This window comes from Akebia trifoliata, chromosome 1 (genome assembly GCF_017979445.1).
Source record: "Akebia trifoliata isolate Shusen 1 chromosome 1, ASM1797944v1, whole genome shotgun sequence".
Lineage (NCBI taxonomy): Eukaryota > Viridiplantae > Streptophyta > Magnoliopsida > Ranunculales > Lardizabalaceae > Akebia > Akebia trifoliata.
The window spans coordinates 3,902,601-3,974,689 of record NC_141375.1 but is presented as its reverse complement, the minus strand read 5'-3'; the positions used below and the strand labels follow the sequence as shown (position 1 = coordinate 3,974,689).

At 37.1% G+C, this 72,089-nt stretch overlaps 5 protein-coding genes across 14 annotated transcripts in view; 4 read left to right on the top strand and 1 right to left on the bottom strand.

The window, feature by feature from the left end:
* The window catches only part of LOC147410448 (25S rRNA (cytosine-C(5))-methyltransferase NSUN5-like), a 16,762-nt gene extending 5,686 nt beyond the window's left edge, over positions 1–11,076 (top strand). Inside the window, exons 4-13 of the mRNA XM_086435551.1 lie at positions 725–863; positions 2,318–2,403; positions 2,853–2,951; positions 3,236–3,289; positions 3,461–3,605; positions 4,424–4,485; positions 4,614–4,701; positions 4,814–4,897; positions 9,815–9,976; positions 10,510–11,076. Coding sequence (XP_086291677.1) covers positions 725–863; positions 2,318–2,403; positions 2,853–2,951; positions 3,236–3,289; positions 3,461–3,605; positions 4,424–4,485; positions 4,614–4,701; positions 4,814–4,897; positions 9,815–9,976; positions 10,510–10,841 — 1,251 coding nt within the window. The 3' untranslated portion in view covers positions 10,842–11,076. The remainder of the gene's footprint in view (positions 1–724; positions 864–2,317; positions 2,404–2,852; positions 2,952–3,235; positions 3,290–3,460; positions 3,606–4,423; positions 4,486–4,613; positions 4,702–4,813; positions 4,898–9,814; positions 9,977–10,509) is intronic.
* Positions 11,077–18,999: 7,923 nt separating this feature from the next.
* Positions 19,000–20,340, top strand: LOC147410447 (putative germin-like protein 2-1). Its single transcript, XM_086441559.1, has 2 exons — positions 19,000–19,167; positions 19,624–20,340. Exons 1-2 carry the CDS (start codon positions 19,050–19,052, stop codon positions 20,178–20,180), a joined length of 675 nt encoding a protein of 224 aa, XP_086297685.1. The 5' UTR covers positions 19,000–19,049; the 3' UTR covers positions 20,181–20,340.
* A 10,321-nt stretch (positions 20,341–30,661) lies between these two features.
* Positions 30,662–32,227, top strand: LOC147410446 (putative germin-like protein 2-1). The gene is made up of 2 exons (XM_086441522.1): positions 30,662–30,824; positions 31,632–32,227. Exons 1-2 carry the CDS (start codon positions 30,707–30,709, stop codon positions 32,186–32,188), a joined length of 675 nt encoding a protein of 224 aa, XP_086297648.1. The 5' UTR covers positions 30,662–30,706; the 3' UTR covers positions 32,189–32,227.
* Positions 32,228–34,136: 1,909 nt separating this feature from the next.
* On the bottom strand, positions 34,137–41,192 carry LOC147410445 (uncharacterized). 10 transcript variants are annotated; one of them, XM_086435517.1, is made up of 9 exons: positions 40,889–41,192; positions 39,723–39,800; positions 37,745–37,813; positions 37,475–37,530; positions 35,796–35,878; positions 35,623–35,653; positions 34,856–35,059; positions 34,675–34,738; positions 34,201–34,472 (listed from the first exon to the last, which is right to left on the bottom strand). In XM_086435517.1, the coding sequence occupies exons 2-7, from the start codon at positions 39,754–39,756 to the stop codon at positions 35,012–35,014; spliced, it is 321 nt and encodes a 106-aa protein (XP_086291643.1). In that variant the 5' UTR covers positions 39,757–39,800; positions 40,889–41,192; the 3' UTR covers positions 34,201–34,472; positions 34,675–34,738; positions 34,856–35,011. The 10 variants fall into 10 exon arrangements, with proteins under 10 accessions (XP_086291605.1, XP_086291614.1, XP_086291600.1 ...); XM_086435525.1 differs by lacking the exon at positions 40,889–41,192 and having other exon boundaries at positions 34,856–35,070; positions 37,758–37,813; positions 39,723–39,796; XM_086435502.1 differs by lacking the exon at positions 40,889–41,192 and having other exon boundaries at positions 37,758–37,813; positions 39,723–39,796.
* Positions 41,193–49,050: 7,858 nt separating this feature from the next.
* On the top strand, positions 49,051–50,363 carry LOC147410444 (putative germin-like protein 2-1). The gene is made up of 2 exons (XM_086441419.1): positions 49,051–49,216; positions 49,724–50,363. Exons 1-2 carry the CDS (start codon positions 49,099–49,101, stop codon positions 50,278–50,280), a joined length of 675 nt encoding a protein of 224 aa, XP_086297545.1. The 5' UTR covers positions 49,051–49,098; the 3' UTR covers positions 50,281–50,363.
* Positions 50,364–72,089: the final 21,726 nt, after the last annotated feature.

Here is a 72,089-nt window from a genome sequence, read left to right as displayed (position 1 = left end):
AAAGACACATTGGATGGAACTTTAGGACCCAGACCACAGATTTAATAAATATCCAAACTACAGGATGCCAAAGCAGAATAAAAAATCTAAACAGAAAACTAAAATGTCCTGACTTTTCAACCAAATTCTTTGTTCGACAATAAGAGGGTTGATGTAGATCACTTAGTTGGCAATTCTCTATTTTTTGTTATTAGAAAGAGAATTCTATGGAAGTGTATATGGAAGGGGAGAAATGGTCATTAGTTTCAAGGGAGGGAGATATCTTTTTATGATGTTATTATTAACATTTTAGGTCTTATTTTCTTTTGGTGCTACCTTTTCTCTGATTTTAAGGACCTATTTTTTAAGGACTTTTTGTTGATGTGGGATCATGTGTCCATTGATAGCTTGGATAGTCATCAACAACTTGGTTTGTTGTTTTCCTTGTTTTGTCTTCTCTTCTTGTTAGTTAGGTCACATCAACCACCTTTTCTGTTCTCTTTGCTATTATGTTTGAATACATTTTGCTAATAAAGATAATGGTCTTTCTATTTACTATTCCATTCTGAATGTAAGTATTGCAATAAAACTATTAGAGGTAGATATCTTGAAATTACTCTCAGAAGTACTAGAATATATCATCATCATCATCTATCTATCATGAACTCCTCATCTGTATCTCTTAATTTCTTGTCAAAAGGAAAGCTACGCTTAGTGATCTCTTGAATTAAATTCTTTCCTACAGGATATTGCATTGGTGGGTGCTGCAGAAGAGTTTCTCCTGCCCCGAAGAGATGCTCTACAATCTGCTTTGGCTCAGCTTTGCGCAAGTAAAAAAGTGAAACACATTGAAGACCTATTGCTCCTAAATAATCAAACTCATGGTCTGTATTCAGAGTACTTTATTGCTAATATGTTGGATACTCCTTGTAGTTATGTGCATCATGCTTAGGCCCCGTTTGGATAGAAAGTAGTTTTAGGAGAAATTAATTTTTAGAAAGAAAAAAGTAGTTTCCTTTTATGGTATGTTTGATTGCATGGAAAGTGACTTTCCATGGAATTTGAAATCCATGGAAAAATAATGGTGGAAAATAGGTAGGGTTGGAAAATCAAATTCCATTGTTTGATTTTATTTGGATAAAATCATGGAAAAATAAGAGAAAAAAGAAGAAGAGGAAAGTGAGGAGGAGAAGGAGGAAGAAGATGAGAGGAGGGGGAGAGGAAGAAGAAGATGAGGAGGAAGAGGGAGGGGGGAGGATGTGGCGGTGGCGATGGTGGTGGCGGTAACAGTGGTGACGGAGGTAAGTGAGGAAGAAAGGAGAACGTGGTGGCGGTGGCGGCAGCGGAGGTAAATGAGGAAGATTAGGGGAAAACGTCGTGGTGGTGGCGGCGGAGGTGAGGGATGGAGAAGGAGAAGAAGAAGAAGAGAGAGAGAGAGAGAGAGAGAAGATGGCCAAATATGGTGATGACGGAGACGGCGATGGTGACGACGACGAGGTCAGTGTGATGGTGGTGGTGGTAGGGAAGAAGAAGATATGAGTGGGGAAGAATTGAGATGGAAAATATGGGTGGATTTTACTTTCCCACCTATATAGGTGGGAAAGTAAAATCCACCCATATTTTCCATGGGTGGGAAAGTGAAATCCATGTTATGATGGACTTTTTGATTGGGGTGGAAAATGAATTTCCATTTCCATGTGCAATCAAACACTTGAAAAATGTCATTTTCCACCTTATTTTCCATGTGCAAACAAACATACCCTTAAAAAATTACCTTTTAATAGTAATTTTCTAAAATGAATCCAAAAAGACTTTCTAACTTTTTAACTTTCAAAAGCAAAAAAGTTACCTTTTTTATGTGTATCCAAACAGGCTCTTAGTGTTTGACATTGTCATATTGGGTGAACCCATTATTCTTGTTAGTTTTGCCAAGATATTTGAATTAAAGAAAATTTTGAATTTCGGGTCATTTCCAAGCCATCATGCCAAGAATTTGCTACTCTATTATTTTAAACTTCTCTTCCATGGAAATTATTTTACTTGTACAACCAGACTGTTTCAATTTCATCTTCGTACGTGTGTTGATTATGGTATGGGTCATGTGATTACCTTGACCTGCAAATCTAATGTTTTTTTATGTTCAAATCTTTTGGCTTTTAAATCCAAGATAGGGACCATAAGATAGCATGCTTTCACAATGTAGAAAAATTTCGCTCATCTATCTTACACTTGTATTCTGTTCTGGTTTTATTGGACTTGCTTTCTAGATAACTGGTCTTTTGTTTAAAATTCTCCATTTCTAATGGTACTTTAAATTTAACGTAACTTCTGTTTGCAGATATTTCAAAGCCTCGATATGTTCGAGTAAATACCTTGAAATTGGATGTCGAGTCAGCTGTTTATGAACTGGGGAAACAAAACTCGGTACTTTTTGAAACTTGTATGAAGTGTAGTGCTTCTGCTTGACTCTAAGATCTTACATGGTATAACTAATTATACATATTAGACATTCTTATTTTCATTTCCATCTAGAATAGTATTGTATTTCGTTCTTGGTTTTTTTTTTTTTTTTTGTTTTTTTTTGTTTTCAAATAAAATAATAACGATAGAAATATGAAAAGTAAAATAAAACATTTTGGCAGAGCATCACTTGATAAATATGGATTCCTAACATTGATCCACGGTTTTATTTTACCACCCTAAAAAATTATTATATGGAGCATACATTACACAAACTCTCTTTCAAAGGCATTTTTTTTAATTAAATACCGGAAAATGAAGGTTAGGGTGTGGCTCTACGCTGATGTGTCCAATACGACAAAAAATTGTAAAAGTCTCATAACTTCTTTGTAACATATCTGTTCGTTGAATAGGTCAAAAAGGACGACATGGTTCAAGATTTGTTGGTGCTCCCGTCAGGGACTGATTTGCATGATCATCCCCTGGTCATGAATGGAAGTGTCTTTTTGCAAGTAAGTTATTATTATTATTAATTTTTTTTATGTAAGTTTTTGTTGGGACATCTTTTTCCCCCCCGAACAGTCAGTAACACCTTGTTGGGGTCTATTATCTTATCTAATAAAAATATAGAGATTCTATTGCCTCACCAACTTTACTAAGAGCACCCCAACATGTTCGCTAACTCTTCCTTAATTTCATATGAATTGTGGTGCTATTAGTAAAAGTTAGTGTGGCAATAGAATCTCTCTAAAAATATAAGTTTCTGAACATATTATTTTGTTTTGGATGCTATCAGGGTAAGGCAAGCTCTATGGTGGCGGTTGCCCTTGGCCCTGAGCCAGGATGGGAGGTAAATTAATTCTCAGCTATACAAATCATGGTTTTACGTGAATTGCACCTGCGTTTGATCCATAATAACTACTACACATTTACGTGAATCGTATCTCTACTAGCTTTAATAGTTGTGAAATGTGTTATTTTTTCTTTTCAATTGCTTATTTCATGTTCAATGTTTCTGAAGGTTCTTGATGCTTGTTCAGCTCCGGGGAACAAAACTGTTCACCTTGCTGCGCTCATGAGAGGAAAGGGAAGAATTGTAGCATGCGAACTTCATAAAGAAAGGGTTAAACGTTTAGAAGAAACTATCAAACGTTCTGGGGCTTCTAGTATCCTTTTCATTGTTTTCTGATGTTGGAGGTGCCATCTGCTTTTGTTTGGTTGTATAATTTGTTTTTCATTGTTTTTTGGATTGTTTTGTATCTTTGATAGATTTGTGTTTCTTCTATCTTCCAATTGGTCATCTCGACGTCCATTTTGACTTAATGAAATTATCAACACAAAACGAAGTCCTCACGAAATGGCCCTCTACATGCCTTGGACAATTTGGTCTCTGATGTAAGGGATTTAATATTTGGAGTGACCATGTAGTAGACTTCCTCCTCTACAACGTTTAAAACGCATCCATTTCATTGTTCCATTCTTTTTTTTTTTTTTGAATGAAACTGAAAATTTTGGAATATACTGAAAGACTCTGAAATATTGGTTATAAATAAAAGGAAATAGTTTTTATTCATGTGAAAATATAGAAAACTATTTTTTTAAGTTTTCAAGATGAAAGTTAGAATTAAACCAAATGAAAAAGGAACATAGGAGGTTGAGGGCAGAGCTCAAAAGAAAGTAAAACAACAAAAAAGGAGAAAAAAAAAAGAACCGAAAACCTTACAACTTACAAGCTTTCCTTACACGCTTGCTAACATCTGAAAATAAAATTCTCTAAAAAGAGAACTTCGAAAGTCATAATAAGATTTGCACCAAAAGAAAAAGGCCTAAAATGTTAATGATGACCTCATGAAACGAGTCCCCCCCCCCCTCCCTCACACACACACACACACACACACACACACACACACACATATGTTGAATTCTTTTTCTTCTTTCATGCTTTCATTATTCTATGATTTTCAAAGCTTAACCTGACATAAAGATGTGGAAGTTTTGCATGGGGATTTCTTAAACATAAGCAAAGAAAATCCCTTATACTCAAAGGTATGTCCTAACTTGCTCCCATGACTGGGATGTGGAATCACATTAGCAAAAGCTGAATTTTGTATAGGCTCTATCACATGTTTATCTGTATACAGTCTCTGTTTTTCAATAATAATTTTCTTGTACAGGTTCGTGCCATTCTCTTAGATCCTTCCTGCTCTGGGTCTGGGACTGCTGCTGAGAGATTAGATCATCTGCTTCCTTCGTATAAAACTGGTGAATGCAAGCTCCATTCCTGTTTCAATATTTCACCTTACATTATCATTGTCTTCATCTTCTTTTGAGAATTCTTGTAAACAGGAAGTGATTTTGTCTAAACTGTAATTAGCTCTAGCTGCTGATGTTGCTGACATTCAAAGGGTGAAAAGGTTAGCTGCTTTCCAAAGCAAGGCTCTTGCGCATGCATTATCTTGTAAGTTAGTCTACTCTATTGGGATATTTGATTCAATGGGTCCCTTTTGCTTAATCTTTCTTATATTGTGTTCATTAGATCTAATACAACCAGGAAAGAAATACATGCGAAGACAAATGAAATTAAGTCAAAAAGACTGAAGGTTTCAGTTATATATAAAAAAAAAGGCTGAAGGTTTTATTCTAATAGAGTTGTGCTGACAAGTTTCTATTTTAGGTCAGAAATTTGATGGTCAAGGGTGACAAAGTGATTTCTCATGTAGACTTTTTTATTTTATTTTTGGAGGGGGAAAGTATTGGAATAATATAGTTTATTATTAGTTTTCTATTTATTTCTATGTAAGGGCATTTATGTTAATACATATTAGTTGATCTAAATATCTGCCAAGCTCTAATTATGAGACTTGACAACTCTGTTTTTTACAATTCTTCTTGGTATTAGAGCCTTAGAGGACCCATCGACTCCTCCTTGGGTTCCTCCACTTTGGTTTTGGGATTTTGAAGTTTTATCTCCTCTCTTTTCTCCTCCCATCTATCTTTTAGACCTTGAGATCAAACTAACCTAGCAGTAGTTTCGTTAGAGGATCTCCCCTTTGGGGGTTCTTTTTGGTTTGGAATACCCTGATCGCATGATGTGATAAGGATGATTGTTTGATAACAAAAGACTGGTTTGCTGGGTTGCAATCAGATTTTTGTCCGACAGCCGTAGGGTGTGTAATAGGGCTGTTGGGTTACTGGCTGGGCTGCCTGGACTGTGCTGTTGCTGTTTTGGATCAACACGACAGCCCTAGGGTGTGCAATAGGGCTGCTGGCTGGACTGTGCTGCTGTGGTTTTGGGTCTATGTGACAGCTCTAGGACTGTGCTGTTACTGTTTTGGGTTTGTGTGACAGCTTTATGATGTGTGCAAGCCTGTATGGATCTATTTCTGCCCTGTTCTAGGTTTTTCTGCCCTACGACTGTGTTTCTGTCTTGAGATAGGGTTGCTGGGTGCTCTTGTGCATATGCCTGCTTTGTGACTGCCACTGTGGATTCTTGTGTGTGGTTGCTGTGCACATACCTATTGTTTTCTGCCTATATGATAATCGCACATTGGATTTAGGTTGGCAACAAACCTCCCTTCAAGACAAATCTTTGGTTATATGATTTGCTCTTCGACTTCGAGAAAGTCTTCCACTATTTTTCGTGTTTTGTTTTGAGGCTGGTGTGAGTTTAAGTTTCTTGCCTCGAATTCTTCCTTATCTCTAGTTTCTAATAATCTTTTGTTTTCGCACCCTAAGTGTATGTCGATTTGACCCTACACGTTTTCCCCTAAAATTGTAGTCTTCTTACATTTGATTATTGCTGTTGAGAGTTATGACATCGCACTAGTCTTGGTCTCGGTTCGTCAAACTCTATTTGAGAAGTAGAGGCAAATCTAAATGATTTTTGGGTACTGTTAATACTTGTCGTGGCCGGCGTAGTCGTAGTCGAAGGAGTAGTCTTATTTGGAGTCATTGTGGGAAGACAGACCATGAGAAGGCCTGATGCTTTCCACGTAATACTCATTTGTTGAGCTCTAATGCCACTCCTTCATTGGGGCATTCTGCTCCCCGTGTTGTTACTATGGATTCCTCATTTGTTCCCACCACTATTTCTCCTGGCACTGTTGATTTAGAATTGCTTCAGGCCACGATTTCCACTATTGCTCATGATTAGATCCGTGCTTATACTCACTCATCTTCGACTGTGGTATTAAATACCACGTCTCTAGGTATATCTTTTGCTTTTCATGTAACCTAGTCTGGTCCAGCTCTCCTGACATGGGTTATTGATTATAGTGCCTCTAATTACATGACCGGTGAGTCTAACCAATACACTTCATCTATTTTTCCTAGTACTTATAGGGAGGGTCGCCTTGCTGATGGGTCTCTTACACCTATATACAGCAAGGGTACAATCCCCTTATCATCCAATATTTCTCTTGACTCTGTGCTCCATGTTTCTTACCTATCTCTTAATCTTTTGTCTGTGAGTAGTATTATCAAATCTCTAAATTGTTCAGTGATTTTTTTTCCTACTCACTGTACTTGTCAAGACCTGACTTCGAGGAGGATTTTTGGCAAGGGATATTAGAGGTATCGGTTGTACTTTTTTGAATCTCCGCATACTGCTGTTTCGGCCTCTTTTGGGAGTTTGTTCCTCTTCCCTTTGGGGAGTAGATTGTTGGTTGCAAATGAATTTTCACTGTTAAGTACCTTGCGGATGGCACTGTTGATCGATACAAGGCACGCCTTATTGCCAAGGGATTTACGTAGACTCTTGGAAAAGATTTTGGCGCTACATTTGCCCCTATAGCTAAACTTACCACCGTTTGTCTCCTTATCTCTCTAGATGCATGTCACTCATGGGCTTTTCACCAACTCGATGTGAAAAATGCATTTCTGAATGGTGATCTAACTGAGATTATTTATATGGATCTCCTTCCTGGATTTCGTCTTTAGGGGGAGTATTCTGGGAAGGTATGTTGCCTTCGCAAATCTCTAAATGGTTTGAAGTAGTCTCCGCGAGTTTGGTTTCAATATTTTTCTGAGGTCATTTTATCTAATGGAGTTTTCTAGATGCCACATAGATCATACTTGTTTTATATGTTGAGGCCTTTGCGTCATTGTTCTGATTTATGTGGATGATATTATCTTGATTGGAGCTGATACCCAGTCGATTGACAGGGTAAAGGTGCTATTGGGTCGTGTCTTTGAGGTTAAGGACTTGGGTCCTCTCAAGTACTTCTTGGGGATAGAAGTGGTTTGTTCTCGTTTTGGTATTTCATTATATCAGCTCAAACACACATTAGATCTTCAGGACACTGGCATGCTTGGTTGTCGTCCTGCTTTCTCTTTATGGTTTATAATCATTATTTTCATGCAGAATCTGGTGATCTATTATCTGATCCTTTTTCTTATCAGAGACTCGTAAGTCGTCTAATTTATCTGACTAACACTAGACTGGATTTGACCATTGCAGTTAGTATAGTCAGTCAGTTCATGCATGCTTTGCACACTTCTCATCTTGACGTCGTTTATCGCATTCTTCGCTATTTGAAATCGCGTCCTTGTCTTGAGATTTTCTACTCGTCCATTGCTCAACCTCATTTATCTTGTTTTATTGATGTTGATTGTGCTAGTTCTCTTACAGATAGGAGATCTATCTCTGGTTTCTGTACTTTCCATGGTGGTAACTTGATCTCGTAGAAAAGTAAGAAACAAAGTGTGGTTTCTCGTTCTTCTGCTGAAGCTGAGTATCGAACTATGACCCTTCTCACATGTGAGCTTATTTGACTTCGGTCTTTGTTGACTAAGCTGAGATTTCCTATCTCTAGTTTCTCCACATTGTTCTGTACCAACAAGTCTATTATCGTGCTTTCCTTTGACTCCGTTCTTGATGAGAGAACTAAGCATATAAAGGTTGATATCCACTTTCTCAAGGAGAGAGTCCGATTTGGTGTTCTTTAGAGAGTATTTGTGTCTTTTTTCAGATTAGCTTGCTAACATGCTTACGAAGTCTGTTGGTTCATTTGTTACTAACTCTCATTTTGTCAAGTTGGGTTTGGTTGATATATTTGCCTAACTTGAGGGGAAGTATTGGAATAATGTAGTTTATTATTAGTTTTCTATTTATTTCTATTTAAGGGCATTTATGTTAATACACATTAATTAATATAAATATCTGCTAAGCTCGCATTATGAGACTTGACAAATCTCCTTTTTACAATTCTTCTAAAAGAAAATTGGGGGGGCACTTTGTGGAAAGAGAAGATATAAATCTAGATAGAGTTGAATAAACAATTAGGAATTGTTGGGGCCAGGGGTGGAGCTAGTAAGGAGCTGGTGGGGGCCATTGCCCCCACAGAACTTTGAGACGCCCCTATATTTTCAACTAATTACATGCCCCATTTATCCCCACTCCCTCACCTCTCTCCCCATGTGCCTCCACAACCTCACCTCCCTCCAATTTTTGCACCCCCTCCCCCTTCAATTTTTTGTTGATGACATTGCTTCTTGACCGGGCCTTCTCATATACTAATTGGAAATGACCTAAATATCATTTTCTTCAACTTCTAACAAAAAACCTTTGAATTTCTCCCTAAAACCATTCATCTTCAAGTTCTTCAACTATACATCTAACCATAGTTTGCCCCCATTACAAGAAAATCCTGGCTCCGCCTCTAGTTGGGGCTATTCCTTTAGCTAGGCAAAGTGGATTTTGTGGAGCATCACTCCTTTGCTATTTGCTGGGCCATTTGGAAGGAACACAATAGAAGGATTTTTGTTGGGAAAGAGCATCCTTTTCATGACATTGTAATCTCAGTTGTAGCTTTTTTGTTCTCTTGGGGTAAAGCCTTTAAGGTGTTTAGGGGGATTCTCTTGGAAGATTTTCTTGTAAGATGAGTTTAGGGTTTAAAATCTGGTGGTGGAGTAACCTTTCTTTGGGGGCTGTTGTATCTTTATTTCTCTTTGGGTTTGCCACCTCAACCACCCAGTTTCTGTCGTATCTTTTTGTTTTCTTAACAATTTTATTTTGCCTATCAAGAAAAAAAAAGAAGGTAGGATTCATGTTGTGGTCCCCCCACTATTTGGAATAATGCTTGTCCTAAAAAAATTAGCTTGTCTGCAAAGTTGAAAAAAAATATGCCCCACTGATGGTTAACCTAATCATATTCTTTGTTACATTTGGCAAATATATTTTAGTAAGTAATTGTAAATTTTGTTTGTTATAATGATGCTCTTTAGTTGCTCTTTCTAGATCTTCTTGTTAATGCCATTGTTCCCAATTCAGAGATGATATTATTTGGTTTTTGGTTGAAGTTCTGTAACCTTTTATTGAATTCTATTTGAACTTTTTGGATGGGTTAATTCTGGATTACATTTTGATATTTTACAGTTCCATCTGTTGAGAGAGTGGTTTACAGCACCTGTTCCATCTACCAAATCGAAAATGAAGATGTTGTGAATTCGGTCCTCTTGCTTGCTGCTTCCCTTAATTTTCAACTGGCTACTCCCTTCCCTCGGTGGCATCGTCGTGGCCTTCCTGTCTTTGAAGGCTGTGAGTATTCTCTCTTAGATCTCTGTTTTTTTTTTTTTTTTTTCCCATGGATCTTTAGTGTGTGTTGTGCGGAAGCAATACAAGAGTAAAAAAGATTGAACAAAAACAAACACACAAGAAAACAGGATTTACGTGGTTCGGAAAAATTGCCTATGCCCACGGGCAGTCATCAAAGATTCTTATTGATAAAGTCATATGGCGTCCTGGTGCTTCCAACGTATTTTCTAGTACCAAAATACTCCAAAATGTTGTATGGACACCAAACCCCAGGCACTCTGTGATGTACCCGAATCCCCGACACTGATGAACCCAAGGCCTGCATACCTCCACCCAAGTAACCCGAGATTAGGGCCAAAATTGACAATGATTTTAGGGCTCAAAGTTCCAAAATGTTTCTCACGTTCAGTTTGTATGGAAAAATCACTAGAAATCCCAACAAAAAACACTTTTCAAATCCCTCGAGAATTAGATCGTCCAAAAATTCAAGGTGTGTAGTCTTATTATAATAGCTGTTTGTTTCTCGACTTATATAGCTGAAAATCTGCTACGGACTGATCCGGTCGAGGACATGGAGGGATTTTTCATTGCACTTTTTGTAAGGAAGAGCACCGTATTTGGCCCAGAAAAGCCATTCTCATTGGAAGACAAACATTCAGAGGCTTCTCTCAATAGAGACAACTCTTCTTCTGACGGGTTAGGGACCTTAATACGACGAAGCAAAGAAGGAACTCCATTACTCTTCAGAAAGAAAACCAAGAACAAGAGAAGATTTCTAATGCCATCTCGCTTTGGTAGAATGTTCCAAATGATGGTAAATGCTGGTAGGATGCGCGAAAGAACTTCGAAGATTATTGGTGTTTGCTGATTCTGATTGTAATATATAATTAATTATTTCTTTCTTTTTTAATGACTTTCTGATTTTGAAGTCTTTTGTTTGTTTCTAGTGAAGAATGTGAGTTCCTTTGTTGTATGGTAGAACCATGTTTAAAATCGGTTCTCGAGGCATTGATTTTGTCAGGACTATTTTTTCTTTATTCGCTAATAAATAGATTAATTATGGAAAAAATCTTTTTTATTAATCCATGATTTATTATGTAAAATCTTTTTTTTTTCTTAGTTTGAAGTGATTAATCTGGTGTTTGACCCGAATGCTTTCAAGTTCTTGCTTTTCCTGGGCTGAACCACATTTTCCAGGAGCACATCCCTGTAAACATGTGCAGTTGTGTATCCCGAGAGAACAAATCTACGGTTCTTGTACATACCATGACAGTGAGTTTTTGAGTCAGAGTTGAGTTGAGTTTGAAAATCATTTACTTTGAGTATATATATTCATGTACTGTGTGGAGTTGGCTGACTGCTCAATTTCATATTTCCTTCCATGGTGGTGGACCTTTGCATCAACAATCAGCTTAAACAGTGATTTTCAGGAAATTTTCTTTTATTTTTGTTTTTATTAGGGCTAAAAATGAGTTGGATCTGAATCTTTCTTAGCGTTCAAATCCGACTCGGATCTGACTAGATGAAACATATCCGAATCAGTTTGTTTTCGCGTAATCCAGATCCTAATCCGATGGTTTGGATAATTCCAGACCATTCAACATTTTTCTGTGCTAATTCTTATACTATCCTGTTTTACCACTACAATTCTTTTTATTTTAAAAGAGTTGATGTTATATTCAAGTAGTAGAAAATGATATTTTGAAAAATCTAAATATATAATTTTCATAGCAATATATTATTTGGATCGAGGCAAGTTATAAGGATGGATTCGGATGCATCTCGGATCAAGGGACATGGAACCATATTCAACATATTTTTTTATTTGGATCATTCCAAAGGTCCAAACCTGTTGAATTTGGATTTCGGATCACTTGAGTTCGAATAAGATCCGACCCATTTTATGCCTTAGGTTATATAAAAATGGGAAAATTATGAAAAAAAAAAAAAATATTTATAAAAAACAATCTAATTTTTAAAAATTAAAAAAAATATAAATCCGGTCATTGAAAGACCGATTTTTCTCTCTCTTCACTTCTCTCTCCTATTTTCTCTCTCTCTTTACTTCTCTCTCCTCCTCTACATTTAAAAAAAAAATCGAATTTTTTTAAAAATACCGGTCATTGAAAGACCGATTTTTCTCTCTCTTCACTTTTCTATCATCTTTCTCTCTCTTCTACATTTTAAAAATAAAATCGATTTTTTTTTAAATACCGATCATTGAAAGATCGGTTTTTTCTCTCTTTTCACGTCTATCTCTTCTTTCTCTTTCCTCTACATTTAACAAAAATTCATGTGGCAATAGAAGCCCTTTTTTAATTATCAAAAACTCTTATAATACATGTACGTTTGTTCATGCTAACTCCTAGTATATATTATAAAAAAATTATAGTTGATTCAATATTTTATATAAAATATTCAATTATTTTAGTAAAATCTAATATATAAGGCTATTTTATCAAAATTGATGAATATTTTACTGAAATTATTGGTACAAGAACATTTATATATTAACTCCAATGGGGGGATTCAATGGCAATTTTGGATCCAATTAGCGGTGACAGTCTGTAGGTTAGGTGTTTGATATCCATTGTCAGCAATATTTCTTCAAGACCACCTGTGAAGGCGCTCCCCCTCACTTACTTAGTATGTGTGATGTATAGACAGCCCAGGGGAGAGACTCATATGCCTTGGTTCTGACCCTGGTTAATCCTGTCCCCCCTAGTCGGATGTAAGGCCAGACTCCATAACGAGATTCAAACCAAGGATTTACCCTACAATAGATATCTGTGTTGTTAAAATGACAATTTCGGATCCAAAAAGTGATGAGAGTCTGTAGGTTATGTGTTTGATATCCAGTATGAGCAATATTTCATCAGGGCCACCCGTGAGGGTGCTCCTCATCGCTTACCTAGTGTGTGTGATGTGTGGCTATTGCACGTGCCCAGCGGAGAGACCCATATGCCTTGGCTCTGACCCTGGTTCATCCGATCCCCCTAATAGCACGTAAGTCCGGACTCGAAAAGAAATTCAAACCGAGGATTTACCTTACAATGGATATCCATGTTGTTAAAATAAATAAATAAATAATATTTAGAATATATATCTGGACCAATATTTATTGGAAATATTTATAATATAATATTATATAAATGAAAGTTTATTTAAAGTTTCCTTGTATAAATGAAAGTTTTTTTTTAAATGTAGAGGAGAGAGAAGTGAAGAGAAAGAAGAAACGAGTCTTCAATGAACGGTATTTAAAAAAATTTGATTTTTTTTAAATGTAGAGGAAAGAGAAGTGAAGAGAGAGAATAATCGGTTTTTTAATGATCGGTATTTTAAAAAAATTCGATTTTTTTAAAATGTAGAGGAGAGAGAAAGAGGATAGAAAAGTGAAGAGAGAGAAAAATCGGTCTTTCAATGATCGATATTTTAAAAAAAATTCGATTTTTTTTTAAATGTAGAGGAGAGAGAAGTGAAGGGAGAGAAAAACTGGTCTTTCAATGACCTGATTTGTATCTTTTTTTAATTTTTTTAAAATTAGATTATTTTTTATAAATATTTTTTTTTCTTGGATTTTTTTTATAATTTTTCCTATAAAAATTCCTATTGTGGGTTCTAAATCCTCTACGAAATAGGGCTGCAACATGGTCGAGTTGGAAGGTAAACCTTGGCTCAACCCAAGTTGTACCCAAACTCAACTCAATGCGGACATCGGGCTTGAGCTTGTTTATCTGAGTTCAGCCCGTGATTAGATTTCTAAAATTGGGATAAGCTCGGGTTGGCTCGAATTAGGTAACTTTCGTCAAGTTGGGCTCTTCATCTAAAAAAATCTGTACCATTATAAATAAACATATATGGCAATAGATTTAACAGGATGGTTCAAGGGACAACAAGTGTTACAATGGTTGTTTGTAGAAATTTTGAAATGGGCTGATTTTTGGGGGAGGATATATTTCTATATTTACACACTAACCATGGCCCATAAAATTTAAACATTTTATATTGTAAACACTGAGTCTTGATTCTATACTGGTGCTGGAGTAACATTAAAATTGACATCGTTCGGAACGTTGATGAGCACATAACCATAGATGCTTATCACTCGTATCTCGATGAAAGGCATTATGATTTTATAGACACATCCACATCAGTAATATCCCAAACGATGTCAATTTCAATGTTACTTCAGCATTTTCCTCTTATGCACTATAAGAGAGTAAGGGGATGTTTGCTTATCTTATTTTTTAACAATTATTTTTTAAATAGCACGTTTGTTTACTCGGTGGCCTTCAAATCTTACAAAGAGTCATTAAGTTCACTTTGTGGCATTCAAAAAATTCTATGAACATAAAAAAGGTTATTTTTCACTGTTAAATTTTAATTTTAAATGATGAGAGTTCAATAGTCATCCAATCTCAAAAACTTAGATTAAGCCCAAAAGAGATTACTATTGTTTTTTTAATTTTATTTGAGCTTTCCCATGAAATCTAGAAGGTTGTATTGTGAATTGCCAATTTTGTAATCCATTGAGCGCAACGATCATTAGTAAGATTTGAAATCTGAGGAAAATGTCTCATGTGGAAATGCATTTGTCAGAAGGTCTTTTAAATAATAATTTTAATTAAAGAGATTTTAACATTAAATGGTGAAGCAATTATTTTTGTTATTTTGAAAATTAATGGACGAGATCAATGGGTCATGTGATTGAAAGTCTCTTGGTTTTTGACTGTCTCTGCTTAAATCTTCTGTTGACTAAAATAGAAAGAAAAATAAATAAAAGATTTTTTTCCTTAGTATAACAAATATATATATTTGGGTATAGCATTGTGTTGAGTTGATAATTAATCGACAAGATCAATGGGTCATGTGAGTTCGGGTTGAGATATTCTAGCCCATGCTCGACTCATCTTCTATATAACTCAGTCCAGGCTCATCCATTGATCGGGTTGAGTCTGGATTGAGTTTGGGTTAACCCCCCCAAGTTGTTGCCCTACTACGAAAGTACTAATTGAATTGGCGTAAGACGTTGTGTCGTCACAAATGATTTAATGGACAAATGAAATAGACGATCCCAAATATTTAAATATTTAAAATGAGGATTTGCTGATGATGATGACTGCGATGGTGATGATACGAAGGCAGTTCTGAAATGGTCAACTTTAGGTGAATATGGCCATTTCAAAGACTTTGTCCTCTATAGGCTATGGGCTTTGCTTCCAAGGGCCAAACACTCTAGAAGTTCAAATATCACAGATATATGAATGAATTATTCAAAGCTAAAGTTGTTGAAGTTAATATTCTTTATCTTCATTGACCATATTCAAATCCACCTCATGAATTTACTTTTATGAACATTATCTAGTAAGGTTGAACTATGTTGGACTTGGACGCATAATTTAGGGAACATAAATAAATAAAATACATAAAAACAAAATAATAATAAACCCTATAGTGGACAGTGCAACACCTGCAGGGATACATGTTGTATCTTGATAATTAAATTTTATATTTTTTTTCATGAGCTACCAAATATATAACGATAGAAGGACCATATAAACCCTCAACCAGGTTTTCATTTGGGTCATGTGGTCCTTCACATTGGCCCAAAGGAAACCTAAGCCCTCTAAGGTTCATTGGTTTAATTTTTTTTTCCAGAAAAACTTATATATTTTATTTTTGAGAGGTTAAAAGCTTTGAAAATGGATGACCATTGAACGCTAAAATTTAAAATGCATTGTTAACAAAATTCTAATCTCTTTTTTTGTTTTTTAAAATTTTGTGTATGCATCCATGTGGTATCTAATCATATTTTTGGGTGCGATCACAATGTGAAAAAAGTTCATATTCGACGGCCCAAGACTGTCGAATTTTGTAAAATTTGACGGATCTTGACGTCAAAATTTTCATTGTCGAATTTTTATTTCGATGGATTGAAACCATCAAATTAATGGAGGATGAGAGAAATTTGATGGCTCTAAGCCGTCGAATCTAGGGAAAATCACAAGTTACAATGGTCCTAAGCCATCAAATTTTGATTTATAAAATTCATAGGCCTTGGCCAGTCAAATTTTCCTATAGAAATTTTCAGTTTTCACATGGTGCATGTGGACTATTGTCTATATATAGGTCATAAATGCAGTTTATCTGGATCGTGACTACACTACATGAAAATATTATGGTACTACGCTGAATCTCAAGAACAAAATGAAATTAAGAACGAAAGAGTGAGACCCGTACCCTTTATAAAGTCCGGTTAGGCAGGACCATCACTTCCATTTCAAGAGCTTGCTAGCTATTTTATGAGGTACAAGCAGGTTTATAAATTAATCCTAAAAACAAAAGGACTATTGAAACTCTGCAAATCCCTCATAAGGGTTTATGTACAAAGAACGGGCAACCCTTTTTAGGTTGTATCCAGAGACACATAAAGAGATGTTTTTTTATCAAAATATATATGCTAGTCAAGTACTCGAATGAGACCCGATTCTCATCGGGACTTTAAGATAGCTACCTGAAATCAGACATGAAAATGATCGCATCCATAATGGTAGACCCAAAATCGATTAATCGATTTTGGGTAAGTTGGGTAATTGGGTACCTATTGATACCCTTACGCACATGTATCATATAGGCCTATTTGTAATTTAAAAGATTAGTTAAAAGGGTTTTAAAACATTACTAAGTAAAAGTATATTTTTGAGAGTTTGAAACCTAATGAATGTGATTATTGGATCATGAGATTGCAATTTCATTGATTTTTGGCTAAAATGATCCTGATTGTATTAAATGTAAAAATTAGGGCATTTATGGGATCTATATGTTGGTATCAAATTAATCACTTCTACTCAGCCATCTCATTATAATAGCATATACATTGATGGACAAAAGGACCACCTATCTATATGGAATACATGTCCCAGTGTCACCCAAACACACGATCGGGTCCCACAGGTTTATAGAGCACAAAATTTTAAGAATTTTATAAAAATGATTTAAGAAGTGGATTGTTTTCACCGTGGGATTTCAATTTTAAATTTGAAGTTCAATAACCGTCCATTTTCAAAGTCTTAAATTGAAGAAAAAAAAAAAAAAACTGTTTTTCATTAAAGAAAATTCAAACCTATCAAAACCCTAAATTATATTTAGAGGGAGGAGGTGTCATTTGGACGTATGTGGCAGATTACATGGTCCAAATGAGAGTCTCTCGGTCTAAGCTTTAAATGGTTCTTGCACCATTTTCCTAAATGTAAATATTGACCCTATAATTCTTCTAGAGAAATACTTTCATGGGTCATTGCCCCACCCTTAATTTAAAGACTGCAACGCGTATGGTAAACTTCTATTCTTAGCATATAAGGAATGGTTAATATTATTAAACAATAATTACTTCTTTAAGGGAATAATTCTTAGGATATGCTTGGACAGTTTTGTAATTTCAACTTTTTTTTAATATCTAATTTCTTGTTTCTTAGGCGTTTTCAGTTTTCTTTGAGAAGTGAGGTAAGATGTTTGAAATTATACGCAGTGAGGCCAACAACTCTTTTTATTGTCAAATACATTAAAATTCATAATGTCGTGATCCATGTTTATGTGTTTGATCTCAAAGAATGGGCTTGATATCCATTGACTCGTGAAGATATTTAAAACATGAAATCTAACCGTAGAGATCCATCCAAGGGAAACAAAGTATTAACCGAAGATATTTAATACATTAAATGAATATTTTTCCTAACCAAAGTATTTTGTGATTTAGTAGTCCCATAGGTTTTGTAAAAGTAAAACATCAAAAAATGGTTCCAAAAGTTAAATAATATGATGTACTAAACTATAAAATAGAGCTAGCCTTGCTACAGTAATATGAAATAACAGGCAAAGTAGCACTTGAGTGTGGAGAGTCATCGATTGTCCTTTAGTGTATAATACTTGTATCTCGGGAAAAAGCATCTATGATTTTCTACATAGCTGAGTGCTATTTGGAGTGTTATTTCAGGTCACTTGTAAATTTATGAATGAAAAAAGAGTGTTGCATTAGGTTGGCAATCGGTATGAAAATCTATCATTATAAATCAAGATCAGATATTTCATTATGTAAGAGGAAAGAATCATGTTGGTGTGACCTCAAGATTGGACCTCATATCGCACATCTTGACGTGAAAGTGGATAGAAATCATAGATGCTTTTTCACTCGTATCGCGAGATAAAGCATCTATGGTTCTCATACACTTTCACTTTAGGGTGTGCGATGTGAGGTCTAATCTTGAGGTCACTACAACATTATTCAAGAGGAAAACCTAAAAGAACATAGATGAAGACCGTGAAAATTATATGAACTCACTTTTTCTATATTAGAAAATTTGGATTTGGAGAAATTGGGAATATTATTTGTTTAGTCAAACCCTAAATCTTTTGGTTAAGGCTAATTGTTGCTAGAAAGATTTTAGATAACGATGACAGTGGAGTTTTTGTTATAAATGTATATAAATGCAGAGATTTCTCGAGAGTTAGAAATAATTTCCTCCGTAAAATAAAATATACTATCACATTTTTTGAATTTTGATTTAAAATTAAATCAGCCCCAATAGGAGCACCTACACACACCCACACACACACACACACGTGCAGAAGCCAAGGAAAGCCGTTTTTACGAAATAAGAAAAGAATTGAGATTTGTTGACTCATGAGAAAACATGAAATCGAATGATCGTGATTCACCTGAATACATCGATCGTTGGATTTTGTGTTTTAGTGACTTTGATGTTTTCAATGTCTTGTGTTGCTCTATCACAAAACTTTTTTAATGTTAAAACCAGTAAAAAAAAAACCTAAACTGGATTAGGTCTATACTTAGCACTAAAGAATTGATTTAATGCTTCAAACAGAAAATCTTTATATTAGTTTAGTGTTTTTGAAGACTTTGAAAAGTCTTCCTACCATCTACCTTGGAAAAAATGGCAACAAATATATCAGACCATTTCAATAAATTCTCTCAATCTCTCTATAAATAGACATGGTTATAGTATTAGAATTATCACCCCTAAGAACATTGAGTGAGAAAGAATTAAGATAGAAGATAATGGGTTTTCAGTTGTTTGTAGTTTTTGTTCTCTTTGCCTCACTTTCATCCCCTTCCTTTGCCTCTGATCCTAGTCCCTTACAAGACTTTTGTGTTGCCATTGATGAGCCTAAGGATGGTACTCCTTTTCTTCGTTGTCATAGTTTTTTTAAATAATCATTATATATATATAGGTCCCGGTCAGCTCCGGTCAGCAGACACCACTAAGGAGATAAAATTTGTCCTTTAAGACTTACAAGTTTTGGATTGGACTGTTTTTTAGTGAGAATGATCTCTATTGTGAGGAGATCACCCTCACAAAATATCAGCCAATTATGAAACTTCTAACCCAATCAAAGTGATTTATAAATTAAGGGTAAAAAAACAACGATTCACAATTCTAAACCACTTTTGATGGGGTTAGAAGTTTAAGATTGGGAGGATTTCTTGTGAGGATGATCTCCTCACCATACATCCTCACAAAAAATCATCCCATTGTGAAACTTCTAACTCATATTTTGAAAAATGTTTTATTTTATTTTTGTTATTTTTAGCTGATCATATTGACTGATGCTTAGTTAATTTTAAATTGCAGTGTTTGTGAATGGGAAATTCTGCAAGGATCCCAAACACGTAACAGCTGAGGATTTCTTCCTTCCTGGGCTCAATATACCGGGAAACACATCGAACCAACTCGGATTCGTTGTAACTCCAGCTAATGTTGACCAGATAGCTGGACTCAACACTCTTGGGATCTCCATGGCTCGCATAGACTTTGCACCTTATGGTCTCAACCCACCCCACACACATCCCCGAGCCTCTGAGATCCTAACAGTCTTGGAGGGTAGACTCTACGTCGGATTCGTCACTTCCAACGCGGATAATAACCGCCTCATCACCAAGGTCCTCAACAAGGGCGACGTGTTTGTATTCCCTATTGGGCTCATTCACTTCCAATTCAATGTTGGACACACGAATGCGGTCGTCATTGCTGCTTTGAGCAGCCAAAACCCTGGGGTCATCACCATTGCTAATGCAGTTTTTGGTTCAAAACCACTCATCTCAGATGACGTTCTTGGCAAGGCCTTCCAAATTGACAAGAATATGGTTGATTATTTACAAGCTCAGTTTTGGATGCCCACCAAGTACTAGAACTACTATTACTTCTACCATATTTTAATAATGCAATTTGACTTGTTTTATAGATATTTATATAATAAATGATTCTGTTGTTTCTGTTTACAAACTGAATAATATAATTAAGTAGTTGGCATCTAATAAGCATATTTGTTTCCTGTTTGATTTCTTGTCTATCTTCTTTCATCTCCATTGAACTTGGGTCGATAGCCTGGATGGTTACCCATTATAGTTATAATGTAAATGAGCATACATGTATTGGGCTTGGACCCATAGCTCGCTTTATATATTGCAATGCAGTCCTGATTAACACAAAAAAAAAAAAAAAAAATTTAAACGGAGGCATTTGTACTTTTTGATAATAAAATTAAAAAAAAAACCAAAATTTGGGAGAATTTGCACCTGTCAAGATGAGGCTTCTAGGACATGAGCTCGCAACCCCAAAGTTCACTAATGAATCAGTGTGTGCAATGCGTCCCTCAACGTGGAAGTGTTGACAAAATCTTATGGAGTACATATGGAGTACATCTGAGAGTTCTGGAGATCTCTTTTGCCATACTACTTGAAAAAGATCTAACCCGTTGAAACCTGAGATGGAAATCGCACCAACCTGAGCCTCAGACTCAGACTACCCTACTATTATTTGTCTATAGTGTTCCTGCTTTGTTCTGATTTTATAGATCTCAATTAGCTTACCAAGGTATCTGGATTTGTTGTGGTTTGGATCTACACAGTTGGTTCAGAATCTACATTACTGGTCAATTTATTTTGTTTCTGTTTAGTTAATCTTCTTCACTTTGTATTGTTTAAATCGAATTAAGTTATGCCTAAATAGCTTTTCGCCTAACATTTAATGTCCAAAGCTCCTCACAAACCTGTTTGGTTCAGTCGGATCGACGGTTGAACAAGCAAATCGTTTGATTCTTTTAGAAATGGGTTTTTTTTCATTTGATCTGACCCATAAAACTTATCAAGTCCTTCGGACCCAATTTGCCGGTCAGAACTAACTTTTAAAATGTTGGATGGGGGCACTTGAGGGAAATTTTTTCAAAATTGACAACTAGAAATAAACTTAAAAAATTGCATGGGTCAATGATTAGGACAAAGTGCCAAGAATGACAATTTCAACATATTAGTGATTTAGGTGTTCGTTTTGCTATAATTATTTGATGTGTATTTGACAAATATCCCTTGTTAAATTGATTATACCGTAAGTCAAATGTTGCATTTTCTTGATGATTTAACAATTAAATTTTGATTTTTTGCAAGGGGCAAACATGATATCACTAATTTTATAGGGGGTAATTCTAAAATACCCTTATTTGATTTTGTGGTAAATCAAGAAGATCTATCCATCTACAAAATTGATCATTACAATATTGTGAATTGACCACTTCAACATGAAAGTAATCACTATGATATTGTAGTGATTGTCATACTATCATAGGTTAACGTATCATATATATATGTAATTTGATTGGGCTGATATTTTGTGAGGATGATCTCTATAGTGAGTAGATCATCTTCATGAAAAATCATCCCATTTCGAAACTTCCAATCCCGTCAAAAGTGGTTTACAAGTTAATGGTTCACGATTCTTTAACTTGCAGATCGACTAGGGTTAGAAGTTTCAAAATGTGTTGATTTTTTGTGAGGATGATCTGCTCACCATAAAGGTCACCCTCACAAAAAACCAGCCCATTTAGAAACTTCTAGCCCATAGAGAAAAACATACATTGACTAGGATATTGGTTCTTGAGCCCGCCCCGATATATATATATATATATATATATGGGAGCGGTTCAGCGGCCCTAAAGTTTAACAAGTTTTGTGCCAAGCTTTTCTGACCGTTCAATCAAAACGCATTCGACGGGTCAGATTGAATACACGGTTTTAAGTTAAATAATTGTATTTTTACAAGTTGCCCCCTCAAACATCTTTGTATTCTGTTTGGAGGCCCTCTCCCTTAACAGGAACGTCTCTTCTTCGACTCTCTTCTTTCTTCGTTCAGAAATGAAGACGAGCTCTACTTCAAATCCTCTCTCTCTCTCTCTCTCTCTTTAGTTACAGCTCATAATGTGATGTGCTTCCAATGCCAATAAAAAGTAACCCATCCAATGGTATTTAACATCCAGAAAAATGCCAAATAAAATGCATCCCAAGCCGAAATATCACAAGTACCGCCTCGTCCCGGACCGTCGCAAGGAAAACTATAATCGAAATCCTTTTTATCTGGCATTAACTTGGAACCGCATGCATCTAAAGCACCTTTTACTAAGATCAATGTAGTTATACCCCTCCCATCTTTCCCTCTCTCTCTCTTTCTCAAGAGAACCCAGTTTGAACGACCCTAGACCCCCCCATCTTTCCCTCTCTCTCTCTCTCTCTCTCTCTCTCTCTCTCTAGTTACAGCTCGCATGTGTGATTTGATGATAAATTTCGTTTTCATGATTTAATTATTAGAATGTGTTTTTTTTTCCAAATAAAATTCACCCTTGGCTTGCACTTAACGATGGTTGGATCTTTGTGGGGATAGGATCGATGAGAATATGGACGACACAATGGCAAATGTGGAGGGAGCACAGGGGGCACTGTTGAAGTATCTGAACAGCATCTAATCCAATTGCTGGTTGATGATCAAGATATTCTTTGTGTTGGTTGCATTTCTCATGATTTTCTTATTTTTTGTGGCGTAAGAATAATATCAGGTAAAAAGAAGAAATCACAGTTAAATTTATTTTTCATCGACGAGCACCTTTTTTTTCTATTTTTTTGTAATTTGTTTACATTGTTTCTTTGTTTTCTTATTGGAATTTTTTGTTTTTTGTTTTTTGGGTGACTCAATCGGTGAAGTAAAATATACCATTGCCATTCAAACTGGGTTCACTTGTGAGAGAATCGTTCGGTCGTTCCGAAACTTTTGAACAGGCGGTCGTTTGAACCAGATCTAGAGAGAGAGAGAGTGAGAGAGAGAGAGAGAGAGAGAGAGGGAGAGAGAGAGATGGGAGGGGTCTTTTGAATTGTAACGAGAGAGAGAGAGAGAAAGAGAGAAAGGGCGTCTGTCTATTTAGGTTACAGGGAGAGGCCTTCAAAGAAGAAGGGCTTTGTTTTACAAAAGAAGGATTTAAAACAAAAAATTAAGAATTTACAGGGAGCCGGTTGTAATTAAATACGTTTTTGTTTTAAAACCATAAAAATCCCACCGAACCGTCGGATGCGTTTTGATCGAACGGTCTGAAAACTTGGCACAATACTTATTAAACTTTAGGGCCGTTGAACCGCTCCCTATATATATATATATATATATATATATATATATATATATAATATATATATATATATATATATATATATAGAGAGAGAGAGAGAGAGAGAGAGAGAGAGAGAGAGAGAGGGACGGTTCAGCAGCCCTAAAGTTTGCCAAGTTTGATGCCAAAGATTTTTCAAAATATGGGTTAGAAGCTTTGGAATGAGCTGATTTTTTGTGAGGATGATCTCTATGATGAGGAGATCATCTTCACCAAAAATCAGCCTATTCCAAAACTTCTAACCCCATCAAAAGTGATTTACAAAAATTAGACGGTCCACGATTCTTCAACTTGTAAACTAGGGTTAGAAGTTTCAAAATGAGCTGATTTTTTGTGAGGATGATCTCTTCACCATAGAGATCATCCTCACAAAAAAATCAGCCTATTCCAAAATTTCTAACACCATCAAAAGTGATTTACAAAAAATGTTTGGCAACAAACTTGGCAAACTTTAGGGCTGCCGAACCGCTCCCATACATATATATATATATATGTATGATTAGGATCCATATACACATAAAGCTACTCATAAAGCTACAATGTGTTTTGTCTTATATGGGCAAAAATGTTTGGAATGGGCTGATTTTTTGTGAGGATGATCTCTACGGTGAGAAGATCATCCTTGCCAGAAATCAGCTTATTATGAAACTTCTAGCACCATGTTTACAAGTTGAAAAATTTTAGACCGTCCAATTTTTGTAAATTAATTTTGATGGGGTTAGAAGTTTTGGAATGGGATGATTTTTTGCAAGGATGATCCCCTTATCATAGAGATCATCCTCACAAAAAATCAGCCTATTCCGAATCTTTTTAACTATATAAGACAAAAATGTAGCTTTATGTGTCTACGGAACCCGACCCATATATATATATATATATATATATATTCTTTATGAAGAATGTAAGAATGTAAGCAAGTCAAAGCAACTTATTTTAAGCACAGCAAAGGAGTCCATATGGAGGCAAAAATCCAAGATTAATTGGCTTAAAGAAGTTGACCAAAACACTTGTTTAGACTTTAGAGGTTTGAGGAACCATAAATTGTGCTACTAAGGGATTTTTACAAAAATTAGAGGTTTGAGGAAGATATTGGTAATTGTGCTGCTAAGGAGTCCGAATATCTCTTAACATCATCTAATCCCAATCTGGATCTAGATTTGAGATCTAGATCTTCCCATTGTTTCTTCTGAATCTAATGTGAATTTCGTAAAAATCCCTGATGAGGAAGAAATCTTGAATGTGGTGAAAAATTTGAATGGAAGAGGTGCAGTTGGTTCGAATGGTTTTTCTGGCCTATTTTTTGAAATAAGTTGGTCTATCATAAAAGAAAGATCTTTTGGAAAGTTCATCATCGAATTTTCCTTGTTGATTCTTTTAGAAGAAGATGTGGGCTGCACCTTCCATCCACTATGTGAAAATCCCAAATTTGCATAAAAAATTTTTGTTAGGCCTGGCTCGTCAAATTTTAAAACACTAAAATCCGCGGCCCGTGGACCACGTTTTAAAACCAAAACTATAATCTCACTCTCTATCTCTCTGCCTCTCTCACTGTTTCTCTTTCTCTCTGCCTTTCTCATCGATCGATCGCCTCCCTGTCACAGTCTCTCTCTCTCACACACACACAGTTATCGATTGATCGATCTTTCACAGTCCATCACTTTCTCACAGTTACTCTCTTGATCGATCGACCTCATTTTTTCATTCGTTCTCTCGATCGATTGACCTCGTTTTTTCATTCGTTCTCACGATCGATCGACTACTCCATTGATCGACTACTCAATTGATCGATTGACCTCTCTATTTCTCTCTCTCATAGGCTCTTTCACGATCGATATGTCTCCCTCGATAGATCTCATCTTCTACTCTCTTTGATCGATTGATCTCTTAGATCTGATCCCCGTTCTCTCTGTATCTCCTTGCTACCTATTTCTGATAGCTCAAAGTGACCTATCGATCTCACTATCTGTCTCTAATAGCTCGAAGGATCAGATTGCTGCATCACCTCACGCGACAAGTCAGGAATCATTGCGACTTTAGGTTAGATACTCTCTTTAATTCCTCTTTTCTTTATAAATATTGTATTAAGGTTTTTTATCCGATACATTTATATTTGGATTGAAGATTTAAATTTTTTATCCGATATATTTCGCATCAATTTCGATACCGATAGATTCTTATATTTTGAAGCATGTAATTTTATTTAATTAAGTAAGAGCAATTTCTATGGAGTTTTCTAGATACCACTTAGATCATACTTGTTTTATACGTTGAGGATTGGATGGTCGTTGCACCATTATTTTAGTTTATGTGGATGATATTATCTTGACTGGAGAAGATACCCAGTCGATTGACAGGGTAAAGGTGTTTTTGGGTCGTGCTTTTGAGGTTAAGTACTTAGGTTCTCTCAAGTATTTCTTAGGAATAGAAGTGACTTTCTCTCATCGTGGTATTTCACTATATCAGCGCAAATACACATTGGATCTTCTTCAAGACATTGGTATGTTTGATTGTTGTCTCGTTTCCTCTCCTATGGATCAGAATCATCGTCTTCATGCAGATTCTGGTGATCTATTATCTGATTCTTCCTATCAGAGACTCGTAGGCCATCTGATTTATCTGACTAGCACTAAACCAGATTTGACTTTTGCGGTTAGTGTAGTTAGTTAGCTCATACATGCTCTGCGCACTTTTCATCTTGACATCGTTTATCGCATTCTTCACTACTTGAAGTCGTGTCTTAGTCTTGAGATTTTCTACTCGTCCACTACTCAGTCTCATTTGTCTTCCTTTACTGATGCTGATTATACTGGTTTTCTTACAGATATGAGATCTACCTCTGATTTCTGCACTTTCCATGGTAGTAACCTGATCTCATGAAAAAGTAAGAAACAAAGTGTGATTTCTAGTTCTTCTGCTGAAGTTGAGTATTGAACTATGGCCCTTGGCACATGTGAGTTTATTTGACTTCGGTCTTTGATGACAGAACTAGGATTTTCTGTCTCTATTTCCTCCACATTGTTTTGCGTCAACAAGTCTACTATTATGCTTGCTTCTGACTCTGTTCTTCATGAGAGAACTAAGCATATAAAGGTTAATGTCCACTTTCTCAAGGAAAAAGTCCAATTTGGTGCTCTTCAGACAATATTTGTGTCTTTTTTAAGATCAACTTGTTGACATGCTTACGAAGTCTGTTGGTCCATCTGACACTAACTCTCACCTTGTCAACCTGAGTTTGGTTAATATATTTGCTTAGCTTGAGGGGGAGTATTGGAATAATGTAGTTTATTATTAGTTTTCTATTTATTTCTATATAAGGGCATTTATATTAATACACATTAGTTAATATAAATATCTGTCATGCTCTCATTATGAGACTTGACAATTCACTTTTTTACAATTCTTTTGAAAGAAAAGGGAAAGGGGGGGGGGGGGGGGGGGGGTTCATAACATGGCTTTGTGCAAAGAGAAGATGTAAATCTAGAAAAAATTGAATGAAGAATTAGGATTTGTTGGGGCTATTCCTTTTGCGAGGCGAAGCGGATTTTGTGGAGCTTCACTCCCTTGCTATTTGCTGGGCCATTTGAAAGGAACACAATAGAAATATTTTTGTTGGGAAAGAACATCCTATTCATGACATTGTAATCTCAGTTGTAGCTTTTTATTCTCTTGGGGTAAAGCCTTTAAGGTGTTTAGGGGGATTCTCTTGGAAGATTTTCTTGTAAGATGGGTTAGGGTTTAAAATAATCTAGTGGTGGAGTAACCTTTCTTTGGGGGGCTGTTGTATCTTTATTTCTCTTTGGGTTTGCCACCTCAACCACCCAGTTTCTGTCGTATCTTTTTGTTTTCTTAACAATTTTATTTTGCCTATCAAGAAAAAAAAAGAAGGTAGGATTCATGTTGTGGTCCCCCCACTATTTGGAATAATGCTTGTCCTAAAAAAATTAGCTTGTCTGCAAAGTTGAAAAAAAATATGCCCCACTGATGGTTAACCTAATCATATTCTTTGTTACATTTGGCAAATATATTTTAGTAAGTAATTGTAAATTTTGTTTGTTATAATGATGCTCTTTAGTTGCTCTTTCTAGATCTTCTTGTTAATGCCATTGTTCCCAATTTCAGAGATGATATTATTTGGTTTTTGGTTGAAGTTCTGTAACCTTTTATTGAATTCTATTTGAACTTTTTGGATGGGTTAATTCTGGATTACATTTTGATATTTTACAGTTCCATCTGTTGAGAGAGTGGTTTACAGCACCTGTTCCATCTACCAAATCGAAAATGAAGATGTTGTGAATTCGGTCCTCTCACTCGCTGCTTCCCTTAATTTTCAACTGGCTACTCCCTTCCCTCGGTGGCATCGTCGTGGCTTCCCTGTCTTTGAAGGCTGTGAGTATTCTCGCTTAGATCTCTGTTTTTTTTTTTTCCCCCATGGATCTTTAATTTGTGTTGTGCCGAAGTGATACAAGAGTAAAAAAGATTGAACAAAAACAAACGCACAAGAACACAAGATTTACGTGGTTCGGCAAAATTGCCTATGCTCACGGGCGGTGTCGTCAAAGATTCTTATTGATAAAGTCATGAAAACAACACGAGGAATAGGGTTTTCCAAGGAACAAATATATATATGGCGTCCTGGTGCTTCCAACGTATTTTCTAGTACCAAAATACTCCAAAATGTTGTATGGACGCCAAACCCCAGGCACTCTGTGATGAACCCGAACCCCGGACACTGATTAAAACCCAAGTCCTGCGTACCTCCACCCAAGTAACCCCAGATTAGGGCCAAAATTGACAATGAGTTTAGGGTTCAAAGTTTCAAAATATTTCTCATGTTCAGTTTGTAAGGAAAAATCACTATAAATCCCGACAAAAAACACTTTTCAAATCCCTTGAGAATTTGATCGTCCAAAAATTCATGGTGTGTAGTCTTATTATAGCTGTTTGTTTCTTGACTTACAGCTGAAAATCTGCTACGGACTGATCCGGTTGAGGACATGGAGGGTTTTTTCATTGCACTGTTTGTAAGGAAGAGCACCGTTTTTGGCCCGGAAAAGCCGTTCTCATTGGAAGACAAACATTCAGAGGGTTCTCTCAATACAGACAACTCTTCTTCTGGCGAGTTAGGGACCCTAATACGACGAAGCAAAGAAGGAACTCCATTACTCTCCAGAAAGAAAACCAAGAACAAGAGATGATTTCTAATGCCATCTCGCTTCGGTAGAATGTTCTAAATGATGGTAAATGCTGGCAGGATTCGTGAAAGAACTACGAAGATTGTTGAAGGTGTATGCGGATTCTGATTGTAATATATAATTAATTATTTCTTTTTTAATGATTTTTTGATTTTGAAATCTTTAGTTTGTTTCTATTGAAGAATATGAGTTCCTGTGTTGTATGGTAGGGCATGTTTAAAATCGGTTCTTGAGGCATTGATTTTGTCAGGACTACTTTTTCTTTATTTGCTAATAAATAGATTAATTAAATATATGTTTTTACGATTAATTCGATCTCTTGATCCAATTGGGGTTGGGCAAACGCCTATGGAAAAAATCTCTTGTATTTATCCATGATTTATTATGTAAAATCATTTTTTTTCTTCTTAATGTTTGATCTTAAAGAATGGGCTTTGGATCCTTTGACTCGTGAAGATATTTAAAACATGAAATCTAACCGTTGAGATCCATCCTAGGGATACATAACAAGATAAATATTTTTCCTGACCATAGTATTTTGTGTTTTAGTAGTCCCATAGGTTTTGTAAAAGTAAAACATCAAAAAATGGTTTCAAAAGTTCAATAATATGATGTACAAAACTATAAAATAGAGCTAGCCTTGCTACAGTAATATGAAATAACAGTCAAAGCTGCACTTGAGTGTGGAGAGAGCCATTGATTGTCCTTTTGTGTATAACACTTGTATCTCGAGAAAAAGCATCTATGATTTTCTACATTACTGAGTGCTATTTGGAGTTTTATTTCAAGTCACTTGTAAATTTCTGAATGAAAAAAGAGTGTTGCATTAGGTAGGCAATCGGTGTGAAGATCTATCACTATAAATCATAATCAGATATTTCATTATGTAAGAGGAAAGAATCGTGTTGGAGTGACCTCAAGATTGGACCTCATATCACACATTTTGACGTGAAAGTTGATAGGAACCATAGATGCTTTTTCACTCGTATCTCGAGAAAAAGCATCTATGATTCTCATGCACTTTCACTTTAGGGTGTGCGATGTGAGGTCCAATCTTGAAGTCACTGCTGCATTATTCAAGAGAAAAACCTAAAAGAACATAGATGAAGACCGTGAAAATAGATATGAACTCACGTTTTCTATAATAGAAAACTTAGATTTGGACAATCTGGGAATATGATTTGTTTAGTCAAACCCTAAATCTTTTGGTTAAGGCTTATTGTTATTAGAAAGATTTTAGATAATGATGACAGTGGAGTTTTTGTAATATATGTATATAAATGCAGAAATTTCTCTAGAGTTATATATTCATTTGTTGGATCATCCTTATTTGGCATTATCATATAACCATTTTTTTTTGTTGCTTACCGAGTGTACGGGCCAGCCTGGGCGCACCATTGTATTTAAGGGGTCTGTTTGATTCTTACATTTTTTATTTAGAAATAATTTCCTCTGTAAAATAAAATATACTATCACATTTTTTGAATTTTGGTTCAAAATTAAATCAGCCCCAATAGGAGCACCCACTTCCCCCTCCCCCTAAAAAGAAAAAACAAAAACAAAACTCACATACACACACACACACGTGAAGAAGCCAAGGAAAGCCGTTTTTGCGAAATAAGAAAAGAATTGAGATTTGTTGACTCATGAAAAAACATGAAATTGAATGATCGTGATTCACCTGAATATATCGATCGTTGGATTTTGTGTTTTAGTGACTTTGATGTTTTCAATGTCTTGTGTCACTCTATCACAAAACTTTTTTTTATGTTAAAACCAGTAAAAAAAAACCTAAACTGGATTAGGTCTATACTTAGTACTAAAGAATTGATTAACGTTTCAAACAGAGAATCTTTATATTAGTTTAGTGTTTTTGAAGACTTTGAAAAGTCTTTCTACCATCTACCTTGGACAAAATGGCAACAAATATATCAGACCATTTCAATAAATTCTCTCAATCTCTCTCTAAATAGTCATGGTTATAGTATTAGAATTATCACCCCTAAGAACATTGAGTGAGAAAGAATTAAGATAGAAGATAATGGGTTTTAAGTTGTTTGTAGTTTTTGTTCTCTTTGCCTCACTTTCATCCCCTTCCTTTGCCTCTGATCCTAGTTCCTTACAAGACTTTTGTGTTGCCATCGATGAGCCTAAGGATGGTACTCCTTTTCTTCTTTGTCATAGTTTTTTGAAATTATCATTATATATATATATATATATATATATATATATATGAGGAGATCATCCTTGCCAAAAATCAGCTCATAATGAAACTTCTAGACCGTCCAATTTTTGTTGAAAAATTATAGACCGTCCAATTTTTGTAAATCAATTTTGATGGGGTTAGAAGTTTTGGAATTGGATGATTTTTTGCCAGGATGATCCTCTCATCACAGAGATCATCCTCACAAAAAATCAGCCCATTCCAAACATTTTTTCTCATATAAGACAAAATGGTGTGTCGCAATATGAGTCGTAATAGGGTCGTAATAACGCTGTTCTATATATATATCCCGGTCCCCTGGTCAGCAGACATTGCTAAGGAGATAAAATTTGTCCTTTATGACTTACAAGTTTTGGATTGGATTGATTTTTAGTGAGAATGATCTCTGTTGTGAGGAGATCACCCTCACAAAATATCAGCCAATTATGAAACTTCTAACCTCATCACAAGTGAGTTTTAAATTAACGGTAAAAAAACGACGGTTCACAATTCTAAACCCTTTTTGACGGGGTTAGAAGTTTAAGATTGGGCGGATTTCTTGTTAGGATGATCTGCTCACCATATAGATCATCCTCACGAAAAATCAGTCCATTGCAAAATTTCTGACTCGTATATTGAAAAATGTTTGGCACAATTTTGGTTTTATATATATTACACCAAATCATACTCTTCTTGTTTTATTTTATTTTAATAATTTTTAGCTGATCATATTGACTGATGCTTAGTTAATTTTAAATTGCAGTGTTTGTGAATGGGAAATTCTGCAAGGATCCCAAGCATGTAACAGCTGAGGATTTCTTCCTTCCTGGGCTCAATATACCGGGAAACACATCGAACCAACTCGGATTCGTTGTAACTCCAGCTAATGTTGACCAGATAGCTGGACTCAACACTCTTGGGATCTCCATGGCTCGCATAGACTTTGCACCTTATGGTCTCAACCCACCCCACACACATCCCCGAGCCACTGAGATCCTAACCGTCTTGGAGGGTAGACTCTACGTCGGATTCGTCACTTCCAACGCGGATAATAACCGCCTCATCACCAAGGTCCTCAACAAGGGCGACGTGTTTGTATTCCCTATTGGGCTCATTCACTTCCAGTTCAACGTTGGGCACACGAATGTGGTCGTCATTGCTGCTTTGAGCAGCCAAAACCCTGGGGTCATCACCATTGCTAATGCAGTTTTTGGTTCAAAACCACTCATCTCAGATGACGTTCTAGGCAAGGCCTTCCAAATTGACAAGAATATGGTTGATTATTTACAAGCTCAGTTTTGGATGCCCACCAAGTACTAGAACTACAATTACTTCTACCATATTTTAATAATGCAATTTGACTTGTTTTATAGATATTCATATAATAAATGATTCTGTTGTTTCTGTTTACAAACTGAATAATATAATTAAGTAGTTGGCATCCAATAAGCATATTTGTTTCCTGTTTGATTTCTTGTCTATCTTCTTTCATCTCCATTGAATAAACTTTGGTCGATAGCTTGGATGGTTACCCATTATAGTTATAATGTAAATGAGCATTCATGTATTGGGCTTGGATTCATAGCTCGCTTTATATATTGCAATGCAGTCCTGATTAACACGAAAAAAGTTAAACGGAGGCATTTGTACTTTTTGATCAAATTGAGTATTGAGCTATGGCCCTTCTGACATGTGAGTTTATTTGGATTCGGTCTTTGTTGACCTAACTGAGATTTCCTGTCTCTTGTTTTTCTACATTGTTTTACACCAACAAGTCTAGTATCATGTGTTTTTTTTACTCCGTTCTTCACGAGAGAATTAAGCATATAAAGGTTGATGTCTACTTTCTCAAGGAGAGAGTCCGATTTGATGCTCTTCAGAGAGTATTTGTGTCATTTTCAGATTAGCTTGCCGACATGCTTACGAAGTCTGTTGGTCCATCTGTCACTAACTCTCACTTTGTCATGTCAGGTTTGGTTGATATATTTGTCCAACTTGAAGGAAAGTATTGGAATAATTTAGTTTATTATTAGTTTTCTATTTATTTCTATTTAAGGGCATTTACGTTAATACACATTAATTAATATAAATATCTGCTAAACTCTCATTATGAGACTTGACAATTCTCTTTTTTACAATTCTTCTAAAAGAAAAAGGGAAGGAGGGGGCACTACAGTAAAATAGGGCTATAGCGACGGTCGTGACCGTCGCAAAAGCATCTAACGACAGCCAGGGAGGCCGTCGGTTGTTGTCGCTAAATAGTCCAGCGCTGAATGTATATGAGTTATAGCGACAGCCGCGCTAGCCGTCGCTATAGAGTATTAATTTTTTAAAAAAAATTTGTTATTGAGCTACGGTTTTGGCCGTCCCTATAAAAGCTTTTGAAAAAAAAAAAAATTTAATTTTACTCCAGCCCCCTCATGTATTGTTGAATATTGAAAATACTCCTATGTTTTGAAATTAATGACCTTGACCCCTATTACCAGTATGAAAAGACCCAAATGCCCCTCTATCTTCAACTTTAAAAAAATCTATTTGCCAATCCAAATTCTAATCTACAATTTGAAACTCCTGCAATAAGCAATCCAGATGCATACAAGACAACCTCCACTTGCCTGATTCCATTGTGGATTAATTCGGTAGTGTGCCTCCCTCAAATCTACAATACTTCGCCTTACTTGTCGTGATAACAACACTATTTAGTGGCAATGTTTCCCAAATACATATATACTTGTCTGATTCCATTGTGGATTAATTCCAACACTTGGTAACTGCACTACGAAAAATCAAAAAATAAAAGATCATAAGTAGAATTTTAAAAAATCAAAACTTTAAAAGCACAATTGAAGATGAATCTATTGTGCATGAATCGGATCAAGAATTATCCCTACAGATCTGAACAAATCCAATTTCTGAGGTAGCTTTATTGCAACAAAATCGTTGCAAATATCTTATAGATGAAAAATGATAATTAGGACTAGTTTAGAAACAAATTGCAGTCTAGAATCATACAAATGAAGATGAAATTGAACTATAAAAACCAATCCAAAGACATGATTTTTAGCACTAATTCAACTAAATATAAAGAACAGACATGAAATCCATAACTTTTAGAAAGAACAGATGAAATAGAACTCACCATCCACTACGTCATAATGTGCGAAAAATGACTGTCCATGAATACCTACGTCGTCCATGAATCCCTCACTATCATTCCTACTCTCTCTATCCATGAATACCACGTCATCCATGAATCTACACATATGCACATACATGTGTGTGTGACAATTTAAAAAAAATTCATGTATTTATTTTATTTTTTTAAGTACCATTCCCTTAAGTAGCCATCATTAGTGAAGTAAATAGGAGCATCAATGTGAAGTATGAGAACTCCAGGAACGGTATCGGCCACTGGATACCGATCTACACTTCTGTAGATCATGGAGTTAGGGATGTTGCCCATGACACAGGTTCTTGGCCTTGCAGTAGCAAGTGTATTTAGAGCGGCTTTCCTAATTTCACCATCTCGTTCCAATGTCAAACCAGCAACAAGTTGCAAGGACTTCAAATAATTATAGTACCCGTCGACATTTAGAAGACCAATCTGTACCACATACACATAAAGTTAGAACACCAAGTCAGGTTCATGAAGTCATAAAATTCCCTCAAAACAGAGGTATCAATCAAGATAATAAAAAGGCATGGTAAAACTTTCATTTTGATAGGTGGTTGGTTAAGTGTAAGATGAGGTTTTGATCCCAGGTCTGGAATTGCTGCACACAGTTTCATATCAATATGACCCATACCTGTAGCTGGAAAGCTAGCTCTAGCCCTTTCTCCTGCGAGGACTCCCCTTGTTGAATGCAATTCCTATTTTACATATATTCAATAGTACCGGTTCAATACGAATCAAAACTAAAACAATATGAGCTACTAATTCAAACCTAGTTACAAGAAGGGCAAATAAGAATGTGAACAGTGGCACACCTTTTGAGTATCATCCATAACTGCCTTGAGGAAAGCCACATCATGTTCAAGTCGTACATTGTCAGAGTGAACGATATTTGATAGGCTGTTGGCCTCTCCTTGTGGAAGCTCTACGCTTGCCATCTTCTCTTTCAGCAACTCCATTTCCTTCACTGGTCATACTTCCAGCAATATCAGTATGAATTCATCTAGTGATTTCGTTCTCTGCTCCATTGCTTGAAAATATCAAATTTGGTTTTACTAGCAGAGACGATATAACCCATGTCATTATACATTGGTATATCCCGAGGTAATTCAACAATGGTTTCACACATGCTCAATATATATATTTTTTGTTAAATTTTCTAAACAATCACTGATTCAGCTTATGACAGCAGAAATACTCAGCCCGCACATAGTTTTAGAATCAGGGTCAAGTAAGGTGTGTCTTGTTCCTATAGAATAGGAACAGTGTCTATGTGGCACATCTTGGTTGGAGTTTAAAGCACATCGGCTCCTAACCAAACCATTTTCTACTTTGCACGCAGCCCTATGTGTTTTATCTCCAACCAAGAGGTGCCAAGTAGACACTGTATGTGGCTAATAGCCTACTATAGGAACGGGACACCGCTCTGGATCACGACTCGTAATTTTCATAAAATTATTGAAATTCGACGGATTAGAATCAAGTTTTATAATAAGAACGTTAAGGCGAGATGGTTTATCAGATATCTATAAAAAGCTCTATTGAATCAAAATTCAAGAACATTTTGTAGTTTAAAACAGACCTCAATAGGTACAAGAGCTGTTCGAATGACCCTGCATATAAGAGATTAACCAGAACCAGAACCAGAAATTAACACACAAAAAAAAGCATTTTAATAAGAGCCAGAAGTTCATAGCTTGGTTTCATTATTAAATTTATATGAAAAACACAACCATCATGATATTTCTTAGTTACCCAAGAACATGGTAGCCACCATCATAAACTGTCTGAGATATCAAACCCATCAATCCATAAACCAAATCAATTCTCCTTTTCACCTGTAATAATCAATACTCATTAAACTTAAAAGAAAAACCCATAAAAGATTTCACAAAAGCAATCAAAAGAAATACACAAAAACTACCAATTAATTAACTAATATATGACTTACAACCCAAAATATGAAAAACGAAGAGGAACTCAATTCAAAACAGCAAATACCCATTAATCAGAACCCTTAAAATCATTTAAAATAACTTTTCTGGGATGGCCTAGAGTCATCTACTGCCCATACTGCAATTTAGATGGATATAAGTGTGGTCACTTTCAGAATTTAAGGGACATTTCAACCTTAACTCGACACACATTTCAGTTGTTGGAAACACCAGCCTCAACAAACGTGCTGCACAGACAAGTCATCCAATAAATTCCTTTTTTATGGGTAAAGTATGTCATATATAATGAGATGTTTCGATAATAAGGTCTCAGCATATCAGTGACGTGTGGTGCATACTAGGTGAGTGTCTCCAACCAACGCTAAATTTCATAAAATGGAATGGATTTCTAAGTTAATGACAAGCACAACCCCTGGTAAAGAACATCAAATAGGTAGGGTCATCGTCATCTATGCCTTTTCTTTGATTCTGAAATCATTTTGTTATATTGTTTGTCTTCTTTTGGATTAGTGTTTGATCTTGCCTAACCAAATACATGTATGTATCTATATATATATAAGGAGTTCCTCGAGTAGGTGAAAGAATTTAAAGACTGCTTTGGAAATAAATAGGGTATGGACTTGAATCAAGAAGTGAAATGGAAGCTATGATCCTTGAATTTGCAATAGTAAATGATCTTTCAATAGCAATTTTGTTTTCGAAAAGAGAAATAAAAATTTAGTTAATTCAAGAGTAGAGCAAATAAAAACTTGATAGACTTTTCTCTACTTATGGGAAATGAGCGATCAATATGCAAATACTGTAAAAGATGTAGACCTTGCACCAATGGGTGATAGGCAAAATTGATTGCGATGGTTTAGTCATGTGCAATGACAACATATGACGGCATCAGCAAGAAGGAATGTGCGAGCTGAAGTTATAAGGGAGCAAGATTATTAGCAAAAAGGGCATCAATTAACATAGTGAGTATGAATATAAAAGAAGTTGAAATAGCAGAAGACATGGCTTTAGATATAATTGAATGGAGGAACATGATTCATTAAGCTGACCACAAATATTTTGGTAAGGCTTTACTCATTATGATAACGATTTCCTTAAGTCAAAACGTTTTCCGATGATACATGACTTATAGTTGAAGTATAAACTAATATGTGGGCAGATGTCCAATGGAAGGTTGAAAAATGAAGTGAGCAATAACACAATTACCCATAAAACAAAGTATAAAGATTTATATTATACAACAATGCAAAAAAATATAAATCAACATGAAGAAGCATCAGGCAAGGATTCACTAGTTTTATAAATGATGGCTTTAGAAGTTCTTTTTATGTCAAGAACCTTATCCATTCAAAGACACCTGCAGCACAAAGAGAAAATAAGCATAGACGAAAGTGATCTTCACTAACTTATGAGAATTTATAGCTAGGACATGGTAGAGGTAATAATATATCAATAAAACACCACATTAAATATTCATACCTTGCACTTCAAGCAACCCAGCCAACAAGAATTGCAGGCCATGCTAAGCCTCGAATCTATCAAGAAAATAACAGTGAATATATTAAGAAGATCGGAAAAAAAAAGAGAGCACAAAAGCAGCTTTGTGACACAAAGTAATTGATTTATAACTTATCAAAAGAAAATAAAAGACGGAGAGTTAACATTCATTTTAGAGGTGAAAAACTCAACCCTGATTATTTCTAAAGCAGATTTGCCGCATAATGTAAAACAACTTGATAAAAGGTTTACTTGGTAAATAAACCTGGACGTATGCATTTGCAGCTGGTACTATATGCAAATTCTTTGGCCCAGTAAAAGCTGAAGAGGAACATAAAAAATAAAAATAAAAAGTCAACTAGTCGCTGGATGTGCTTTTCTTTGGAGTGCTTCCTTCTCTTAACAATAAATGAGCTTTAAGAAAAATAACAAGACAGAAATTCCACAAAAAAATAAGAATTACTTCGAAAACCATGCCAACTACTTCGAAGTTCACACTAGAATGGTTTAATGAGCCCAATGTTTTATATAGTAGCATTTGGTAGGGCACGCTGTGCTTGAAATCTAAATCTGCTATGTGAGTGCTCCACAACTTTTTGGTAACAAGTAGTTAAGGCAAAAGCAACACCAGGTGATCCTACATGAGTATGTTCTTCAGGAAACCCCATATGAATAATATGTTTTAAGGAATTTGTGTCCTAAGGATAAAGATAGAACTCATAACAACAAAAGCAAAACTATAAACAATGAAAGAAAAAGGGAAATATACTAGCTCACAAGGCGACAAAAACATGAAGTAATAAATTGGACTTGTGCTCTCATTTACCCATTAAAAAAGGTGATGGAACCAAATTAAGTGCATCAAAGCAAATGAATTACAAATGGAGATGTCCTCTTTTACTATCGTGTGTATAAATATTTGATAGCATGATCCTACATTGTTGATTTTTCAATCTAAAAGAAGTTGTTTGGGATTTCACAGTAATTTTGTCATTTTTTGCAAAATGAAGGGCTGGAATCAAATTTAGGCAATCCTATGGCTACGTTAAGTAGGTGCAAAGCCCCACCCCTTGTAATCAACAATATTAATACAGCTTCCCCCTTTCAATTTCTTCATCTTCTTCTATTCTTGACACATTAAGGTTCTCGTTCTCTCTGATTATGACAGTTTACTCCTTCAATGCAAAATAGTGTAGCTAAAATATGTGGTAAAAGCTAATCGTACTGTTAACTGCAACTATCAAAATCAAAAGACATTATGCAAAACATTCATCCACAAATGTGAAATGGTGAACCTACCTTTGAAGGTACAAAACCAAACTAAGATGAACTTGTCCAACGATAAATTAATGAGGGAAGAGAGAATGAAAAGCCGTATTAGGAGAATTTTGGAGTGAATGGTTGACAAAGGATTGAAGTTGTAAATGGATAAACACATCTACAATAACTTTAAACTAAAAATCAATAGTACAATTGCTAGAAAACCAAAACAAGATTTGTTGTTTGCCACTGATTTTGGACAACACAAGAATTGACTTGCCATGTTTTAACCCCATTAAACATCATTATAACCCCAATCAAATCCTTTACCATCAATCTTAGTTAGTTCCAGTCCCCTTTAGAGTCCTTAAAAATACATCATTGTTTTAAACCCAATACACCTTGTTTTGGCCCCAATCAAATCCTTTTGCATCAATCATAACCTTTTCAAACTGGCAACTTATTCCCTAAATATTGTCTTCTTAGTTGTTACAGATACTATTCAACCTTTCAAACACTAGCAGCTACCCTTTCCTCATTTTAACCAGTGACCTTTGATCTATTCAAACCACGCCAAAACCCAAAACCTGATTTCAAATGCCCTGGGAAACCCTTTATAATTCATTTAAAGAAACCTTAGAACCAAAATCAACCCCTCCTAGATTCTAGAAGACCCATTGATTGCTCTATATCTTTCCTTCTAATTTTTCTGAGATTTCTTAATCATTCAAAGGTATACTAATATTGTTGCTTTCATTGCCCATTTAATTAATATGGTTGAATAGGATTCATGTTGCCGACCCGATTTTTGGGACAAGGTGCAGATGATAGCAAAGATAAGAGAGAGCATGAGTTCAAGAATTATAAAATGGGAAAAAAAAACAGGGTGTATCAGAATTAGTCATAACATACAAAGCATTAAAAGCTTGCAATTGTACACAAGGACCCATTAAGATGGAAATGAGCGAACCTGAGTTTCTTGAGGCAAACCATTCCGCACTCATGAACGACAAAGTGCATAAATAGAGGCACCATCCAATAATCTAACCTATATAAAGAACAAAGGATCATGAAAAGGCACACCAATGAAACATAAAGCCATAACAAGTTTCACACATTTAAGGAAGATAACATATATTAAAAAGTGACTTCTAATTGCACTCATTTTTTAATAAAGGACAACCAAAGCAGAAAATCAGGATAAGAACCCAACAGATACTAGGTTTTCCACAGGATCAAAATGAAATAGCCGAAATTCAAAACCCATTTAAGTGCCATACAAGTAATGGACTCATTCATCCATTTATTCTCCTCTAGTAGATGTTCAAGCACGATGAAAGCATACATTCTTGTGAACATGCTAGATAGTATGAAATATAGATAGATTAATAGATACAATGGTCCAACATTGTTCCGTCAATATGGGATAATCAAGTTTTGCAACTAATCTAATGAGAAGTTGTTTGATGCCTATGAAAACAAAATCCATATCTAAACATAGCAACCTGAATAAACATTTAACAAAGATCAAAACAGGGACAAAAGAATGAATTGAGATTCCTCTGTCTTAAGTTTGAACCCATGCGATAATCTTTAATCAATGCCAACTTAGCAAAACAATAGTAAATTTGAGCAAGCATTTAAAAGAGGACAAGTACAGATCCCAATACAGCATTCTATAATCAAGCTTGATTACTAAAAAATCTTAGAAAAAGTATTAACAACCTAGAAAATGAAATCTAGGGTTTAGGGTTCGATTGCTACACTATAATCAAAAGTATCAATTTCTTTGATTAAAATCTTCGTAATAAAAATGAAAAATTAGGTTTTGGTTCGAAACTAAACCAAAATTGAATTAAATTTATAAAAATGGGATTTTGGTTTGAAATCGAACCAAAATTTGAATCAACACTATAGAAATTAGGATTATATATATATATATATATATATATATATAGAGAGAGAGAGAGAGAGAGAGACCGATAGCTCAACCTCACAAATCAAAAGAAATAACCAAAAAAAAAAAAAAAATCACTACGTGAGACCGAGAGTTCAAACCCTATAACAGAAAAATCTAGGGTTTCTGTTTCAAAGGAGATCGGATCGATAGAAAGAGAGAGATCGACAGAGAAATACCTTAATTTGAAGATCCGTTTCAAAGGAGATCTTAAGTTCGACTTTGAGATGAGAGAGAGACGGAGAGACTTCGTTTTCGAGCTTGAGATGAGAGACAGAGATCAGCGTATGTAATCGAGCTTGAGACGAGAGACAGAGAAATCAGCGTTTGTAATCGAGCTTGAGATGAGAGAGATCAGACTCTTCTATTTTCGAGCTTGAGAAGAGAGACAGAGAATCAGCGTTTGTAATCGAGCTTGAGATGAGAGAGATCAGACTCTTGTATTTTCGACTTTGAGACGAGAGAGAGAGAGAGAGAGAGAGAGAGAGAGAGAGAGAGAGAGAGAGAGAGAGAGAGAGAACGTGGGTTGATGGTCTAAATGACTCTATATCGACGGTCAAAATCTGACCGTCGGTAAAAGTCGTTGTTATAAGTCGAGTTTCCGTAGGGGGGGGGGGGCATAACATGGCTTTGTGAAAAGAGAAGACATAAATCTAGATAGAGTTGAATGAACAATTAGGATTTGTTGGGGAAAGGGGCGGAGCTAGTGGGGGCCATTGCCCCCATAGAACTTTGAGAAACTCCTATATTTTCAACTAATTACATGCCCCATTAATCCCCACTCTCCCACCTCTCTCCCCATGTGCCTCCACACCCTCACCTCCCTCCAATTTTTGCACCCCTGCCTCCTTCAATTTTTTGTTAATGAGATTGCCTCTTGACTAGGCCTTCTCAGATACTAATTAGAAATGACCTAAATATCATTTTCTTCAACTTCTAAACAAAAACCTTTGAAGTTCTCCCTATTTTTAAGTTCTTCAACTATACAACTAACCATAGTTTGCCCCCATTACAAGAAAATCTTGGCTCCGCCACTGGTTGGGGCTACTCCTTAAGCTAGGCAAAGCGGATTTTGTGGAGCATCACTCCTTTGCTATTTGCTGGGCCATTTGGAAGGAACACAATAGAAGGATTTTTGTTGGGAAATAGCATCCTGTTCATGACATTGTAATCTCAGTTATAGCCTTTAGATCTCTGTTTTTTTTTCTGTTCCCATAGATCTTTAATGTGTGTGTTGTGCGGAAGTGATACAAGAGTAAAAAAGATTGAACAAAAACAAACACACAAGAAAACAGGATTTACGTGGTTCGGCAAAATTGCTTATGCCCCCGGGCAATCATCAAAGATTCTTCTTGATGAAGTCATATGGTGTCCTGGTGCTTCGAACGTATTTTCTAGTACCAAAATACTCCAAACCCCAGGCTCTCTGTGATGAACCTGAACCCCCGACACTGATGAACCCAAGTCGTGCATACCTCCACGCAAGTAACCCGAGATTAGGGCCAAAATTGACAATGAGTTTAGGGTTCAAAGTACCAAAATATTTCTCATGCGCAGTTTGTATGGAAAAATCACTATAAATCCCAACAAAAAACACTTTTCAAATCCCTGGAGAATTTGATCGTCCAAAAATTCAAGGTATGTAGTCCTATTATAGCTGTTTGTTTCTTGACTTATAGTTGAAAATCTGCTACGGACTGATCCGGTCGAGGACATGGAGGGTTTTTTCATTGCACTATTTGTAAGGAAGAGCGCCGTAATTGGCCCAGAAAAGCTGTTCTCATTGGAAGACAAACATTCAGAGGCTTCTCTCAACACAGACAACTCTTCTTCTGACGGGTTAGGGACCCTAATACAACGAAGCAAAGAAGGAACTCCATTACTCTCCAGAAAGAAAACCAAGAACAAGAGAAGATTTCTAAAGCCATCTCGCTTCGGTAGAATGTTCCAAATGATGGTAAATGCTGGCAGGATTCGTGAAAGAACTACGAAGATTGTTGAAGGTGTATGCCGATTCTGATTGTAATATATAATTAATTATTTCTTTTTTAATGACTTTTTGATTTTGAAATCTTTAGTTTGTTTCTGTTGAAGAATATGAGTTCCTGTGTTGTATGGTAGGGCATGTTTAAAATCGGTTCTTGAGGCATTGATTTTGTCAGGACTACTTTTTCTTTATTCGCTAATAAATAGATTAATTAAACATATGTTTTGACGATCAATTCGATCTCTTGATCCAATTGGGGTTGGGCAAACGCCTATGGAAAAAATATCTTGTATTTATCCATGATTTATTATGTAAAATCATTTTTTTTCTTCTTAATTTTAATTGATTAATCTGGTGTTCAACCCGAATGCTTTCAAGTTCCTGCTTTTCCTGGGCTGAACCACATTTTCCAGGAACACATCCCCGTAAACATGTGCAGTTGTGTATCCCGAGAGAAAAAGTCTATGGTTCTTGCACATGCCACGCAGTGAGTTTTTGAGTTATCTATCAGAGTTGAGTTGAGTTAGAAAATCATTATACTTTGATTATATATATTCATGTACTGTGTGGAGTTGGGTGACTGCCCAATTTTCATTTTTCCTTCCATGGTGGTAGACCTCTGCATCAACAAACAGCTTAAACAGTGATTTTCAGGAAATCTTCGTTTATTTTTATTAGGGCTTAAAATGAGTTGGATCTGAATCTTAATTAGCATCCGAATCCAACTCGGATCTGACTTGATAAAACATATCCGAATCAGTTAGTTTTTCGCTTAATCCAGATCCTAATCCGATGGTTTGGATAATTCCAGACCATTCAACATTTTTTTGTGCTAATTCTTATGCTATCCTGTTTTACCATTACAATTCTTTTATTTTACAAGCGTTGATGTTATATTAAAGTAGTAGAAAATGATATTTTGAAAAATCTAAAAATTATAATTTTCAAAGCAATATATTATTTGGATCAAGGCAGATATAAGGATGGACTCGGATGCTTCTCCAATGAAGGGACATTGAACCATATTCAACATATTTTTTAATTTGGATCCATTCTAAAGGTCCAAACCTGTTGAATTTGGATTTCAGATCACTTGAGTTTCGAATAAGATCCGACCCATTTTATGCCTTAGGTTATATAAAAATTCCTATTGTGGGCTCTAAATCCTCTACGAAATATGACTACAACATGGTTGGGTTGGAGGGTAAATCCAGGCTCAACCCAAGTTATAGAACCCTAAACCCAAACTCAACCCTACCCGGACATCAGGCTTGAGGTCATTTATCTGAGTTCAACCTGTGATTGGGTTTCTAAAATTGGGATGAGCTCGGGTTAGCCCAAGTTAGGTAACTTTCGTTTGGGACATTGGTGCGCACATAACCATAGATGCTTCTCACTCGTATCTCGATGAAAGACATTTATGATTTTATAGACACATCCACGTTAGTAATATCCCAAACGATGTCAATTTCAATGTTACTTTAGCATTGTCCTCCTATGCACTATACACTATAAGAGAGTAAGGGTCTGTTTGTTTACCTTGTTTTTCAGCAATTATTTTTTAAATAGCACGTTTATTTACTCGGTGGCATTCAAATCTTACAAAGTGTCATTGAGTTCATCTTGTGGCATCCAAAAACATGATCTGATGCCACAGAAATGTAGAGAATAAAATTCTATGACCATAAAAAAGATTATTTTTCACCGTTAAATCTTAATTTTAAATGATGGGAGTTCAATAGTCGTCCATTCTCAAAACCTTAGATCAAGTCCAAAAGAGATTACTTTTTTTTTTTTTTTTTTTGGCTCTGAGCTCTCCCATGAAATCTAGAAGGTTGTATTGTGGATTGCCAATTTTGTAATCCATTAAGCGCAATGATCCTTAGTGAGATTTGAAATCTTACCAAGTTAGTAAGGAAAATGTCTCATGTGCAAATGCAGTTGTCAGAAGGTCTTTTAATTAATAATGTTAATTAAAGGGATTTTAACATTAATTGGTGAAGCAATTATTTTTGTTATTTTGAAAATTAATTGACGAGATCAATGGGTCATGTGATTGCAATTCTCTTGGTTTTTGACTGTCTCTACTTGAATTTTCTGTTATTTAAATATAAAGAAAAGTTTTTTTTCCCTAGTTTAACAAATATATTTGGATATAGCATTGTGTTGAGTTGGGTTGCCCGAACCCTCATTCCGAATTGAGATCGGTTGAGATATCCTAGCTCATGCTCAACTCATTTTTTACATAAGTCAGCCCAGGCTCACCCATTGATCAGGTTGAGTCTGGGTTGAGTTTGGATTAACCCGCTCAAATTGTAGCCCTACTATTAAAGTACTAATTGAATGGGCCTAAGACGTTGCGTCACGTACGATTTAATGGACAAATGAAATAGACGATCCCAAATATTTAAATATTTAAATATTTACAATGAGGATTTGCTGATGATGATGATTGCGATGGTGATGATACGAAGGGAGTTCTGAAATGGTCAACTTTAGGTGAATATGGCCATTTCTAAGACTTTATCCTCTATAGGCTATAGGCTTTGCTTCGAAGGGCCAAACACTCTAGAAGTTTAAATATCACAGATATGAATGAATTATTCAAGGCTAAAGTTGTTGAAGTTAATATTCTTTATCTTCATTGACCATATTCTAATCCACCTCATGAATTTTCTTTTATGAACATTATCTAGTAAGGTTGAACGGTGTTGGACTTGGACGCATAATTTAGGGAACATAAATAATTAAATACATAAAAACAAAATAATAATGAACCCTATAGTGGACAGTGCAACGCCTGGGATACATATTGTATCTTGATCATTAAATTTCCTATTTTTTTCATGAGCTACCAAATATATAACGATAGAAGGACCGTATAGACCCTCAACAAGGTTTTCATTTGGGTCATGTGGTCTTTCACATTGGCCCAAAGGAAACCTAAGCCCTCTGAGGTTCATTGGTTTGTTAAAAGCTTTGAAAATGGATGACCATTGAACTCCTAACTTTAAAATGCATTGTTCAAAAAAATGCTAATTTCTGTTTTTTGTTAATTTTTTAAAATTTTGTGTATGCATCCATGTAGTATCTAATCATATTTTTGGGTGCGATCACAATGTGGAAAAAGTTAATATTTGATAGCCCAAGGCTGTCGAATTTTGTAAAATTTGATGGACCATGGTGTCAAAATTTTCATTGTCGAATTTTTTCTTTTGACAGATTGAAACAATCAAATTGATGGAGGACGAGAGAAATTTGATGGCTCTAAGCCATCGAATCTAGGGAAAATCACAAGTTACGATGGTCTTAGGCCATCAAATTTTGGTTTCTAAAATTCATAGGCCTTGGCCTGTTAAATTTTCCTGTAGAAATTTTGAGTTTTCACGTAGTCATAAATGCAGTTTATCTGGATCGTGACTACACTACATGAAACTATAATGGTACTACGCTGAATCTCAAGAACAAAATGAAATTAAGAAAGAAAGAGTGAGACCTGTACCCTTTAGCTTTCCTTCGTGTGGGTATAAACATAGAAGTCCGGCCAGGCAGGACCATCACTTCCATTTTGAGAGCTTGCTAGTTATTTTATGAGGCACAAGCAGGTTTGTGAATCAATCCTGAAAACAGAAGAACTATTGACTCTGCAAATCCCTCACAAGGGTTTATGTGCAAAGAACGGGCAACCCTTTTTAGGTTATATCCAAAGACATAGAAAGAGACGTTTTTATATCAGAATATATATACTAGTGAAGTACTCGAATGAGACCTGATTCTTATCAGGACTTTAAGATAGGCTATCCGAAATCAGACATGAAAATGATCGCATCCATAATGGTAGACCCAAAATTGATTAATTGATTTTGGGTAAGTTGGGTAATTGGGTACCCATTGATACCCTTACACACATGTATCATATGGGCCTATTTGTAATTTAGTAAAAGCATATTTTTGAGAGTTTGAAACCTAATGAATGTGATTATTGGATCATGGCATTGCAATTTCCTTGATTTTTGGTTAAAATGATCCTGATTGTCTGAAAGTTAAATGTAAAAGTGGGGGCATTTATGGGATCTATATGTTGGTATCGAATTACTTCTACTTAGCCATCTCTTTATAATAGCACATACATTGATGGACAAAAGGACCACCTATCTATAATGATTACATGTCCAAGTGTCACCCAAACACATGATTGGGTCCCACATGTTTATAAAGCATAAAATTCTAAGAACTTTATAAAGATAATTAAGAAATGAATTATTTTAACGGTGGGATTTTAATTTTAAATTTGAGAGTTCAATAACCGTCCATTTTTAAATTCTTGAATTGAAAAAAAAACCTGTTTTGCATGAAAAAAATTTCAAACCTATCAAAACCCTAAATTGTATTTAGAGGGAGGAGGTGTCATTTGGATGTATGCGGCAGATTACATGGCCCAAATGAGAGTCACTCGGTCTAAGCTTTAAATTGTTCTTGCACCATTTTCCTAAATGTATATATCGACCCAATAATTCTTCTAGAGAAATACTTTCATCCCCACCCTTAATTTAAAGACTGCAACGCGTATGGTAAACTTCTATTCTTAGCATATAAGGAAGGGTTAATATTATTAAACAATAATTACTCCTTTAGGGGAATAATTCTTAGGATATGGTTGGACAGTTTTGTAATTTCAACTTTTTTTTTAATATCTAATTTCTTGTTTCTCAGGCGTTTTCAGTTTTATTTGAGAAGTGAGGTAAGATGTTTAAAATTATATGGAGTGGGGCCAACAACTCTTTTTATTGTCAAATACATTAAAATTCATAATGTCGTAATCCATGTTTATGTGTTTGATCTTAAAGAATGGGCTTCGGATCCATTGACTCGTGAATATATTTAAGACATGAAATCTGACCGTTGAGATCCATCCTAGGGACACATAACAAGATAAATATTTCCCTGACCATAGTATTTTGTGTTTTACTAGTCCCATAGGTTTTGTAAAAGTAAAACATCAAAAAATGGTTCCAAAAGTTCAATAATATGCTGTACAAAACTATAAAATAGAGCTAGCCTTGCTACAGTAATATGAAATAACAGTTAAAGTTGCACTTGAGTGTGGAGAGAACCATCGATTGTCCTTTAGTGTATAATACTTGTATGTCTGTCGAGAAAAAGCATCTGTGGTTTTCTACATAACTGAGTGCTGTTAGGAGTGTTATTTCAAGTCACTTGTAAATTTATGAATGAAAAAAGAGTGTTGCATTAGGTTGGCAATCGGTGTGAAAATCTATCATTATAAATCATGATCAGATATTTCATTATGTAAGAGGAAGAATCGTGCTGGAGTGACCTCAAGATTGGACCTCATATCGCACATCTTGACGTGAAAGTGGATAGGAATCATAGATGCTTTTTCACTCGTATCTCGAGAAAAAGGAGTTCTCATTCACTTTCACTTTAGGGTGTGCGATGTGAGGTCCGATCTTGAGGTCATTTCAACATTAGTCAAGAGGAAAACCTAAAAGAACATAGATGAAGACTGTGAAAATATGAACTGACTTTTTCTATAATAGAAAATTTGAATTTGGACAAACTGGGAATATTATTTGTTTAGTCAAACCCTAAATCTTTTAGTTAAGCTTATTGTTGTTAGAAAGATTTTACATAATGATGACACTGGAGTTTTAGTAATACATATTATATAAATGCGGAGTTACATATTCATTTGTTGGATCATCCTTATTTGGCATTATCATATAACCATTTGTCTAACCTTCCCCCCATTCTATTTAAGGGGTCTGTTTGATTCTTACATTTTTGATTCAGAAATAATTTCCCCCGTAAAATAAAATATACTATCACATTTTTTGAATTTTGGTTTAAAATTAAGTCAACCCCAATAGGAGCACCTACTTCCCACTCCCCCTAAAAAAAAAAAAAAAAAACTCACATACGCACACATGTGAAGAAGCCAAGGAAAGCCGTTTTTGCGAAATAAGAAAATAATTGAGATTTTTTGACTCATGAAAAAACATGAAATCGAATGATCGTGTTCACCTGAATATATCGATCGTTGGATTTTGTGTTTTAGTGACTTTGATGATTTCAATGTCTTGTGTCGCTCTATCACAACTTTTTTAATGTTAAAACCAGTAAAGAAAAACCTAAACTGGATTAGGTCTATACTTAGCACTAAAGAATTGATTTAATGTTTCAAACAGGGATCTTTATATTAGTTTAGTGTTTTTGAAGACTTTGAAAAGTCTTTCTACCGTCTACCTTGGACAAAATGACAACAAATATATCAGACCATTTCAATAAATTCTCTCAATCTCTCTATAAATAGGCATGGTTATAGTATTAGAATTATCACCCCTAAGAACATTGAGTGAGAAAGAATTAAGATAGCAGATAATGGGTTTTCAGTTGTTTGTAGTTTTTGTTCTCTTTGCCTCACTTTCATCCCCTTCCTTTGCCTTTGATCCTAGTCCCTTACAAGACTTTTGTGTTGCCATCGATGAGCCTAAGGATGGTACTCCTTTTCTTCTTTGTCATAGTTTTTTTAAATTATCATTATATATATATATGGGTCCCAGTCAGCCCAGGTCAACAGACACCGCTAAGGAGATAAAATTTGTCCTTTAAGTCTTACAAGTTTTGGATTGTACTGATTTTTAGTGAGAATGATCTCTATTGTGAAGAGATCACCCTCACAAAATATCAGCCAATTATGAAATCAAAAGTGATTTATAAATTAACGGAAAGAAAACGACGGTTCACAATTCTAAACTACTTTTGATGGGGTTAGAAGTTTAAGATTGGGCGGATTTCTTGTGAGGATGATCTCCTCACCATATAGATCATCCTCACAAAAAAAATCTGCCCATTGCGAAACTTCTAACTCATAAATTGAAAATTTTTTGGCACAATTTTTGTTTTATATATATCATACACCAAATCATGATCTTCTTGTTTTATTTTATTTTAATTATTTTTGGCTGATCATATTGACTGATGCTTAGTTAATTTTAAATTGCAGTGTTTGTGAATGGGAAATTCTGCAAGGATCCGAAGCACGTAACAGCTAAGGATTTCTTCCTTCCTGGGCTCAATATACAGGGAAACACATCGAACCAACTTGGATTCGTTGTAACTCCAGCTAATGTTGACCAGATAGCTGGACTCAACACTCTTGGGATCTCCATGGCTCGCATAGACTTTGCACCCTATGGTCTCAACCCACCCCACACACATCCCCGAGCCACTGAGATCCTAACAGTCTTGGAGGGTAGACTCTATGTCGGATTCGTCACTTCCAACGCGGATAATAACCGCCTCATCACCAAGGTCCTCAATAAGGGCGACGTGTTTGTATTCCCTATTGGGCTCATTCACTTCCAATTCAACGTTGGGCACACGAATGCGGTCGTCATTGCTGCTTTGAGCAGCCAAAACCCTGGGGTCATCACCATTGCTAATGCAGTTTTTGGTTCAAATCCACTCATCTCAGATGACGTTCTTGGCAAGGCCTTCCAAATTGACAAGAATATGGTTGATTATTTACAAGCTCAGTTTTGGATGCCCACCAAGTACTAGAACTACTATTACTTCTACCATATTTAAATAATGCAATTTGACTTGTTTTATAGATATTTATACAATAAATGATTCTGTTGTTTCTGTTTGCAAACTGAATAATATAATTAAGTAGTTGGCATCTAATAAGCATATTTGTTTCCTGGTTGATTTTTTGTTTATCTTCTTTCATCTCCATTGAACTTGGGTCGATAGCCTGGATGGTCACCCATTATAGTTATAATTTAAATGAGCATTCATGTATTGGGCTTGGACCCATAGCTTGCTTTATATATTGCAATGCAGTCCTGATTAATTAACACGAAAAAAAATTAAACGGAGGCATTTGTACTTTTTGATAATAAAATAAAAAAAAAAACCTAAATTTGGGAGAATTTGCACCTTTCAAGATGAGGCTTCTAGGACATGAGCTCGCGACCCCAAAGTTCACTAATGAATCAGTAGGAGAGTTACCCTCCCTCCACACATGCTGGATTTTTCATTGAATGTTTGGTAATACGTGCGTGGGGCGTGGGCCCAATTGAGCTCTTTCAGCCCTGGGTCGTGAGATAGTCCTTTTATCTTTTTAGACAAACGTGCTTTAGTGTGTGCAATGTGTCCCTCAACGTTTAACTGTTGACAAAATCTATGGCATGCTTCTGCTAACACATATGGAGTACATGTGAGAGTTCTAGGGATCTCTTTTGCCGTACTACTCAAAGAAAATCTAACCCATTGAATCCTGGGAGGAAAAATCAACCAACTTGATAGCACGTTGAGAGCAGAGTGAGAATTCCTTTAGGAAAACGTGTACCTCACATGCCTCAGGCTACCCTACTATTATCTGTCTATAGTTGTTAAGATTTGCTGAGATTTGATTAACTTTAATTTTGGAAATAATCTTTGCTGCTTATATTTAGGAATTTGAATTCCCTTCATTCAAGGGAATTAGTTGAGATTTTATTTTCTTTCCTTATTGTTCAGATCATGATTTGATCTTATATAGATGTATGTATTGTAGCCTTTTGACAGAGAAACAAAATAACAAAGAAAAGGCATAGTCTTCTCAATTATGATTTTGTTATGGTATCAGAGCAATGATCTTATTGTTTCTGTAAATTTCTGCATACTTTGATAAACATGTCTACAACTACGATTGATTCAGCAGATCCTCTGTTTCTTCATCCTTCTGATCATCCCAACATGATTCTTGTTTCAAAGATCTTAGATGGAACAAATTATGCCATGTGGAAACGATCGATGCTGATCAGCCTTAGTACCAAAAACAAATTGGGATTCATGAAAGAAACCATCATCACTCCAGATGAAAAGGATCCCAAATACTCTTTATGGCAACATTGCAACGACATGGTACTCTCTTGGATATTCAATTCTTTAAGTCAAGAACTTACAAACAACATTCTCTATGCTGAAACTCCCTCAAAAATTTGGACAGATCTTCAAGAACGATTCTCTCAAGGTGATTTTCTCCATCATTATCAAACTCAACGATCCATTATTGAACTGAATCAAAATCAAGAATCCATTTTTTCTTACTATAAAAACATGAAAATGTTGTGGGATGAGCTAACCACTTGCAGCCCCTCAATCACATGCACATGTGGAGGACAAAAAGATCTAAAAGAAAAGGAAGAAAGAATTCGTCTTGGTCAATTTCTTATGGGACTCAATGAGACATACTCTATTGTAAGAGAACAAATTATGCTCTTGCATCATTTACCAACTCTCAAAAATGCATATTCCCTTTTATGTGAAGAAGAAAAGTAGCGAGGTCTCACTGAAACAAAGACCAGTGATCTTATTCATGTCATGAGTATCAATACTTATGAAAACTCCAAGGAGTCACAACCCGTGGCTTCAAGACATAAAAAATAGTGGTCATCCGCTTATTTCAAGCCTCAAGGCAATTGAAAACCTCTCCATTGCTCTTATTGTGAAGGCACTATTCACACTGTGGATCGATGTTACTTTCTCAATGGGTTCCAGTTGGTCACAAACTTCATGGCAAAGAAGTTTAGCTACCCAATTGAAGTAGAAAAATCGTTGCTCACCAAGCTAGTGGAGAAATAATTTAGACTCACACAAACCCTCTATCGAACTTACACCTCAATTCACCTCTGAGGAACTTGCTCAAATCAAAGCCTTTTTTAATGGTAAACAATTTGTCCAAGCAAACTATACAGATATTTCTGCCCCTTTCTGTTCTTTCTCTACTACACAATGTAGACACCCCAATTTGCACGAACCCATAGGAAAATCCAAATTTCTCGAATTAATTTCGATTTAGAACTCAAGTTCTTCGACGGACCCACATTGCTATTTTGCACCATTTTCATGCATACATGCATCATCTCATATCATCGCATGCCCATACCTTGTCCCTAATCCACCTAAACCTATGCCCATCACCCAAACCCAAATCCAATTCCATATCCCAAACCCAAATCCAAGTCCATGTCCTAACCCAAAATCAAGTCCATCCTAAGCCCAAATCCAAGTCCATATCCCAAACCCAAAACCAAGTCCATCCTAAGCCCAAATCCAAGTCCATATCCCAAACCCAAAACCAAGTCCATCTTAAGCCCAAATCCAAGTCCATATCCCAAACCCAAACCCAAGTCCACATCCCTAACCCAAAACCAAGTCCATCCTAAGCCCAAACCCAAGTCCATATCCAAACCCAACACCAAGTCCATACCCAAGCCCAACACCAAGTCCATTCTCTTACCCCTTCACAAGATGACACATGTTAATACCTCATAAGCCTCCAACACCCAATGCATCATCTAATTGGAGAGTCAACCTTTCTTTTGTGAAAACTCAAGAATGTCCTTCTCAAAAAGTTTAGTCAAACCAAAAAGGTTATTTGGTCTTTGGTAATAATCCATAAAGGTGAGGGAACTTCCCATTATGCCCTCAAAAGGTGGGAATCTTCAAGTACATACATGGAGTTCTCTCATTGGTCCATTTCAAAATTATACTTCCACCCTTGCTTTATTTGTTATTTACAAATGAACCAAAGTCTAATTTTCACCTACTACTTCACTTTTACACATGTCATCCTCCTATTCACCCTCCCAAATGTGTTTTTGTTTTCCCATTGGTCCATTTCAAAGCTACACTTCCACCCTTGCTTTATGAGTTATTTACAAATAAACCAAGATCTACTTTTTACCTACCACTCCACCTTTACACATGTCATTCCCCCATTCATCCTCCCAAAAGTACTTTTGTTCTCTTACCTCTATTTACCAAAAAACCAAGGATCAAAGCATGCTTTTAGGGTTTCTTCACAAATGTCATCTTTACCCTCATACAAATGAAAAATCCAAAAAGAAATAACCTAAATCTCATGTCCATGTTCTTTATTTTTAGGGTTGGACCACTTTATCCCCAAAAGTTCTCCAAAAACTCTATAAATACCCTCATTTCCTATGAGCAAGGCATGCTCTCAAGCCCCCATCTCTCAACCTAAAACTCTACCCAAATTTCTACTCACTCTCTTATATTCTAAACTTCAACTCACTCAACCTTCAATCACCTCACTCAACTCTTAAGCTCACTTCTCAAGATCAAGTTCATTCAAAACCACCAAGGGACAAGGTAGGGTTTAACATGTAGTCTATCTATTTCAAAGCTTGCATCTTCTTCTTCTAACCTTCTACTTTATTTTATTTTTAGAAAACCTTAGGATGTAATGCATACCCTCTCCCATCCCCGGTAGATTGGACTAAGGTTCGATTGAAAGGATGGGGGTTGAATCCCTTTTCACCTCAATCTCATGCATCATAGTGTACACAATGCACACACTCACTTATGCATGGCAATGATGAAGAAATGTGTCACCCTCTTGATGGGGTGAAACACTAAGTTTCTAGCCATGCATACATGCATCATGGTTGTGACTTCAAGGGAACTCCATTATGGAGTCTCTCTAAGAGTTCAAACCAACATTCATTTCATAAATTTAATGTGATTATATGGGTCATTCTCTTCCATAGAATGTCCCTAATGTCACATTGAAATCAAAATCCCTTTTTAGGGAACATTCCACTTAATGCACACACCACTCTTACCATACATTCTCATGCATTTTAATATTTGTTTTCTTGAGTTTTTTACAAAATAAAATGGCCAAGCAAGGTAACCACCTTTGGTGGAGAGGATGGGGTGCCTAACACCTTCCCCATCCTCTAACCGGACCTCCTTACCTAGATCTTAGGTAGACCGTGCCCTTTCCAACATATGAGAGTCACTACAATGCCATGGAAAAAATGATTTTCAAAATGATCAATTCGGGTGCCCATTCACACCCATTTCTAAAAAAGAATGGTGGCGACTCCAAACAATGTAGCATTGAGGTTCATTGTGAACATTTCATGTCTACAACTTGGCGACTCCACTGGGGACCAAGTGGGTCCAAACCAATTTGATTTGGCCATTTTCTTTTCTTTCATATTTTCTTTCGAAAAAAAAAAGAAAAAAATATTCAACTTTATTTTTTAGTTTCATTTTTGTTACTAACATATTTGTTGGTTGATTTACTTTGTTGTGCTTAAGATGTTCTCTTCTTTGCGGGAATGCATGTGATATTTATTTTGTTTGTACTTGTTCAAGGTTGTAAGGGTTGATACACATTTGTAATGCACTTGTGCACATTCGATTCATATCTCATTGCACAAACCACCTTCTCCTATTTTAAAAATCTAACCCCGAATGCCGGTACTCTCAAGCCCCCTAGATAGTTCATTTGAGGAGGCGGGGATGAGAACATCCACCTCAATCACCAACCTAAGAAGTGTACATGTCAATGTGCATGGAGGTTTGAAGATTGAGTAACCTCAAACCACCTATAGCCGCATGCATCAAAATACGATTAGAGGCATAGGACACAAATGTCAAGATATATCAACTCTTGGGTATCTTGTAATGTTCTTTTTTTAGCCCTTGAAGGCAAAGTTGTAATGTCCAAGTGGGCAAAGTTGTATAGATTTTAAGTTTTTTTTTTTCTTACATATCCCCTTAGGTAAAAGGGGGAAATCTCTATATATTTTTATGCTTTGCATCATAAAAAAAAAAAATTTTGTACCCCAAGCCAAAAAACAGAGGCTATGTGCCTCAAAATCTTAAAAAAAAAAAATAATAAAATTTTTTTTTTTTGCAAAAATTAAGGTTCTGGTCCGTTTTTAAAGAGCGGACCAATACAAAAGCTTTTCGGTCCGTTCATTAAAAACGGACCCCCAAAAAAAAAAAAATCTTTTTGTTTTTTGTTCATTTTGTTCCTTAGATAAGTCTTGACAACTTTTCTCTTGGACTTTTTTTTTATTTTAAGTTTTAGGACTTGAAAATGATTAAATAAGTCATTTCTTCGTTAAACTTAGGGTCTACCCCTCGCCACTTTGTGTTTGACCCAAATGGAGCTCACTTCTACTCTACCTATCAAAGTTGATCCGGACCCAATGTGACACACTATCAACCTTACCCATAACCACCCCGAATTGAGTCCGCGACCCGTATCCACACCAAAATGGGTCCACAACCCATATCCACTTTCAATTGGGTCAACGACCCATATCCACTTTTAAATAGGTCCACGACCCATACCATATCCAAATGGGCCCGCAACCCATATCCACTTCCAATTGGGTCCACGACCCATATCCACTTCTAGATGGGTTCACGACCCATACCATATCCAAATGGGTCCACGACCCATACCATATCCAAATGGACCCACAACCCATATCCACTTTCAATTGGGTCCACGACCCATATCCACTTCTAGATGGGTCCACGACCCATACCATATCCAAATAGGTCTATGACCCATATCCACTTCCAATTGGGTCAACGACCCATATCCATATCTAATTGGGTCCACGACCCATATCCATATCAAATTGGGTCCACGACCCATATCATTCCAATTGGGTCCACGACCTATATCATTCCAATTGGGCCCACGACCCACATCTATATCCTACTGGGTCCACGACCCATATCCTTCTAATTGGGTCCACGACCCACATCCACATCCAATTGGGTCCACGACCCACATCCACATCTAAATGGGTCCACGACCCACACCATCTCCAAATGGGTCCACAACCCATATCCACTTCCAATTGGGTCCACGACCTCTATCCACTTCTAGATGGGTCTACGACTCATACCATATCCAAATGGGTCTATGACCCATATCCACTTCCAATTGGGTCAACGACCCATATCCATATCTAATTGGGTCCACGACCCATATCCATATCAAATTGGGTCAACGACCCATATCATTCCAATTGGGTCCACGACCCATATCATTCCAATTGGGCTCACGACCCACATCCATATCCTACTGGGTCCACGACCCATATCCTTCTAATTGGGTCCACGACCCACATCCACATCCAATTGGGTCCACGACCCATATCCACTTCTAAATGGGTCCACGACCCACACCATCTCCAAATGGGTCCACAACCCATATCCACTTCCAATTGGGTCCACGACCCCTATCCACTTTCTAGATGGGTCCACGACTCATACCATATCCAAATGGGTCTATGACCCATATTCACTTCCAATTGGGTCAACGACCCATATCCATATCTAATTGGGTCCACGACCCAAATCCATATCAAATTGGGTCCACGACCCATATCATTCCAATTGGGTCCACGACCCATATCATTCCAATTGGGCCCACGACCCACATCCATATCCTACTGGGTCCACGACCCATATCCTTCTAATTGGGTCCACGACCCACATCCATATCCAATTGGGTCCATGACCCATATCCATATCCAACTGGGTCCACGACCCAAATCCATATCCAACTGGGTCCACGACCCATATCCTTCTAATTGGGTCCACGACCCATGTCCATATCCAAATGAGGCAACGACCCATATCCGTATCCAATCGGGTCCATGACCCATACCCACCTCAAAATGGGTCCACAACCCTTATCTACTTCTAACTGGGTCTATGACTCTTATCCATGACCTATACCCACTTTCAGATGGGTCCATGGCCCACGTATATTTCGAGTCAGGGCCACAACTCATACCCAACCCAAATCAGAGCTATCAGTTAATCTACCTTTTACAAAATGCATTTTTAGCTTCGTGCTGACAACCTTCGGCTCCGCGCCGATAAACCTCTGGCTCCGTGCCGATGAACCTCCAGCTCCGTGCTGATGAACCTTCGGCTCCGTGCTGATAAACCTCCGGCTTCGTGCCGATGAACCTCCAGCTCCGTGCTGATGAACCTTCGGCTCCGCGCCGATAAACCTCCAGCTCTGTGCTGATGAACCTTCGGCTCCGCGCCGATAAACCTCCAGCTCCGTGCTGATGAACCTTCGGCTCCGTGCTGATAAACCTCCGGCTCCGTGCCGATGAACCTCCATCTCCGTGCTGATGAACCTTCGGCTCCGCGCCGATAAACCTCCAGCTCTGTGCTGATGAACCTTCGGCTCCGCGCCGATAAACCTCCAGCTCTGTGCTGACAAACCCCAGCTCCGTGCTGATGAACCTTCGACTTCTTGCTAATAAACCCCCAGCTCCGTGCTGACAAAACCTCCGACTCCGTGCTGATGAACCTCTGGCTCCTTGTCGATGAACCTTCAGCTCCGTGCTGACAAACCTCCAGTTCCGTGCTGATGAACCTTCGGCTCCGTGCCGATGAACCCCTAGCTCCGTGCTGACAACCTCCGGCTCCGTGTCGATGAACTTCCAGCTCCTTGCTGATGAACCTTCGGCTCCGTGCTGACAACCTCCAGTTCCGTGCTGATGAACTTTCGGCTCCGTGCCGATGAACCCCTAGCTCCGTGCTGACAACCTCCGGCTCCGTGTCGATGAACTTCCAGCTCCTTGCTGATGAACCTTCGGCTCCGTGCTGACAACCTCCAGCTCCGTGCTGATGAACCTTCGGCTCCGCGCCGATAAACCTCCAGCTCTGTGCTGATAAACCTTCGGCTCCGCGCCGATAAACCTCCAGCTCCGTGCTGATAACCTCCAGCTCAGTGCTGGTGAACCTTCAGCTCTGTGCTGATAAACCTCCGGCTCCGTGCTGATGAACCTCCGGCTCCGTGCCGATGAACCTCCAGCTCCGTGCTGATGAACTTTCGGCTCCGCGCCGATAAACCTCTAGCTCTATGCTGATGAACCTTCGGCTCCGCGCCGATAAACCTCCAGCTCCGTGTTGACAAACCCCAGCTCCGTGCTGATGAACCTTCGGCTTCGTGCTGATAAACCCCCAGCTCCGTGCTGACAAAACATCCGGCTCCGTGCTGATGAACCTCCGGCTCCTTGCCGATGAACCTTCAGCTCCGTGCTGACAAACCTCCAGTTCCGTGCTGATGAACCTTCGGCTCCGTGCCGATGAACCCCTAGCTCCGTGCTGACAACCTCCGGCTCTGTGTTGATGAACTTCTAGCTCCTTGCTGATGAACCTTCGGCTCCGTGCTGACAACCTCCAGTTCCGTGCTGATGAACCTTCGGCTCCGTGCCGATGAACCCCTAGCTCCTTGCTGACAACCTCCAGCTCCGTGTCGATGAACTTCCAGCTCCTTGCTGATGAACCTTCGGCTCCGTGCTGACAACCTCCAGCGCCTTGCTGATGAACCTTCGGCTCCGTACTGACAACCGTCAGCTCCGTGCCGATAAACCTCCGGCTCCGTGCCAATGAACCTCCAGCTCCGTGCTGACAAACCTCCGGCTCCGTGCTGATGAACCTTCGGCTCAGTGCCGATAAACCCCCAGCTCCGTGCTGACAACTTTCGGCTCCACGCCGATAAACCTCCGGCTCCGTGCCGATGAACCTCCAGCTCCGTGCTGACAAACCTTCAATCTATGCCGATGAACCCCAACTCCGTGCTGACAAAAATCCAACCTCAACGAAATTCAGGATTTTCTTAAAACAACTTTACCAATTAATCCAATCTGTCATAATTCCACCCACCCTACAAATTCCTACGCCCGGATGTGACGACAGTCACCCGGAAGTGATGGTTATATCTAAACCATCAAGGGAGTCACCTTCCCAACTTATCCGTCCTGCAGAAGAAGGGCAAATTTTCAAGAATTGGGAGGAGTACCCAATCACTTACGAGGCCGCCATGGGGTCCAGAATCCCTACGGCCTCCAAAAAAAAATGTCATTAGCAAAATCTCGTCTATCCGAGGACCATAATGAGCCCTCGTCCTCGGAACAAGACTGTTTTGGGGGCTCACCTTCGTTGCTAATAAATTTGCATGATTTTTCTTTATCTTGTTTCAGGAATACAGATAGTCCACAAAATCCAAAAAAATTAAAAATCTTTCAAAATTTAAAAAAATAAAAAATCTTTCAAAATTCAAAAAAATCAAAAACTCTCCAAAATTCAAAAAAATCAAATATTTTCAAAAATTCAAAAGATTTAGAAATCTTCAAAATACCTAAGGTCTTCAAAGAATTTCCTCAGTTGAGTGAGTCTTGTGACAGAACAGAGTATGAAAGAGATGAATACGACTTTGAGCTCGAGCTCGACTTTAATCTCATGGGGATCGAAGAAGAGTTAGAGGAAGAGGTTGAATATCCTCCAAAAGAAATCAAAGAACTCATAGAACGTCACGAGAAAGGTGTTCAGCCAAATATAGAGGATACAAACTCAGTGAACCTAGGCACCGAAGATGACCCACGGATCGTTAAAATCGGAGCCCTATTAACAATCGAGCAGAAAGAGGAGATGACAAAGTTCTTACAACAGTACCAAGATGTCTTCGCATGGTCCTACCAAGACATGCCCGGGTTAGACACAGATTTAGTCGTTCACAAGTTACCTATCAAATCAGGAAGCAAGCCAGTCAAGCAGAAATTACGAAGGTTGAAACCAGAGTGGACATTAAGGTCAAAGATGAAGTAATGAAGCAGTTCCAAGCAGGGTTTCTCGCAGTATCCACCTATCCTGAGTGGCTCGCTAATGTCGTTCCTGTACCAAAAAAAGATGGAAAGGTGCGCATGTGTGTAGACTATCGTGATCTGAACAGAGCCAGTCCTAAAGATGACTTTTCATTACCACACATCGACACTTTGGTCGACAACACAGCAGGGCACGGTATGTTCTCCTTCATGGACGGCTTCTCGGGTTACAATCAGATAAAAATGGCGGAAGAAGATTAAGAGAAGACTGCATTCATTACACCTTGGGGTACTTTTCACTATAAGGTCATGCCATTTGGTCTCAAGAACGCTGGGGCAACTTACCAACGAGCCATGATGGCCTTATTTCATGACATGATCCACAAAGAAATAGAGGTATACGTGGACGACATGATAGCTAAATCCAATCTCGATGAGGATCATCTGGTAAACTTGAAGAAACTGTTTGATCGACTAAGGAAGTACAGTTTAAGACTTAATCCGGCAAAGTGTGTATTTGGGGCCACGTCAGGGAAGCTATTAGGGTTCATTGTCAGCAGAAGAGGCATCGAAGTCGATCCAGCTAAAACGAAGTACATCATAAATATGGAATCACCCAAATCAGAGAAAGAGATCAGGGGATTCCTAGGGAGAATTCAGTACATTAGTCGGTTTATCGCACAACTAACTCCGATATGTGAGCCAGTATTAAAACTACTGAAGAAGAATGAGCCAAAAGAATGGAATGAAGACTGTCAGGAAGCTTTCGACAAGATTAAGAGATATCTGCTTAATCCACCGGTTTTAGTTCCACCTACACCAGGTCGACCTTTACTGATGTATCTTTCTATGCAAGAAAACTCCATGGGCTGTGTACTGGGGCAACATGATGAAACAGGTCGAAACGAGCGTGCCATCTATTACCTTAGCAAGAAGTTCACAAGTTACGAGGCGAACTATTCAACACTCGAAAAGACGTGTTGTGCCCTCGTTTGGGCATCACAACGACTACGCCACTACTTGCTTAGTTATTCGACTATGCTCATTACTCGGATGGACCCCTTGAAGTACCTCTTCGAGAAGCCGGCGCTAACAGGACGCACTGCAAAATGGCAGCTACTATTATCTGAGTTCGACATCACCTATGTCACTCAAAAAGCCATCAACGGACAAGCCATTGCTGACCACTTAGCGGAACACCCTTTGCCCGACTATGAACCGCTAAAGACAAATTTTCCTGATGAAGCCATTTTGTTTGCTGAAGCCGAGAGCGACAATGAAGAATCTAGTTGGGAAATATATTTCGATGGAGCAGTAAATCAAAAGGGAAATGGAATTGGGGCAGTCCTGGTCAAGCCAGACGGAAATCATATCCCCATCGCAGTCAGATTAAGGTTTCAGTGTTCCAACAACGAAGCTGAATACGAAGCATGCATTGTGGGGTTGAAAGCAGCAATCGACTTCGAAGTGGATGAAATAGATGTATTTGGAGACTCAAGTCTGGTAGTCTACCAGACAACCGGAGAATGGAAACCCGAGAGCAGAGACTGGTTCCGTATCATGAATATCTCGAAGATCTAAGTTCAAACTTCACCCGAATCTCATTTACCTATATGCCGAGGGCTAAGAACCAGTTTGCAGATGCATTGGCTACTCTGGCTTCAATGATCAGCATCTCTGAAGATACCATAGTTGACCCTCTTAAGATTGGTATTCAAGATGAGCCAGCGTATTGCTTACCTGTGGAGATCGAAGAACCTGAGGAAAAACCATAGTATGCAGACATCAAGGCATTCTTAGAGGATCGAACTTTCCCACCCGATGCCACAACGACGGATCGAAAGACTATTCAGAGATTGGCAGGACAGGACAGTTCTTCTTGAGTAGCGGAGTCTTGTACAAAAAATCGCATCACGAGGTCCTCCTCAGGTGTGTAACACAGACAGAAGCTCAACGCTTAATCGAGACTGTGCATGGAGGAGTCTGTGGACCTCACATGAATGGACATATGCTCGCAAAGAAGATTATGAGAATGGGTTACTACTGGATGACTATGGAGAGCGACGGATATCAACATGTTCGAAAATGTCACTTGTGTCAAATCTATGCCAACAAGATCAACGCGCCACCTTCAGAATTGCACAATATGACTTCTCCCTGGCCCTTCTCACTCTGGGGCATGGATGTCATCGGGCAGATCAATTCTCAAGCTTCCAATGGGCATCGCTTCATCTTAGTCGCTATCGACTACTTTACAAAATGGGTAGAAGCAGCATCTTATGCCAATGTTACGAGGGGCAATGTCTTGAAGTTTGTGAAGAACAACATCATATGTCGATATGGCCTCCCAAGCGGGATAGTAACCGATAACGCTAAAAATCTCAAGAACAAAGATATGTCTAAGATGTGCAAGGATTTTCAGATCACCCATCACAACTCAGTCATTTACAGACCAAAGATGAATGGAGCAGTTGAAGCCGCCAACAAAAACATCAAGAAGATCATTGAGAAAATGGCCGTTACTTACAAAGATTGGCACGAAATGTTACCATTTGCTCTACATGCTTATCGAACATCAATCCGAACTTCGACTGGGGCAACGCCTTATTCACTAGTCTATGGAATGGAAGCAGTCTTGCCCGTTGAGGTTGAGATTCCCTCCCTCCGAATCTTAAAAGAAGTTGAATTGGATGAGGCAGAATGGGTCCAAGCCCGATTCGATCAGTTGAACTTAATAGAGGAGAAACGACTTTCAGCAATCTGCCATGGGCAAACTTATCAACGAAGAATAGCACGTGCTTATAACAAGAAGGTTCGACCTCGAGAGTTTGTACCCGGAGACTTAGTTCTGAAGAAGATCTTGCCAATACAGGAAGATGCGAGAGGAAAGTTCCGTCCGAATTACGATGGGCCATTTGTCGTCCAAAAGGTACTGTCCGGAGGGGCGCTAATCCTTACAGAAATGGATGGGGAAGTCTTTCCACAACCGATCAATGCTGATACCGTGAAAAAATATTACGCCTAAAGTCGTTCCTTGAAATGAAGAGGGGCCATCTTTCTACTACCTGAACAATTATCTACCCTTAGTTAATCCTTTTTGAGCCATCACATTCATTTCTTAACCTAGGACCGGGACAAGTCACCACCAAAAAAAAAAAAAAAAAATCGTCAAAAGTCAAAAAAAAAATACCAAAGTATACTCCTGGCCCGCATGAGGATAAACTGTGAATGGCTAAAAGTACAAAAAAATCAAAAAGTCAAAAATCTCGAATGTCTGATCTCAAACTCGACCCAAATCTCCTACCTAAATAAGTTCGTGTGACGACGGGAGGAGACATAGATCATATTTTCGAAACAAAAATAGACGAACCCCGTGTCCAAACTACCCCTCAATAAATCCAGACTCAGCCTTTCTTACATCCTTTCACAACCCTAGCCTAAGCCTATGTTTCGTCCTAATTAAAGTCCTCTCAGATCAGGGAACGGTTCAAGGCAACTCAATCACGGTGGAAGCACGTCATGGAAAACATCGTCAGTGTAGTCTATCTTGCCACTTAAATCGGATTTCAAGCCACCAAAGTCGTTGGAAGATCCGAGAGGGGAGACTAGGTCGAATATTTGAAAAAAAAGAGCGACTCGAAGTGTAGAGTCATTGATCTTGAAGCTCAACTTGAGTCACCGCACCATGAAAATCGTCGGAGGAACTCGAGAGGGGAGTCCAGATCTGTTACTCAAGAAAGAGCGCCACTAGAAGAGTAGAGTATTCGATCTCGCAACTCAACTTGAGTCACCAAGCCACAAGGGGCATAAAGAAATCGATAAGACATTCAAAAAAAAAAATATCTATAAAGTAAGCATAGACTGAAAGGGCATAGTGAAAACCTGCAAGGGCACTATGAGTAAAAAAATCAGTCCATGGCAAGATCAAAACCACCGGCATGATGAAAACCCAAAAAGGGCGTCGATGAGCAAAAATGTGGAAATCGGGTCTGGTGAAAACCGTAACTGGCGCCAGGGGCAAGAAATGAAAAAAAAAAAAAAATTAAAAAAAATTAAAAAAAAAAAAAAAAAAACTCCTGGCCCGCAAGAGTATAAACTGTGAACGGCGAAAAATCTCGAAATCCTCAAAATTCTAACGGATACAACGAAGATAACTGAGTCAAAATTATCAATCTCGGGGATGACTCTAAAGAGGCTAAGGATTAGCTGACACTTGTATCCTCGACATTTGGCAAAGGCACCATGATCGTTAACTTTCAGAGTTTTTAAACACAGTCTGTCATAGATTATTTGACAAAGGGAATCTTTTAAAACCTAAAACAAAAAAAAAATGCATCATCAAAATTACTATTCTTGGCCTATGACGAAGAATCTAGGAGTTTTCTTAAAATCAAGTGTTTTCGAAAGCAGTAGATATATCTGAGGCCACTATGTAAAAAAACCTATTTCATTCATTTCAAATAGTGTTACATCATTATCATTAAAAGCAGGGTACAAGAAGGAATAACGGGCAAAGTACCACTCAAGCATTTCTCTGGCAAGCGTAGAAGGCAACAAGCCATCCTCTAGGGCTTGACCTGAGCAGCTTGGTCAACGATGATTCTCTTCACATCCGAGGCTTGATGACACACCAAATACTCAAATATTATACCATCATGCAAGTCTTTCTCAAGGATGGTCACGTCACACTAAGCTCTCTCAAGAAGATCCTATAACTTTCATGAAGGGGAAACTAAGTTCGAAATGCAAAATCAAGGAGGGAAAAAGAAAAAATATCTCAAAATTGCATTGCATGGTTCAAAACGTCAATCATTTCCAAAAATCATAAAAAATGGTATCTAAGATTTCAAACGAGCTCCCTGCCACGAAATCAAGGGTTTCAAAAAGGCTAATCCTGTCAGACCCCGTGCTTGGGTAGCCACATTTTACAAAAAATTCTTCAATCCATCCGGCGTTGTTAATCGTCATGCAATAAATTATTTCAGATTCGTGCAAATAAAGGGTTTAATTTATTCTTTGCAGTTCTTTGCAAGCAACTCCTGCAAAGAGGGGCAGCTGTAAACACCCCAATTTGCACGAACCCATAGGAAAATCCAAATTTTCTCGAATTAATTTCGATTTAAAACTCAAGTTCTTCGACGGACCCACATTGCTATTTTGCATCATTTTCATGCATACATACATCATCTCATATCATCGCATGCCCATACCTTGTCCCTAATCCACCTAAACCTATGCCCATCACCCAAACCCAAATCCAATTCCATATCCCAAACCCAAATCCAAGTCCATGTCCTAACCCAAAACCAAGTCCATCCTAAGCCCAAATCCAAGTCCATATCCCAAACCCAAACCCAAGTCCACATCCCTAACCCAAAACCAAGTCCATCCTAAGCCCAAACCCAAGTCCATATCCAAACCCAACACCAAGTCCATACCCAAGCCCAACACCAAGTCCATTCTCTCACCCCTTCACAAGATGACACATGTTGATACCTCATAAGCCTCCAACACCCAATGCATCATCTAATTGGAGAGTCAACCTTTCTTTTGTGAAAACTCAAGAATGTCCTTCTCAAAAAAGTTTAGTCAAATCAAAAAGGTTATTTGGTCTTTGGTAATAATCCATAAAGGTGAGGGAACTTCCCATTATGCCCTCAAAAGGTGGGAATCTTCAAGTACATACATGGAGTTCTCTCATTGGTCCATTTCAAAATTATACTTCCACCCTTGCTTTATTTGTTATTTACAAATGAACCAAAGTCTACTTTTCACCTACCACTTCACCTTTACACATGTCATCCTCCTATTCACCCTCCCAAATGTGTTTTTGTTTTCCCATTGGTCCATTTCAAAGCTACACTTCCACCCTTGCTTTATGAGTTATTTACAAATAAACCAAGATCTACTTTTTACCTACCACTCCACCTTTACACATGTCATTCTCCCATTCATCCTCCCAAAAGTACTTTTGTTCTCTCACCTCTATTTACCAAAAAACCAAGGATCAAAGCATGCTTTTAGGGTTTCTTCACAAATGTCATCTTTACCCTCATACAAATGAAAAATCCAAAAAGAAATAACCTAAATCTCATGTCCATGTTCTTTATTTTTAGGGTTGGACAACTTTATCCCTAAAAGTTCTCCAAAAACTCTATAAATACCCTCATTTCCTATGAGCAAGGCATGCTCTCAAGCCCCCATCTCTCAACCTAAAACTCTACCCAAATTTCTACTCACTCTCTTATATTCTAAACTTCAACTCACTCAACCTTCAATCACCTCACTCAACTCTTAAGCTCACTTCTCAAGATCAAGTTCATTCAAAACCACCAAGGGACAAGGTAGGGTTTAACATGTAGTCTATCTATTTCAAAGCTTGCATCTTCTTCTTCTAACCTTCTACTTTATTTTATTTTTAGAAAACCTTAGGATGTAATGCATACCCTCTCCCATCCCCGATAGATTGGACTAAGGTTCGATCGAAAGGATGGGGGTTGAAGCCCTTTTCACCTCAATCTCATGCATCATAGTGTACACAATGCACACACTCACTTATGCATGGCAATGATGAAGAAATGTGTCACCCTCTTGATAGGGTGAAACACTAAGTTTCTAGCCATGCATACATGCATCATGGTTGTGACTTCAAGGGAACTCCATTATGGAGTCTCTCTAAGAGTTCAAACCAACATTCATTTCATAAATTTAATGTGATTATATGGGTCATTCTCTTCCATAGAATGTCCCTAATGTCACATTGAAATCAAAATCCCTTTTTAGGGAACATTCCACTTAATACACACACCACTCTTACCATACATTCTCATGCATTTTAATATTTGTTTTCTTGAGTTTTTTACAAAATAAAATGGCCAAGCAAGGTAACCACCTTTGGTGGAGAGGATGGGGTGCCTAACACCTTCCCCATCCTCTAACCGGACCTCCTTACCTAGATCTTAGGTAGACCGTGCCCTTTCCAACATATGAGAGTCACTACAATGCCATGGAAAAAATGATTTTCAAAATGATCAATTCGGGTGCCCATGCACCCCACTCACAAATTTGATTCTTGTGCCAAAAAATGCATATTTGTTGGCTATCACATTGGCCAAAAAGTTTACCCCTTATATGATCTTAAAACTCACCAATTTTTCTCAAGCCAAGATGTCATCTTTCATGAGGAAAATTTTCCTTTTCGTACACTACAAACATTTTCCTACCTCAGATAATCGAATACCCCACTAAGTCACCTTCTCTTATAAATACCCTTACTTTTCCATTACCCGAGACCACTTCCACAGAAAATTCCTCCTCTCATGTCTCATCCCCACCACCTACTCTTCGTAGAAGTGAACGCACCAAAAAACCATCCATTCTTCTTCAAGATTTTCATTATGGACAGGTGAGTACAATGCCATCAAATGCAATCTCCAACTAGGAATCTTCAACCAAGTCAGGTACTCGGTACCCTTTAAGTAACTACATTTCATATGATTCTTTATTTTCTAATCATAAACACTTTGTCAATGCTATTTCAAGTGTTCTCGAACCAACCTCATATGCTCAGGCTGTATTAGATCCGAAATGGCAAGAGGCCATGCAATGTGAACTTGATGCCTTTACTACTCAAAAGACATGATCTTTGGTTCCTCTGCCTATTGGTTATCGTCCCATTGACAATAAATGGGTATATCGTATCAAATACAATTCTAATGGCACGATTGAACGCTACAAAGCACGATTAGTTGCCAAAGGATTTTCTCAACAAGAAGGCTTGGATTACACTGAAACATTTGCACCTGTTGCCAAGTTAACAACTGTTAGAAGTATTCTTGCTGTTGCTACAACCAAACAATGGCCATTACATCAAATGGATGTGACCAATGCCTTCCTCCATGGTAATTTAGAAGAACAGGTATATATGACTCCACCACCGGGTTTTTGTCGACAGGGGGAGAAGCTTGTATGTCGACTACATAAGTCCCTCTATGGACTTAAACAAGCCCCTCGAAATTGGTTTGCAAAATTCTCTCATGCTATCAAAAAGGCTGGTTTTGTTCAATCACATTTAGATTATTCTTTATTTATGAAGAATAAAGGTCCATATACAACTATGGTGCTCATCTATGTAGATCACATAGTCATAACAGGTAATGATGCAACTGCTATACAAAGTCTTAGATTTTTTGCATCAACAATTCCATATCAAAGATCTCGGTTCTCTAAAATTTTTTCTTGGTCAGGAAGTTGCAAGCTCAAAAGCCGATATTGTAATCTCTCAACGAAAATATACCATAGAGATTATAGATGATGTTGGTTACTTAGGTGCTCAACCTTCGAATTTCCCAATGGAAGTAAATCTAAAGCTCACAGATGATCAAGGTGATTTGTTACATGATCCAGAGTGCTATAGAAGATTAGTTGGAAAATTAATCTATCTCACAATCACAAGACCAGACATCACATACTCAGTCAATATCCTAAGCCAATTTATGCATGCACTAAGAGAGTCTCATTGGAATGCTGCTCTTCGCATTATTAAGTACCTTAAAAGAAGTCCAGGTCTCAGCTTGTTATTTTCATCAAGCAATTCTTTCAACTTGAAGGCTTATTGAGATGCAAATTAGGCAAACTATGACTCGAAGATTAACTACGGGTTCTTGTGTGTACTTGGGAAATTCACTGATTTCATGAAGGCCAAGAAGGAAAAAAAACACTCTCAAGATCATCCTTAGAAGTTGAGTACAGGTCCATGGCAGCAACAACTTGTGAATTAACTTGGCTCAGATTTTTGCTTAATGACATGCAGATTTCCACAGGACCAATAAAGTTATTATGTGATAATCAAGCTGCACTTCACATAGCAGCAAATCCAGTATATCATGAGCCTACCAAGCACATAGAACTCGATTGCCATGTTGCAAGAGAAAAGATAGAAGAAGGGAAAATTGTTACAGAATTTGTTCCATCTCATTTGCAGTTGGCAGACATTTTTACAAAAGCCCTTGGAAGAAATATGTTTAAGGACTTAAGAAGAAAGTTGAACATGTTGGATATACATACTCCAACTTGAGGGGGAAGTGTTAAGATTTGTTGAGATTTGCTGAGATTTGATTAACTTTAATTTTGGAAATAATCTTTACCGCTTATATGTAGGAATTCGTAATCCCTTCATTCGAGGGACTTAATTGAAATTTTATTTTCTTTCCTTACTATTCAGATCATGATTTGATCTTATATATGTGTATATATTGTAGCCTTTTGCCAGAGAAACAATATAACAAACAAAATGCACAGCCTTCTCAATTCTGATTTTGTTAATAGTGTTCCTGCTTTGTTCTGATTTTATAGATCTCAATTAGCTTACCAAGGTATCTAGATTTGTTGCAGTTTGGATCTACATAGTTGGTTCAGAATCTACATTACTGGATTTTGTTTCTGTTTAGTTAATCTTCTTGACTTTGTATTGTTTAAATCGAATTAAGTTATGCCTAACTAGCTTTTCCCCTAACATTTAATGTCCAAAGCTCCTTCACAAACCCGTTTGGATCGGTTGGATCGACGGTCGAACAAGCAAATCCTTTGATTCTTTTAGAAATGGGTTTTTTTCATTTGACTTGACCCATAAAACTTATCAAGTCCATCGGATCCAATTTGCCGGTCAGGACTAACTTTTAAAATGTTGGATGGAGGCACTCGAGGGAAAGTTTTTCAAAATTGACAACTAGAAATAAACTTACAAAATTGCATGGGTCAATGATTAGGACAAAGTGCTACGAATGACAATTTCAACATATTAGTGATTTAGGTGTTTGTTTTGCTATGATTATTTGATGTTTATTTTATAAATACTCATTGTTAAATTGATTATACCGTAAGTCAAATGTTGCATTTTCTCGATGATCTAACAATTAAATTACGATTTTTTGCAAGGGGCAAAGGTGATATCACTAATTTTATAGGGGGTAATTCTAAAATACCCTTATTTTATTTTGTGGTAAATTACGAAGATCTATCCATCTACAAAATTGATGATTGCAATATTATGAATTGACCGCTTCAACATGAAAGTAATCAACCATGATATTGTAGCGATTGTCATACTATCATGGATAAAGGTATCATATATAGTGATCCTACTATATATATAATTTTTTTTTTTGATTGGCAGATTTTTTGTGCAGATGATCTCTACAAAGAGTAGATCATCTTCATGAAAAATCACCCCATTCCGAAACTTCCAACCCCGTTAAAAGTGATTTACATGTTAACGGTTCACGATGATATCTATGATGAGGAGATCATCCTCACAAAAAATCAGCCCATTCTGAAAAAATTAGCCCATATAAGACTAAACACTTTGCCAAGAAATTTGGCAAATGAACACTACCCACACACATATGTATATATACTAGAGTTTGCTTGTGCCTACAACACGGACATCCTATTTGGAATTCAGGGGGTAAATGCAAAAATCACTTTTGATGGGATTAGAAGTACCAGAAAGGGTTGTTTTTTTTAAAGATTATCTCTATGGTGAGAAGATCATCCTCACAAAAATTCATCCCATTCCAAAATTTATAACCATAGTTTACAGTTGAAGAGTCATATAGTGTTAATTGTAAACCACTTTTGATGAGGTTAGAAGTTTCAGAATGAGATGATTTTTGGTGAGGATGTTCTCCTTACAATATAGATTATTATAACAAAAAAACACTCCATTCTGAAATTTATAGTCTATGTAGGAAAAAACACGCTAACTATTTTGTTAGCTACTTTATTGGTTCTTGAAACCAACCTTATATATATGAGTCCCATTTGGGAGCCAATATTTTGTCTTATATAGGTTAAAAGTTTCAAAATGAGTTCGGAAGGATGATCTCTATGGTGAGGAGTTCGTCCTCAACAAAAAAAATCAGCTCATTCTGAAACTTTCAACCCATCAAATGTGCTACAAATTAACGGTAAAAATTGGTAGTCTACGATTCTTAAATTTGTAAACCTCTTTTGATAGGGTTAGAAGTTTCAGAATAGAATGATATTTTGTGAGGTTTATCTCCTCACCATAGAGATCATCCTTATGAGAAATTAGCCCATTCCAAAACTTTTAACCCATATAGGACAAAATGTTGGCTGTCACACGACTATATATATAGTCACTTAACAATATTCTTCCCACCAATTAATTGGGGGTTCCAGTAACTAACTCTTGGATTACTAGAGAAAGTTGTGGATCCCTATTGGAAAAGATTCTAAAGAAGACTAAACATGGGAAATCCAAGCTACTTTCGGATGCTGGAAGATTGACATTGTTAAAGGATGTGTTAGGATCTATTCTTATCTATCTTCTCTCTATTTTACCAATTCCCAAGTCTGTTATTAGTATGATTGAAAGTCATTTTGCAAATTTTCTATGGGGGAATTATGGTGAAAAAAAATTAAAAAAAATACATTGTTAAGGTGGGAAAAAGGTTGCAAAACCAAAAGTCCAGGGAGGTTTGGGGATTCGAATGCTGGAGGATATCCACAAAGAGGACTTGTTGAAGTTTTGTAGGAAATTGTTAACGGAAAGGGAGTTTTGGTCAGAATTTAACAAAGGTAAGTATGTTAAGGAGAAAATTCTTTATCATATAAAGGCTGATAAAAAATCATCATTGAAATGAAAATCTTTAGTTAAGATCATGCCAATTCTCTTACGAAATTCTAGATTTATCATGGGCTTAGGTTCTAATATTTCCTTTATGTACCACAATTGGAGGGGCTTGGGCGTTTTGCTGAAAGTATTTCCTAATGCTAGAGATCTATCTACATTGGGAGAGGTTTGGCATAATGGCATCTAGAATTTATCCAGAATTGAATATGATTTTGGGTTGGAAATTGCTCACTTTTGTAGGATTATAGAGGTGG

What these genes read in the sequence shown, in the direction of transcription:
- LOC147410446 (XM_086441522.1), top strand. Translation starts at nt 30,707, where the DNA reads ATGGGTTTTAAGTTGTTTGTAGTTTTTGTTCTCTTTGCCTCACTTTCA. An exon ending in CATCGATGAGCCTAAGGATG is followed by an intron (nt 30,825 to 31,631) that starts GTACTCCTTTTC and finishes TTTAAATTGCAG; the next exon opens with TGTTTGTGAATGGGAAATTC.
- LOC147410447 (XM_086441559.1), top strand. Translation starts at nt 19,050, where the DNA reads ATGGGTTTTCAGTTGTTTGTAGTTTTTGTTCTCTTTGCCTCACTTTCA. An exon ending in CATTGATGAGCCTAAGGATG is followed by an intron (nt 19,168 to 19,623) that starts GTACTCCTTTTC and finishes TTTAAATTGCAG; the next exon opens with TGTTTGTGAATGGGAAATTC.
- LOC147410444 (XM_086441419.1), top strand. Translation starts at nt 49,099, where the DNA reads ATGGGTTTTCAGTTGTTTGTAGTTTTTGTTCTCTTTGCCTCACTTTCA. An exon ending in CATCGATGAGCCTAAGGATG is followed by an intron (nt 49,217 to 49,723) that starts GTACTCCTTTTC and finishes TTTAAATTGCAG; the next exon opens with TGTTTGTGAATGGGAAATTC.
- LOC147410445 (XM_086435479.1), bottom strand. Translation starts at nt 34,999, where the DNA reads ATGGAGTTGCTGAAAGAGAAGATGGCAAGCGTAGAGCTTCCACAAGGA. An exon ending in TTATGGATGATACTCAAAAG is followed by an intron (nt 34,473 to 34,855) that starts GTGTGCCACTGT and finishes TATGTGGTACAG; the next exon opens with ATTGGTCTTCTAAATGTCGA.